General features: G+C 34.2%; 1 pseudogene; it reads left to right on the top strand.

The window, feature by feature from the left end:
* The first annotated feature begins 38,947 nt into the window (after positions 1 to 38,947).
* Positions 38,948 to 63,364, top strand: LOC149533188 (receptor-like protein 4; annotated as a pseudogene).
* Positions 63,365 to 72,089: the final 8,725 nt, after the last annotated feature.

The following is a 72,089-nucleotide window of genomic DNA, read 5'->3' as shown; positions in this document are numbered from 1 at the left end:
TAGTTCCATTTACTTTGTTTATGCATATTATCATTTTAATTATATTTCAAGGTCAATTCCAAACTAGGGTTTGATTAAGGCAAAACCCTCATCCAACAAACAAACCATTTTTCTTATAGATATAGGTGTGGAAGATTGAATTGGAGAGCAGATTTAGATACCCTTTTCGTCAAACTTGTGATATCCACAAATAGAAATTTTATCAAAGCAATTAAGGTAAAGGTCAAATTTTCAAGGTACAATTGTGCCTTGGGGTAAGATTGTTCCCCACCAATAGGGTTAAGGTTGACCTCCCTTAAAAAAGACAAAATATTTCTGGGTTTTCTATGTCTCGACATTTGTAGTCTGAAACAAGTTGTAGATTTTTCCTAAAACTACATATAGACATTAGAAAAAAACATTTTCCAGATCCAAGGTTAGTATTTGTCTTTTATCTATTTCAGGATTTAAGCACATACTCCCCCAAAATAGGAAGATCATATAACCTCCTTTCTCCCTAATTTCCATATCTTGATCCATTTTTATGTTGAACACTCTCTTATGTTTAATTAATTTGGATCATTCCTTTTGGAAATTAGGATTGAGAAGAGGTTTCCATTTTCTTTCTATTCATTTTGGTGAACTTGACATGCTTACCTTCTTTTCTTGTGTGGAATTAGATGCACTATTATTATTTTTAGATTTTCCTTTATATTATCTTCTTGTGGTATATTTCCTTTCATTTTATTAGGTCTTTTCTTGAAGATTAGATTTAGTTTATGCTCTTGCATTTTAAATTCAAAAATCCAAACAAATTACAAAATCTCTTTCAACATACAAAAATATTGTTGTTTTATAGTTTAGTTTATTTTCCTTGTATTGGATTATGAGCTTTATTACTTCTTGTCCTACCTCTAATCTTAGGGTTAGATGCAGTCATAGACTTATGGGTATCTTTGAGCCTGATTCTTCTTCTCCTTTCCTTAGGATTCTAGATGAAACTTTTATTCTTCCTAATTCTAATCCTCTTATCGAGAAAACTCTTTTCACTCATCTCATGATAAGGATGATTCTTTAAGAGTTCCTCCTGAAAAACTCCAAAAAATCTCAAACATACTTGATAAAATGGGTAATTGGCTTCTTCAAGAAAACCATAATCAAGATTCTATTCAAGCTATATAGGCTCTTAAGAAAGTTCTTCATGATAGTGACCAAGGTGTTAATCTCTTGCATGGTATTACTCACCTTTTGCATTCCAACATTAAACCTTTAGCTCAAGAAGCTCAAGATTTAGGATTGACTCCTCCTATCACTAGTGTAGAACCTTTTTTGGTTCCTTTCCCTAGTGTTCCTACCTATACTCCTTCCTTGGTGACTATGATAGTTCCCTATATTCCTATGAGTGTTCCTCTTGTGTCCCTTCCTACTTCACAACCTTCATATCATAATTTTCCTTTTACTTATTCTACTCCTATGCCAATGATAGTTCCTAGTATTAATCCATTTGTGTCTTCTATTCATGTAGCTTCATACACTTTACCTAGTCTTTCTAGTGTTGTTGGTTCTCCTATTTCTTCTCATGATTCAACAATTATCAGTTTGGCTCAAACTGTTTCATCTTTACAACAAGAACTTGCATCCTTGACTTGAAACAAGTTTAGTGTCCCTACTTGTGACATGGGAAGTCCTTTGTCTTAGTATATTATTCATACTTTGTTCCTTAAAAAGATGATATGCCTCGTCTTGAGAATTATAAGAGTAAGGGAGACCCTCTTCATCATGTTAAAATATTTCAAATCCTTTGTAGTGATTATTCTCACGGTCATAGGATATTAGCGAAGTTGCTCAAACTTTTGCATGACAATGCCTTGCAATGGTTTTGTTCATTGACTCCTTATTCTATTCATTCATTTCCTCAACTTGATAATGCTTTAATTCAACAATTTGAAAACAACATTGGCCTGCAAGTGTCTTTGACTAATTTGATGCACTGTAAACCAAATTCTAAAGAAAAATGTACTGAATTTATTGGTAGATTTAAGCATTTGCATGCTCATATTTCCTATCCCATTCCTGATATTGATATTCAACATATATTTATTTCAAACTTGCAAAAGGATATTAGAGATAAGATTTTGCTTACTGAATTTACTTATTTTCAACAACTTTGTGTAGCGCTTCATCATTATCAATTACAAGTGAGTTAATTTGAGAGCACCACTCCAATGACTCTTGTTTCTGTTGATAAAAGTGATGTTGCTCCTAATCCAAATATAGTTTAAAAATTCAAAAACTATGTCAAGATAAATAAAAAAGTAAATGCAGTTGTTGATCAAATTGTTATTCCATCTCATAATGCCACTTTTGCATCCACTACTTTTTGATTGAATCACACATTTACTCCTCTCTTTAAATCTCTACATTTTATTATGAATAGGTTGTTAACTACTAATATGATTACTTTACCTCCTATTCATCCTATTTTACCTACTATAATGGCAGCTAAATATTTTAATCCAAAATATTTTTGTCAGTATCATTAGCAGAATGGTCATGATACTAAGAAATGTTATTCTTTGAAACATAAGGTTCAAGACTTAATTGATTCTAATGTTATATCTGTTGATAATTTGATGGTAGTGGGAATAAATTTGTTTCTCTTCCTAATCAAAATCTACAAATCTATACGAATCATTTACCTAAGCATAATACTAATACTATTGCTCAACCATCTTCTATGGATATTGTGTATGATTCCAAGATGGATGATCTTAATCATGTGGTTAATCAAGTGGGGCATGTGGTTCAATCTATGGCTGCACTTCAATCTCAACCTATGCTTCAATCTCAATTTTTAGCTCTACCTCAACTGAAAACTAAGCCTAAATTGAAACCTCATCCTAAACCTTGACAACAACCTAAGAAAAAAAAAACCTCAAAAACTTTTGTTTTCCTTTGATTATTCTAAGACTATTAAAGCTCCTGATGGTCCCCTTAATATTTATTCTAAGATTGTTGAGCTACCTAATTGTGGTTATCTTGTTGATCCTACCTCCTTAGTCAATGTTATTGTAGAAGAAAATATTTTTATGAAAAGTTTACAACATGATTTTTATGATAAATTAGATGTATGGATTCAAACTTGTAATGGCTTTCTTTATCCATCATTTGGTTCTATTCATTTACCAATTGAACTTCGTGGAAAGATTGTGAACACCGCCTTTTTTGTTCTTCCTACTTCTGATCAATTTCAAGTTAAGCTTGGTTTACCATGGTTAAATCCCATGCATGCTATTGCTTCACCTATTCATAAATTTCTTAAATTTATCTATGATAATGAACTAAAGATAGTTAATCATAGCTTATACCATACTTCTAGGCCCAAGGATGTTGCTACCATTGACTTCTTTTGGCCTTCATTACCTAATTCATGTCCTACTCAACTTGATCATCTTTTCCATTCATGCCAAGTCTATAAGTAGTGAAAGTTTCTTGAGTGACGCTTCCCTCCTAAGGATCTTAATTGTGGTATTTTTCCTACACTTTCCATACCTCCTTTATCTATGCCTTCTATATCTATTAATCAAGCTCCTCTTATTGCTTGTCATTCTCCTATTAATCTTATCAATCCTCCTATAGAACCTATGAAGGATCCTGTAATTACTCCTCCTAGTTCTCAACAAATTTCAAGTAAAGCAAAATGTAACCAATCTTCTAATGAATGTCATAAGGAGCATCATACTCAAGCTAAAGCTCATAATTCTACTATTAAAAAGTCTTTATCTTCTTTGGATACAACTATGCATGATGTGTTAGAAGAAGTTGTTACTAATAATGATGTTAAGTTACATGATTTTAATGATTCTATTTGTATCTTAGATCCTATTTTGATTAATCTAGATGATGAAGATACTCTTGATGATACTGATGATGTTAATGATGACTATGAAACTATTGTCATTGATGTCGACTTACCTAATATTATTTCCTCACAATTAACACTTATACCTAGTATTGAACATTATGATTCTCAAGAGGATCCTTGTTTGTAATTGGCTATCATTCCTACTATGTTGGATATAGTCCCTCTTGTGTGTTACTAACCTTCCCTAAATGATAAAAAATTGAGATGGGGAGATTAGGTGACATAGTTGACTGGCTAGTCCTTCATGGTGGCTTCTTTTGTGTGTTTGTCTATTGTATTGTGCTTCTCCTATAATATGTTTTCTAAATGTTGTTAGATTTTTTTATACGATCTATGTTTCTTCATTGGTGCAAGGTGATAAAAGAATCAAACTTCTTGTATTTTTCCTTTATATGTATTTTTATTCTTCCATATGTTGTTTCATGTTATGTTGTACCTATGCTATTGTCCATACATGTTTCCTTGTGTAATCTGCTTGGATTCACAACTTGGTAGCACTAATTCTTTTTGGTCTCTAGTTCATGGTCCAAAAAGATTCTTCTTTGTATTTCTTATGTGATCCTTCCTCCATTTTGATTGTACATCTACTTTCTTTGGGGAATGATTTCAATTCATTTTCAATAATATCATATACATATTATCATATGATCATACTGACCCCACAGTAGGTAGATTCCTTTTGTGTTTTCTATATGCTTATGTAATATTTCACTTGATTTGTCTTCATCTAGAGGCATCTCATAGTGGAAACATACTCAGAAGAGTTATTTGTGTTTCTATCAAATCCATTTCTCTTGTTTAAGTGTTAGAATTGACTTTAAAGTGGGGGCATATGTTCTTCTCACTTATTATACACACACACACACACACACACACACTTTTTTCAATACATATATATTATTTTTCAAGATGACTTTTCTCCCTTTTCAAATTAGTGACTAATCCTTAAAGCATGGATTTATATTTTAGGATCTTTTGATCCCTCTAGTTTCAAATATTTTTGACCCCTTAAGGTTGAAGGTGTCCTTAATATTGGATCTCTTTTTCTTTTTGGTTTTACTCTTATAGAATAGAATATTCTTGAGGGTGAATCCTTGACGGGTTGACCAATGGGTAGCCACATTCACTAGGTGGTTCAATTCCATCTTTCTAGTTGTGTAGTTTCCTTGTGTGGTTCACAATGGGACATAAGTTCTCATTGGGTGAGATAATCACACTCTTTTTCTTTTCTCCTTTTTTCTGGAGATGTATCTCTTATTATGATCTTGGATTTTATGAATACTTGAGTCTTAGGGGGCTTGAGGATTTCTTTGTCCCTTTTATTTTAATAAGATTATCTTTTCATTACAATCTACTTTACCAAGAGTTTGTATCGAGTCCATACTCTTGCTAAAGTGGGGGCTTAATGAATCATATTAAAATAGAAGAACCTCCATGTTAAGAGAACTTAACCCTTTGAGTAAGAAATCTATGATTGTGTCAAGCACCTTGAATGGGTCTTTGCATGGACTTGGTTGTTTTCCACCTATTTTTCTTCTCTCTCTCTCTCTCTCTCTCTCTCTCTCTCTCTCTCTCTCTCTCTCTCTAGCCTATTTCAACTGCTCTATGAAACTAGGGACTTTGGCCTCTAGGTCAAAGATGACCTTTTGGGTCAAGGCCAACCTCAACCCTAACCTAGGTCAAGGATGACCTTCACCCTAACCTAGGTAGGGTCAACCTCATTCCTAACCCCAGGTCCCATTTTCAATTTCTAGAAGTTTTGGGATCTTAAGCTTTGAAAATTTTTGTTTCCCACATATGGATTGGGTGTTTTGGGTTTTAGAATGGTAGACTCTTAAATTACATTTAATCTAGGTCTATTCCTAGGGTTTTAGGTTAAATTGGATTTAATGCTCCTTTGTCACCCTTCTCTAGTAGTTAGTACCCTAGATCACTATATAAGGAAGTCTTCTTCCCTCATTTTGGTCCATCTACTTTCTATCCACTATCTATGAGAAAAGTTATTATCTACAATTTATGCATAAGCTATTTAGTTGTCATGAGAAAATTCACCTACATGAAGTGAAGTTCTATCAAGTATTCAAGCATTCAAGTGTTCAAGCATCCAATTCATCAAGGAGATCCATTATTAGCCATTAAAGGGTTCAAACTCTATAGAGTCCTCTTGTTGAAGATTTCTCCATCCACATTCATTCAAGCTTTCTTCTATGTAAAGATACATTCAATATTGGTGTTGAAGATCTAATTATATTAATTTGAGACATACTACATCCATTTCTACATTCATTTGGAGCATTTGTACTTGTGGATTCAAGGATTCGAATCATCCACAAGGATTTCCACATAAGCAAGATGAATAGTTCCATTTACTTTGTTTATGCATATTATAAGTTCAATTATATTTCAAGGTTAATTCCAAATTGGGGCTTGACTAAGGCAAACCCCCCATCGAACAAACAGACCAGTTTTCTTACAAATATAAGTATGGAACTGGGAATTGGAGAGCAGATTTGGATACCCTTTTCGTCAAACTTGTGAGATCCACAAATAGAAATTTTGTAAGAGTAGTGCAGGAAAAGGTTGATTTTTGGGGTACAATTATGCCCTAGGTAAGATTATGCCCCACCAATAAGGTCAAGGTCAACCTCCCTTCAAAAGACAAAAGCTTTTTGGGTTTTTTGTGTCTCGACATTTCAAGTTCAGAATGGGTTGCATATTTTCTAGAAACTACATACAAACATCAAATTTTCATTTTTTTTCCAAATTCAAGGTTAGTATTTTTCTTTTGTCTATTTTAGGATTTAAGAACATACTCCCTCATAATAAGAAGATCATATAACCTCCTTTCTCCTTATTTTCCATCACTTGATCCATTTTTGCATTGAAAACTCTCTTGTGTTTAATCAATTTGGATCATTCCTTTTGGAAATTGGGGTTGAGAAGAGGTTTCCATTTTCTTTCTATTCAATTTATATACAAGTCTTTATATGACTTGACCTATATGTAGTAGCTTGGTCATAGTGATGACCTTTTAACTCTACCTAGTATATGAATAAGCATTTGACACTAATAGACAACAATAGTTAGAGATACCAACAATGTCCTCCTTTTACATTAGTGGAAAATAAAAAATTCATGATTACATTGTTACAATGATAATAGGAGTAATCCCCCTAAGCTTATGATTTAGTTCTAATTGTTAGGAATAAGGTGTCTCAACCTTGTATAATTCCCATTCTTATTATTTGTTTTGTAAAATGTATTTCTTGCAAATAATGTTGATGTGTCGACATCTTGAATTGTGTGTAAGGAGATCATGACTAAAACTGTTATGACGGATTCCTATGACACGTAAGAGCTATGTTAGGAAGATTCAATGATAGGTGAAGACATGTGGCAACTAAAATATTTGAGTACTATACACTCTACCCCAATAGCCCCGAAATTTTTTTTTGGGGTTCCTATTTTCTCAAAGAATGGCAAAAACCCTAATATGGTTTACCTTTTGGGAGTAGCCCTAAAGTGAAGCGCATGTTATAAGCATTTTTAGGGTTGTAAAGAGATGCGATGCGAAAAAGGTGTTGTTGGTACTGCGAGTAGCTACTAGATTCTTCTATTGTTGATGTTGAACTTGCATTGCAAGTGTATTGTAACCTCGTGTTGAAGATAATACATTGTGCAGGTTCTGAAGGGGTGGGGTTGTTTTACTGAAAGGTTTTTCCCCACTGGCAATTCCTTGTGTTATGTGTTCCTTTCTCTGTTTATTTTTTGTATGCATGGTTGGATGCAATATTGTTGTTTAGATGATATTGAATCTGTAAGTGTAGAAGATTTTAATAGGATTTGCATCATACTTTCCTTATGAGATTAGTGTAGGAAGCTATTTCCGCACTTGAGTTTCCTTACAAGTGGTATCAGAGCTTGATCAACTTTTGATCCTAGTTGTTGGGTAGGATTTTTTTGAGCTAATCTCAAGTTGAGTGGGAGTCTTGTGCAGAGCATCCTGAATCTTATTTGCAGATTGAGATGGCGAGTTCATCATATGAAAGAATGGAGGTGAAGAAATTTAATGGCACTAATTTCGAGTTGTGGAAACTCAAGATGGAAGACATGTTGGAAGATCGTGACGTATCGGAGGCGAATACAAGTGCTACAAGACCAGCAACTATAGCTCAAATAGATTGGGATATCAAAGACCATAAAGCTAAGGGTCTCATAAGACTCTGTTTAACCGATGCAATCCTTCTGAATGTTCTAGATGAGAAAACCGCATATAGTTTGTGGGAGAGACTTGGGGCTGTGTATCAGGCCAAATCTTTGGTGAACAAGTTGTTCCTAAGGAAGAAGTTATATTCTTTGTGAATGGAGGAAGGTGGATCCTTAACGGATCATTTAAATGCATTTAATCTACTAGCTGCATAGTTGACATCAGCTAGTGTCAAGTTAGAGGAGGAGGATTGATACTGAACACTTTTGTGTTCTTTACCAGATTCATGGGACCATCTTGTGATGGCTCTTGGAAGCACATTAGTCACCTTCAAAATGGATGATGTGGTTTCTTCACTGCTATCAAAGGAGATGCAAAGAAAGGCTTCTATTTTAGAAAAAGAAGCCCTTGCTATTCGTGGGAGATCCACAAAAAGAGTGAAGAAAAATGACAATAAGTCTAACAATAAGGGTAGATCCAAATCCCGTGGGAAGTCAAAGACTTCCAATAAGTCCAAGGAAAATTGTTGGAACTATGATAAGACTGGGCACTTCCATAAAGACTGTAAAGAGACTAAGAAGAAGAAGAATGCCTCAGATTCTGGTTTTGAAAAATCTCAAGAAGATGGCAATGCATTCATCGTAGCTTTGGCAGCCCATGCATCTAATGATGTGTGGTTGGTTGACTCGGATGCATCTTTTCACATGACCTCTCATCGAAACTAGTTCTCAAGATATGAAGAGTTTGATGGTGGAAAGGTGTACTTGGGCGATGATTCTCACCTAAAGATAGTTGGATGCGGAAGGGTCACTATCAAATTTCTTGATGGATGAGTAAAGGGAATCAATGGAGTTATGCACATTCCAGGTTTGGCCCAATACCTATTATCTGTAAGTATGCTGAATGATGTAGGTGTGCAAGTTGTTTTTTCTAAAGATGGATGTAAGATGATGAGAGGAGCTATGGTGCTTACTAAGGGTACTAGGAGAGGTACTTTGTTTTAGCTTGATGCACACGTTTCTCAATGTAATAGTTCTTTTGTTTCAAAGAAGAGAGTAGCTATCACTTCATCCCCACCATCTGAACGAGCAGTAAAGAAGACTATGGTTAGTGGTTCTGATGGTAGTGCAACAAGTGTACCTAAGGGTGGGTAAAAGCATAGATCTGTGTCACCGTTTGTGATACAAAAACCTATTTTGGTCAAATCTCATTTCTCTATCAAAACTCAATTTAAGAAAAAAAATAAAAATACCCTTTTATAGATTTCAGATTCAATATCATCATTATATAAATTTTTGAGTGTTTTGATTAGTTATAATATGTTATAATCTCAAAATATTATAAGTCGATATTTCAACATTTCAGAAGATGCTCTCTCAAAAAATGATAAAAAATAGTAAATCATATCAAAAAAATAAAAAATATATATTTATCACTAGAGGAGAGAATCCTCTTCATGAATATGTAATTTATTTTCAAGAAGGTATAGATTTGATAGGGAAGTTTTGACAGGAGGAAAAAACTGTTGGATTTTGACAAGGTCGAACTTGAGTACTTATAACAAAGAAAATATACATCAAAAATAATTATTTCTTTTTTTGTGCACTAGCTATACATGTCATCTATAAAATATTTTCAAATTAGAACAAAAAAAGGTGATTTGCACATACTTGTTTGACGGGAACTACATCCTATATTTTTTATAGTTAAAAAAGGGACTTCAAAATAAAACAAAATGAATAAATTCTTAGTCAAAAAAATTAGAAAAATTATAGGCATAAAACTCATACAATTCTACACATTTCATTAGTTTACATCATCTTCATATTTTAAACACAAATACCATTTTTTTTGTCATTAATTTTGAACTATCACATTTTGATATCACATTTCTTTATAAAAGGTGACACATGTTTGTGCTTTTACCCGGGTGCAAACACTTTGGAAGGAAAGCTTCCTATAGAAAAGACAATGTTGTGGCATTTGAGATTTGGTCACATTGGTGAGAAGGGTCTCAGAACCTTGAAAAATAAAAATCTCGTTGAGGGGTTAAATGATTGCAATCTCGAGTTCAACTTCTATGAACACTGTGTATATGGTAAACAAAATCATGTTCAGTTTTACTCTAGTTCTCACAAATCTTCTGATGTTTTGGATCTTATTCATTCTGATGTATTTGGTCCTGTAAAAGTTCCTTCAATCTCCAAGTCTATATTTTTTGTATCTTTCATAGATGATTACAATAGAAGGACATGGATTTATTTCCTTAAAAGTAAGACACAAGTCTTTAGTCAATTCAAGGAATTTAAAGCCCTTGTAGAGAATCAGACTAGTAAGAAGATTAAGCGTGTGAGAACTGACAATGGTGGTGAGTTTTGCTCAGCAGAGTTTGAATAGTTCTGTAAAGAACAAGGTATCAAGAGGCGTAAGACAACTCCGTATACCCCACAGTAAAATGGAGTTGTAGAGAGAATGAATAGGACACTGATGGAGAAGGCTAGGAGTATGCTTAGTGGAGCTGGTTTAGAACAAAGGTTTTGGGCCGAAGCTGTGGCCACTGCTTGCTATCTGGTTAACAGATCTCCTACATCAGCTCTTGTTGGTAAGACACCCATGGAGGTGTGGTCTGGTAAGAATCCTTCAATTAGACATCTTCGTGTTTTTGGTTGTGAAGCTTATGCACATGTTCCAATGGAGAAAAGATCTAAGTTGGAAAATAAAGCTGTTAAATGTATTTTCATCGGGTACAGTGCTGGTGTGAAAGTATACAAGCTTTGGGATCCTGTGACTAGTAAGGTGTTGTATAGTAGAAATGGTATTTTTAGAGAGCTAACATCTTCTCCTTTTGTGCTACAACTAGATGAAAAAGAAAAGGAAAAATATGTTGTTCAGTTGCCTCCTACCCCTGAGAAGACTGAACAGAGAGACCATGTTGGGTCTAATGATGAGGAGAGCTCTTGCAGCTCTGATAGTTTAGAAGAAGAGGAAGAACAACCTCAACCTTAGCCCTTGAGGAGATCCACGAGAGAAAGAAAGCAACCAGAAAGGTTTGGTTATTCTATGTTAGATTCCAATTGTGCTTTTGCTTTGATTACTAACACTAATGAGCCTAGATCTATGAAAGAGGCTTTGGGCATGGAAGATGCAAGTTCCTAGATTGAGGCTATGGATGATGAGATGGCTTCATTAGAGAAAAACAAAAAATGGGACCTTGTACCTTTTCCTAAAGGGAGAAAATCTGTTGACTGTAAATGGGTGTTCAAGAAGAAATTTTGTGCAGATGGCAGTGTTGAAAGGTACAAAGCTAGATTGGTTGCAAAGGGGTATTCGCAGGTAGAGGGAATAGATTATGGTGAAATATTCTCTCCTGTTGCAAAGTTGACATCCATTAGATTTCTGTTATCTCTTGCTACATCATATGATTTAGAGATAGAATAGATGGATGTGAAGACAACTTTCCTTCATGGTGATTTGGAGGAAGAGATTTATATGTCACAGCTTGAGCACTACATTGTTAAAGGTAAAGAATCCTTAGTTTGCAGATTAAAGAAATATCTATATGGTTTGAAGCAATCTCCTAGGATGTGGTACCTTAAGTTTGATTCCTTTGTTTTGTCAATTGGATTTGTAAGATCAAAATCAGATCATTGTGTTTATTTTAGAATTGAAAATGATCACCTTCTTATTGTTGCATTATATGTTGATGATATGTTTCTGTTTGGGAAGGGTAAGGGTATGATTTCTAGTTTTAAATCTCAGTTGTCAGCACAGTTTGAGATGAAAGATCTTGGGGCAGCTAGGTACATCTTGGGTATGGAAATTAGTAGAGATGGGTCTAACAGAAAACTTTGGTTGAGTCAAAGTAAGTATGTGAAGTCTATGTTGGATAGGTTCAACATGGTAGATTGTAGACCACTATGTGTTCCTATTCCTGTGAGAACAAAGTTATCTATAGATGATTATCCAAAATCTCCTAGTGAGGTGGAGGACATGAGTAGAGTACCTTATGCTAGTCCAGTTGGCAGTCTTATGTATGCTATGGTCTGTACTAGACCAGACATTGCCCAATTAGCGGGAGTCCTGAGTCAATTTATGGCTAATCCTGGACGGATACATTAGGATGTAGTTAAGCGAGTATTCAGATATTTGAGGGGTACATCAAATTACTCCATATGTTATCATGGTAACTCTTTTGGATCTCAGCATTTAGTTTGTATTCATGGTTTTGTGGATTCAGATTGGGTAGGTGATATTGACCACAGGAGATCCACTAGTGCTTATGTGTTCACTATGTTTGGTGGTGCCATCAGTTGGATGAGCAAGTGACAACCTGTGGTTGCTTTGTCCACTATAGAAGTTGAGTACATGGCTGCTACTCATGGTTGTAAGGAAGCCATTTGGCTTAAGAGATTGTTATCTGATGTTGGTGTTGATGCAGAATAGATTACTATTTGGTGTGACAGTCAGAGTGCTGTTTGCCTTGCGAAGAATCCAAATTTCCATGCTAGAATGAAGCACATTGATGTGCAGTATCACTTTGTGAGAGATATGGTGGAAGATAGAAAGGTAAATTTGGAAAAGGTAGATACTGTGAAGAATGTTGCAGATGCATTAACGAAACTAGTGGGCACTAAGAAGTTCATATGGTGTTTAGAATCTATGGGCCTTTTGGCCTATAGCGGTTAGTTCCTGTTATGTTCCTGTTGCTCTTACAAGGTGTTTGACAAGTGGGAGAATGTTAGGAATAAGGTGTCTCAACCTTGTATAATTCCTATTCTTATTATATGTTTTGTAAAATATATTTCTTGCAAATAATGTTGATGTGTCGACATCTTGAATTGTTTGTAAGGAGATCATGACTAAAACGGTTATGACGGATTCCTATGACATGTAAGAGCTATGTTAGGAAGATTCAATGATAGGTGAAGACATGTGGCAACTAAGATATTTGAGTATTGTACACTCTACCCCTTCAAAAAAAAATTTGGGGTTCCTATTTTCTCAGAGAATGGTAAAACCCTAATACGGTTTACCTTTTGGGAGTAGCCCTAAAGTGAAGCGCATGTTATAAGCATTTTTAGGGTTGCGAAGAGATGCGATGTGAAAAAGGTGTATTTTTGGTACTGCGAGTAGCTACTGGAGTCTTCTATTGTTGATGTTGAACGTGTATTGCAAGTGTATTGTAACCTCATGTTGAAGTTAATACATTGTGCAGGTTCTGAAGGGGTGGGGTTGTTTTACCGAAATTTTTTTCCCCATCGGCAAATCCTTGTGTTATGTGTTCCTTTCTCTGTCTATTTTCTGTATGCATGGTTGGCTGCAATATTGTTGTTTACATGATATTGAATCTATAAGCATAGAATATTTTAATAGGATTTGCATCATACTTTCCTTATGAGATTAGTGTAGGAAGTTGTTTCTGCACTTGAGTTTCCTTACACTAATATAACTACAAAATGTTTTTCGAATATACAATAAACAATAAACAATATATACACATGACTGTAAGTAGTTTGATTATTTTAGTGTCATATCATGTTAGTCTTCTAAACTCTGATCTCTGACTGTTTTGATCTGACCTTACCCTTGTGATCATTATTCCATTCAAAATATGTAATCATCATTACATTCCCACTTGTTTTTGTCACTTATGGATTTTGTTGGGGTTGAATGGGTGGAATCAAAATGTATTTCTCAATAAATGATTTGTGAACTTGGTTAATCATGGAAAGTGCATGATCCCAAGTGGTTCTTTGTTATTCCAAAATGTGAAACTATGACTCCAATCTAGTTGCCAAATCATTTAAACTATCAGCAACCAAAATATTTTGATCTTCTTGAATAAGATCTTGTGTTGACTTCAATTCTCATTACATAACCTCCAAATGAGGTATCAACATGGATTGGATGGAGATTAAATTTGAGCGCATGTTGTTATGAGCTATTTAAATCTTGGCCAATTTTCCTCGAGCATATAATAACTTATAATGACTTAAGCTGGATTTTGCGGACTGTAAAATGATGATACTAGTTTTCTGCATATCAGCCTGAATTTGTTGGATGTTTGCCTAAAGATCACTAGTGCATATTGGCACATCACACAAAATATTTTATAAATGTAATACTTTTTGTATAAGTTCTATAGTATTTTGTACATGTCCCTATAATTCAACCTTTTTCTCGGCAATGGTTGCTAAAACTTTCTCCACAACCTTATTCTCAAATTTCTCAGCTTACCAAGCCATAAATTTCTCATTTTCTTCTATATCTCTAGCATTTATTTATTCAACAATATGTACAAGTTGGGAAATGATTGGGGCTTTCCCATAAATTTTTTTTCTATCAAATGCTTCTACAAAAAATTCCATTACATAATGCAATACTTGCCTCTATTGATGTTCTCTTCTCAACTCTTCTTGTTTCTTCGTTTTCACCAAAATATATTGCAACATGACAGTTTTCACAAGAGTAAGATTTGTCAAATCCCATTTTGGCATCTCAATAAATTTCTCTAGACTAACTTGAATATCTAGAGAGTTATCCTTTATTTCTTTCCCTATATTTAGTGAAGAAGTTTTGTTGCTCGACATTGCTTTAGGAGATGGTGAGAGGGCATCACCACTCATTCTTGCTTGTATATTAGTGTTAGAGACAAAAATGGTTGCACTCAATATAGCTTTAGGAGATGGTGAAGGGGTATTGTCACTTGGTCTTGCTTGTATATGAGTGCTAGAGACAACAATGGTTGCACTTGGTACAACTTTATTTTCCTTCTTATTTTCCTCAATGTGAAGTCCTAATACATTTGGTCCTTCTTAACCTTTGTTAAAAATTTCCACACATGTATCTTTATTTGTTTCATCTGCCTCTTGCTCCTCTTTTTCTACATATGAGGGCTTCTCCTGCTAGGCAACTAAAGTGTCATGGGTGTCAGCATGAATAGATGAATTTCCACCTTGTAGACTCAACACACCTGAACTTATTTCATTACTTTGATCATCATGGATGGTTACTGTCTCAATGTCTTTCTCTTGTGTCACTTCTTTGGTGACAAGACCAAAAATGGTTTTCCAAAGTAACTTATTTTTCTGAACTATAGATTCAATTTTATTCTGTAAAATCATAAAAATTCTAAACTTAGGAACAAATGTGTTCTTGTATTTCTCCAAAAAAATTTCCTTTTTCTCATTTGATAAATCAGGCATAACTTTAGCTAATGTGCCTTCTCCAATATCTTTTTCTACTAATGATGTTTGTTCCCATCTTTTATTTAACCTATTGAACAAATCAATAGGAATCTTCTTCTCTACCTCATTAGGAGCCAATTTATTACTTTTCATCATATCTTTCACAGCCTTCTCAACTTTTGTTCTATCAACATTATCCAATGTGTCATATTTTACAAATCTAAAACTAGATAAGCTTGTAGATCTTCTTATGTTGACACATAACTTATCAATATTATTTTCTCATTTATGTATGTTAGCCTATTCATCTAATTTTTCATCATCTTCTTCAACTTCTTTTACCTTTACTAATATTCTCCTCTTTGGTTGGTTGATAGGTGCCCTTAATTTCTTCTTCTCTACACTAGAACTGCTTGATTTAGTAATTTTGACTATTCCTTTCTTTATAGATGACTCAACTTGTGCTACTATTTTCTTGGTCCTTGGTTTAGTTGGCAATGGAGGAGAGAGGGATTCCACTGCTATTTTCTTTTCAACTTCCTTTTCTCTAGGCCTGATAGATTTAAACTTCTTGGTGGGTGTTGTAGAAGCAACTACGTCTTTACCCTAATTTTCTTCTTCTTCTTCCTCTTCCTCATCACCATTATTTTCTTCATCTTCTCTTAGACCTTCTATGAGCTGTAAAGGTTTGTTGCATTTTCCTTCGGTGCCTAGTTTTACCTCTAGGTCTTCAATCATTTTCTTTCTTTTCTTCTCTTTAGAAGCTATTTTGATGTCAACAATAATTCTTGCCTTAGCTTCTTCATACTTTCCCAAAAGGTTCAGCTTTAGTATCGATCTCTTCCTTTAATAATGCAATAATATTTGCACTCATTGTATCACTATCAATTTTATAGTCAATTTCTTGTAGCCATGTCTTTCTCTTCTTTACTATGTACACAAATGTGTTATCAATGTCCATTAAAAAATATGCATCATTGTAATGGTTCATTACCAACTCTTCTAGTATTCTCATCATCATCTTCATTCTTTGTTTGAATTCCTCAAAATATGTATCCATGACAATGCCAAAATTCTCTCCTAATTTGGTCATGTATTCACTAATTTGTCTTGTCACTAGTTTTCCTTGTTCCCAAACAACATTGTCAATACCAGGAGAATACTTCTGAATATAAAAGAAAATACAAATGATAAGTAATCGAAACTAACATGGAAAATTCTTCACCTTCCTGATGGATATTAGATTTTATTCCAATTGAAGTTTTTGTAGCTTGGTAATATCATATTCATGATCTTTCATGACAATCTTCCATGCCTAGTTAGCTACCATACATGATAAACTATTCAATCTGCTCGATTGATAGAATTTGTGAGAAAATACTCTTACTGCAAATTCAATCAATGGATTAGAGATGTTTGAAATGGACAACCCTCATCCATTCCACTTGGCTCCTGTATTTGCCTCAATTTCCTCTTGACTTAGACATTGCATAGTCTTTTTCTTGTCTAGAGTGGGATAAGTTGTAACCTTGTGAATCATTTTCTTGGTTATCTCAACTAGTCCATTATGTGGCCATAAATTCATATCATGGATCCTTCTTGGTACAAACTTGATCCATTCAATCTTAAAATTCCTTGGAAACTCTAGGGAATCAGTTAATCCTTTCCTTTCAACAATTTTGAATTCATCTTTCAAAACTCCTTCATCACACAATTTTTCATAAGCCTCTCAAATCTCGCAACCACCAACTTATCCAGTCTTATACATGTAGAAAATTTGCACATATTGAATCATGATTACCTTAGGTGGTATCGAGGATAACACACCCATTGAGTTTCCTTTCATCGTGATCTTAGGAATAACACAAAATTTTGGTGGAGGAAAAACATCACTCCTCACCAATTGAATGTTTCTAACCTCTACTCCTTAGCTCTTTCCTACAGATGATAAAGCTACCATATTTCTCTATTAGGGTTTGAAAATTCTTCTCTCTAGATAACTTGGCACCACTCAAATATTTACTCAATCAAGCTTTTGATTCAAATTTTCTCTTAATCAACTTAAGATCTTTTTTGCAAAATGCTCAAATTGCTTTGTGCTCTCAAATCATGTATGTAAGGTATGATACAATATCTTCAAATTTTGACATATACTTCCTTTATCTCAAATCAGGGTCTCTGTTAACGTTGTATACTCTAGTAGGTGGAAGCCAGCTATCTCGGTCGATATTAATCCTTTTCAAGTAGGTCTTGACTATACAGCTTGGTCCCTTCCATCTAACTCGACCTAGACACCAGTTTAGAATTTGAAGTACTCAGTCCATATTGTAATGCTTGGTCAATATAGACTATTGTATTGATGTTCAACACCAGCCATGTAAATGATTCTTTTGCACTAGTCTTTTCATAAATCTTTTCTTATGCATCATTACTTATGCAAATATGATCATTGGATCTTTTATATTTGGGACTGATGTAAGATATATCATTTCAATATGAAATTCCTTACATACATTTCTTAATTAGTTTGTGATGATATGATCACCTCCTACATTGAATTGGTTGATCTCATCTCCATTTGCTCCATTATTTCCATCTTCTACCTTTTTCTTCCATGTTTGTTCCATCTCCTTTCTCGTTTGATAATTGTCCACTTTTCCTTTACCCTTGATGTGATTATGATTTCCTAGTGCTTGGGTCCTGTAACTTTGTTTGAATGTCCAAACTTGTGACATTTGGAACATAAATTGATAGGTGCATGGCTCTGCCTTTGTTTGTCTAGTAGGGCCTTGTCTTTGATCTGCATTTGTCTGCTTTATGTCCATACTTTTGACAATTGTAACAATAGCCTTCAAATATAGTCATAGTAAATGCATTTTTCAGTTTTGATCTACACTTGTGTATTTGATGTCCTTGCTTCTTGTAGTAAAAATAATAACCAATAAACTTAGGTTTCGGGTTTTGCATATTATTTTTTCTTTTGTAGATATTTTCAATATGACGAAGTTTTTCATAGTGGTAACATGTTAGATTGCCTTTGGGTTTTGCATTTCTCAGTTCTCCACTCTTGGATGATTCTTCTTGCTTGGTAGATGAATGACTTGATCCAAAAGTGATGCCAGATGATCTTATTATTTCCTCAAAGTATTTCATTGCTTCATTGGGCTTTTTGAATCTTGCCACAAGTTATTTCTCAATTTTTAGCTCATTCTTCAGTAAGTCCTTCCGTGATATGAAATCTACTATTTCCACATCCTTTCTATTCAACTCCTTATTTGCAAGCATCACTTGATTCATAATTTCTAGTTGAGTGCTTGTAAGATTGTGTACAGCAAATGTCCTTTCTTAAATTTTGATTACCATTTTCCTCTTGTCTTCCTCAGCAACAACATTGTCTTCCTCAACTTTCTTCTTTTTCTCAGTTACTTCATATAGCCTAGTTACTGACTGAATCCTATGTTCCCTTTTTAGTCCTCTGACTTCTTCATTGAGGATTTTGATCTTTCCTAGTAGATCTGCAATAGTTGCATCACTGTTACTTGAATTTCTAGTGTCAAATAGTCCTTGAGTGCCAACTTCTTCATAATTCAACTCTTTTATCTAAATGGCCAACTCCTTTCTCCCTTTTATGGATTTCCTCAGTTCCTATCTTGCTACCTCAAGTTCTTACAATAAGAGCTAGATGTCAATCACCTGATTGTCAATAACCTTTCCTAATTTATAAGCCTCTAGTTTCATGATCTGATCTCCCAAGCTTTTAGAATTTCTTAATTGGGGAACTAAGATATAGAGAGAGGGGGGGTGGGGGTGTGGGGGGTGCATGGTGAATTAGGATCTATAACACTTAAACATTTTCAACAATTCTTTAGTGCATTTACCATCTCATGTCTTGTGCATGCATAACATTAATTATAAAATCAAACTATAGTAACATGTAGATCTAATCTATCAATCACACACAAGAAATGTAAACACATAAGAAAAAGATTTGGTTACCTAGAAACCCTCCAAGGTGAAGGTGAAACTAGGGTGGGGATGATGCCCACAAATCTTTACTATTGTAGTAATAAATTTAACATGTTAGGGTTACAATATTTGATCATAATATATGATCTACCCTATGAGGGGTCTACCTTGGTAAAATATTTAAGGCTATTAGGTCTTACCCTATTAAAAGATTTTATACTTATAATCAAGTAAGGACTATGTTAAGAGATTTACAAAGATATGTTAAGATCACTCTATTAAAAGATCATCCCTTAATCTATTAAAACTAATTCAGTACCTAATCCTTAGTTTTCTCTAATAAGTTGGTTTTGGATCTTCTCTCTTCAATCTGATTTGATATAGCTTTATTTTCCTTCACTGCATAGACAAGGTCACTTCCTCTGCATTAACAAAACTCTTTTGCCTCTTCTGCAATATTCACACTATCACACTTTATCTTCTCTATGATTGCATAAATAGCTTGTTCACTCCTAATCACATCGCCATACCTCAAACTAGTTTTAGATCTACTCTATTTAAATATTTCATAAAGATTTTTCTAGACACTTCCTTATTTTGCCTCTTCATCTAATTGGTTGATCACAACACATAGAGATTTGTGATCGACATCATAAAATGTGTAATAACCTTTGTAACAACCTCTACAAGTATTAAATATCTTTTCAATGTCATCCTAAAATGGTTTACCTCAAATTTGCTATCATTCTTGACTTGAATGTCAATTCTACGTTGCTTAGCACTTCTTGTCTTTTTTACTTGACATTCACTGTATACACTGTTGATGCTCAGTCTTTTCTATGCTCGACATCTTTTGTGTAACTCAATATGATATCAATATACTTAAACTACTTGGAAATCATTAAGCTTGTCTTATACTAAAAATGGTCGGTGACCAAAGACTTACTTGACTCCTAGAGAGCCTAACATATACATGTTTATATACAAGTATTTATATGATTGAACCTATATAACAATAGTTAGAGATACCAATATTTATACTCTACTTCTAAGACATGCTTAGAAGAAGGACAAACATAACTCATCAAATCCTAATCTATATAAGAAATACCAATGAAATGCATGAGAAGTGGCTTACCATTAGGAAAAATAGTTATACTATCATGTACTTGTATAAAGGTGGCTTCATAAGAAAGGGATTCATTTTTGTCCTTATCCAAGGGCTTGTCGCAATTAGGTGAATATTCAAGGGAAGGAACATTGTGTTGAACAAATAACCCTTTATCAAAGGAATAATCATGAATTGCTAAATCTTGACCCCTAAAGGTATGTGGATAAGTAAAAAAAATGGGAGAATGTGTTTGTCTCTTGTACTAGAATGTCTTTATGAGAAAGATACATTTTAGTAGAAGGATCAACATCATCTTTGAAGATCTCGCTCATTGAAAGGATATTCTTTGAATAAATGAACTCTTCATATGCTATAATGTTTTGATGGGTGGGATTGATTTTGGGAGGGTAAACACTATGGAAATCAATGAAAGAAAGAATTAAATCATCACCATATGCATGAAATGGTACATCTTGAAGATCTTGGAGAAAAATTTAAATTGAACAATAAAATGAAGATAAAATCTCCATGAAAAGAAATGATTATGGATGAAATATTTTTGTATTCTTTGCAATGCAACTAGATCTATGAAACAAGATACAAAAATTTGTGTCTTTTTCAAATTCCAAGATGAATAAAATAATTCAATTTATGTAAAGGAAATCTAAACACTAAATGGAAGGTAGAACCTATAGAATTAAATGCATGCAATATACAAAGTAGTGGTAAATGCAATGCATACAAAGTAGATCTAAATGTGAAGAGGGATCTAACACAAAAATGAAAATTTGAAATTTTATAAGTTGGGTATAATGGTGAGCCTAGAAATAAAATGGAAAGATGCAAAGGAGATGACGCAAAGAAGATCTAACAACCCAATAAAAAGGTATAAAGCATTAAAGTGATAGTTTCACCGAAATATAGTATATAAAATGGTGAGTAGCACTAGGATGGATCCCTCATGAAACCATACATTACTAAATGAATATCCAAAACCTTTTAACAAAGGAAGTTTGATTAACATAAGATAGGGTGTCAATTCGTGATCTCCATAATATAGAGTTTTGGATTGGTCTTTATTTTCCTAAGAGAAGGAATCATAAATGAGATGAAAAAGGGAATACTATATATGAAAGTGAGTGCTAGAATGGAATGAATATAATATTCTCACCTTGAGGGTTAGAAGAGGAAAAAAATTATGATCTACAATAACCCTATCAAACTATACTAAAATTTGGAACAAAATAGGATCTAGAACCCTCAAGGTTGAAGCTTTTTGGTGTGAAAATATGAGTGTTGGAGGAATAGGTCAAACTTAGGCTGATCTATACCAATATAGGTCAAATTTGAGGCAACCTATATTGGGGAGGGTTGAATCTAGAGGTTTTGGGACTATGGTTGAAACTATACTTCGAGGTCTATACCAATGAATATAATACTCTATGAATCTACACATATACACAAGAGAAGGGGAAATTATTGGGGATGGGGGGGATTTCCTTATTTTAGACCACATTTAGGAATTAACCTTAAATTATTATTTTTAAAATTATCATTTAATAGAGATTAAACATCAATGAAGTATATGATACCATGTAAATGCAACTATTCTTAGTATGTGATTATGTATGTTGATGCAAAAGCTTTGACTTAACAAAAAAATGAAAAGGAAATTGTTTAAGAAAAAACTTCATATAGTAGATGATTGAAATTCACTTGAGTGTTGAATGGAAGAGGAAATATTGAATGGATGAATATCGATCTACTCCCTTGATGGCCAACTCTATATCTCTAATGAAGAAAGAAGGTAGATCTATAGAAGGAAATGTGTGTTTGATGGATGATTTATGAATGTCTCCAATGAATGCTTGTTGGCTTGTTTCAAGTTCTTGAATGCACAATAGATTTCTTGATTTATTGTATGTCTCTCAATTGATAGATATATATGTGATGTAAGAATGAAGGGAGGAAACCTTCTTTTAATGTGATTTTAGGGTAAAATTTTGTGAGGGTTGACTCTACTGGGTAGAAAAAAGAAAATACTTTACATTGGGCCTCAAATTCACCAGAAATAAAATCTCAAGTTATATGCCTCCTCAAGTGTGACCTATACTAAAATAGGTCACCCCAGATGTGACCTATACTTGGAAGGTTTAATTTTGAGGTAAATTGTGTGGGATCCAAGAAGCATTTAAAGTTTCAAGGAAAAATTAAAAAGATGAGTGTGAAAATTAAGTGTAAAGTTTAAAATGGGGCCAACAGGAAAATTGAATTAGGTAAATTGATGGATAAATGATAAAATATGCATAGAAATTAGAGCCAATCAAGAGTTTTGAGCAAAATTGGAGGAAGAAAGATGACCTTGATTTAAATTAATTATGCAATTAAGTGAAACATGAGGTCCTAATATAAGAAACACATGTAGGAAGGCTAGAAATGTTTGCAAAAAGAACATAAAATAAGTGCATGCTTCTTTAGACTATACATTCAGTATTGCCTTGTCATCATGCCTATACGTGTTGCATTTTGTGATGCATTATGATTTATTTTAAACCATAACCAAGAAATTGGTTCTCTTGCTTCTCTCTTGTTGAAGGTCATGTTTAGTCTTACAATTGATCCTAGGTGCTTGAGTGTGACTCTTACTATTTCAATTATTTTTCTTGGGTTTGTGCAATGAGGTTCTTTGAATAGGGGATAAAGAGTCTTCCAAAACATGTTTTTCAAAGTGATCTACAATTTATTAACCTAGCATGAAGCCTAAGTTTCACTTATCAATCAAGATTATAAAACTTTTGAAGGGATTATTGATTCTACACTTCTAAAGGATATTCATGAAAATGAAGTTCAATCTTTTAAACTATGGTGCAAAGATTGGAATTAGTATCTAGATTTACTATCTCACAATTATAAGCCTTACAAAGGCTATTTTTGGCTTTTAACTCATTTTCCTATGTTATATATTTTTAATTAAAGATGACTTTTTCAATTTTGTATTTTTAGTCAAATACAAAGATTGCACCTTTTGCTTGGTATTTTCTTTTTCAAGGCCCTGAATTTGTTATAGATTAACTTATATTAGGATATAAGATCCAAATTGTCTATTTTTTTGTCATTAGCAATCTATATCACCTTTTTTGGTTTTATCATAGGCCTCCAATTGTTTGCAAATGGATTCATAATTTCTTCAAGACTTTTCATCTTGTGTCATTTCACTAGAACATAGATTATTTAAATGTTAATATAAAACCCCTTCTATATTTACTCATATTTGGCATGCATGTAGCATAGAAAATATTTTGAGCATTTAGGAGGACAAAAATGCTACTCAATTCTCTATGTGCTCTATCCATCCTAGTTTCTCACTTTACAGTACATAAATGAATCGTTATAATGTGCTTATTCAAATTTAGGTATTGTTAGATAATTGTGCAATGCCCAATGTATTATTATTTATTTTTATAGTCCATTTAACTTTTACATATAATATATCATGTCAATTTTGATATTCATTCTCACATTTGTCCACATCCTATAAGAAGAAATTGTGCTTAATGAAGAAGGTTGCAACACATTAGCCATTGTTGTACTTCTCCCCTAGGTTTTGACTACAAGACTAGGAATTTGTTGATTTCTAGTGACTTCCCTCAATTAACTCTTGTTATATCCCTTATTCATAATGTAACCAAAGATATAAAAAATATGATTTTATAAATGTTGGTTATTATCCTTTAATGAGTACTTCCGATTCTATTGACATATGAAATGAAACCAAATGATCAAAATTCTCCTCCTCCTCTAAGTACTCTTCCCCTCATAACCTAATAGTAAATTTTGCTTCTATCTTGTTCTAAATTAATATCCCATTTAGAATTTTAAAATGTAACTATTTTCACTCATTTTTTAATATATAAATATATATTTTCAAAACAATCATATGAACACTATATATATACATGTATATATAGATGTATATATATATACATATATCTCTATATCTATATATAGATGTATATATACATGTGTGTGTATATATATATATACTCCACCAACCACTTAGAACAACATCAACCAAGTCAAAGTTCCGAGTATAATGGAGAGTTGGTAGCTTTCTCCCACTACCTACACATTTACAAACGACAAAATGGTAGCTTTCTCCCCACTACCTACACATTTACAAACGACAAAATGCTTGTTGTCCCATTTGCAGAGCGATGCAAAACCTAAAACATTACTGTTTTCCATGGGCAATGCATTTTATACTATATTTTCCGCACGCTTTCTTCCCAAATTCACACAATCCCTCATTTGCGTTTCCGCGTTGCCTTTCTCTGTTTGGCCAATAAACTCTACACCAAACTCTATTTATTTATTTTTATAGAAAGTGCTACAATGTGTTATGTGATTCACTCACGAGTCACGCCTATTGCTGGTTATCCTCCCTTTTCTATTTTCCATAATTGACTCTCTTTACACGAACTAAAATGTATCAAGTGTCTTGTATGATTTATTTTATATTCAAAACATCGAAGTTTGACTCTATTGTCAATTTGACATCATTCTTAGGTCTTTGATAAAATAATATCTCAACCATAATTTCCATATTTATATAATATAATACCGTGACACCATTCTTATGCATAGGACACAATAATATTTCAATCATAATTTTCCTTGAAATCAATGTATTCAACAAAACTTATATTTCAATCATAATGTTGTTGAAATTAATGTATTTAATATCACAAACAAAACACAGTGATATTTCGATCATAATTTTGTTGAAATTAATGTATTCAATGTTACAAATAGAACACTAAAATTAATAAGTATAGTAAATGTCTCATTTTTTAGTATTTTGTTTGAGGTGGTATACTTATAATTTAAGCTTAGATTATGGGCGATTCATCATTTTCATAAATCAATTTATTTTTATTTTTATATATTTTATATGTTTTACTTTTTTCATCAAAATTTACAACTCAAAACTGAATGGTGTTTGCCCCTTCTACTAATCATAATGAATTAACATGTGTTTGTGTGAGACATTAGTAGTATTAATCATATCTAATGTATATTTGACATATCTAATGTTGATGATTACAAGGACAATAATTAGAGTACATTTCATTTTTTAAAGAATAAAAAATATAATATGCAGTCATTATCGCATAGGCTATCTGCATTACAAATTTTCTTTTTGATAATTTATCATCATAATTGATTCAACTTGCCAACAAGGTTTAACATAGGAGAACCCATTCACTAATTAAATTAAGAAAACTTGTAAGTGATGTATGTACATCACTTTGACAAATGTGGATATCATGAAAATGAAATGTGGTCCTTCTACTAATCTAAATTCTAATATATGATTCTTTGATGGTGCAAATCAAATCCACATAACACATTAGATTTGAACAATCAAGCTCATTATTCTCATATTTGAGTTTCTAATAATCAATTTTAAAATAACGATAGAAATCAAATCAAAGATATTAATTTTTGAGTAATGGTGGGCTAACTCTTCATAGCCTCAACATCATCCTCCTGTTATAGGCTCTAGAGTTAAGTGCCCCTAACACTCACATTTAATTTTATTACTTTATTCCAACTACCTACCTTAACTTTTTAAAAGTAGATTAAATGCATGCATATTTTTTACATTTACTCCAATTATGTAACCCAACTCCTTTAAAAAGATTGAATGAATGCATATTCTTTACATTTATATAGAAAATCCATGTAATGTAATTATGTAAATTATAATTATTAATAAATTAAATTTCTTTATAAGACCCACAATTTTCCATTGAATTTATCATACATTTTAGGTGTACGTGATCTAATTATTTATGTCTAATTATGTGTCTAACATATAAGAATTTCTTTGGATTTTGTTGTGCTCATTTGTATTCATTCATTGTTATGTTAATTTATAATGTGTTTATGAATTTGTCTTATATTTTTTCCATCCTATTATTTGACCTCTGGAACATCTTGTTAGAATATATAGTCCACCAATATAACCAAGGTGGGCAGGGGGGGGGGGGGGGGGGGGGGTGGTGGGGGTGTGAGTTAGTTATATAATAATTATCACAATTTTAAACCTTATTAAATCTTAACCATATGAGCAATATAATCAAAAACCACAACAAGATACTCATGCACAATAACATTGGATATGTTAACTACGAAAATCATTGATCAAAGGGAAAACTCCAGTAGGGATGGTACCCACAAGATGATGTACTAATATATATATATATTCCTTGTTAGAGAATGGACCCTATTAGGAGTCTATTAAAACATTTACTATATATCAGTCTCTATTAGGAGACTTTGAACCCCTATTAGGAGTTGTGGAAGGCATATGAACCCACTGTCCAAACAACTTCAAGGGAAAGACCAATGAACCCATTGTGCAAATGATCTTTGTACTTGCAAAATAATAGAATTGAACTGTACTTCTTCTTTCTCTTCCTTTTCCCTATCAACCGAACTTCTACTTCTTCTAAACTCAATACTAGATCACAAACCTTGCATCCAATAATCCCTAGGATCTCTTACTCGCATTTTCCAAACACTCTACTCTTGTTTGCACTTCCTCAATTACTTTGCATCTCACATGCATCAACTACTACCTTTACAATCAAGGAAAATACATTCCTTTATACCAAGTTCTCAAAACAATTCCTTGAGTCAACTTGTATGCTTTTCCAATTAATTATAATAGAACCACAATAAGATAATTAATTATTTCACAATCACATAGCACTGTCAGCTCATAATCTATACTACTTCTCACATGTGCAACTTTAGGACTTGTGCACTTGTTGACATCATCATCAAACTATCCTCTACCACTTTAATAACTTTGCATATAATCCAATCATTAGAAACTACTTATTAGGTACTCTATCCCTATACTGCTCTTTGTAAATTGTGTATATCTTTCATATTTCTTTGACTTATTTTATGCACACTTAAACTCATCATTAGGACACAGTGTGGAATATTTCCTTAGTTGTGCATCACCATAACATCAAAGCTTTGTCTATACAACCATGATCTTTGTCTGTTACTTAGCTAGTCTTCACAGAAACCATACTATGTTGTCATCAAAGACAAATATAGTCATGAATACAACATGTCAATCATGCTACATGTTTTCCAATGCTTAGGATACTCCCAATGGAATACAATCAGAATTCATGCTAACAATCTCCCCCTTTGTCATATGACAACATAAATGAAGAAACATCTAGGTTCCAAAAATACCAAACAATACTCTATTGTTGCTACTGTTGCTCTCATCTTTTCAAATCCTCTTCAACAATCAAATATGAAATACTCTGGAACACTTCCCTATTCTACATCTCTTAGGATTTGCATTAGTTTTTCACACACTAAACAACTCTTAGCTTCTCCGCCATACATCATAACCCTTCATGTTGTATATCTACTTCATAGAGATATTCCTTCTCCTTAATTACGTGAATATTTCTAAATCTCCCTAATAAAGTAGAGATGTTTCTCCTTGCACACTTCTATTCTCCCCCATTCATACTTAGGAGATATTTTCATGCATTCTCTCTTTTATTGACATTAATGACAAATACCTTATTATGTCAATCATTTGATCCAAGTCTCCAACCAGCTCAAGTGCCCAAAGACATTGTTCAAGACTAATTACCAAGAGTCCTTAGCGACTCTACTCATCACAAATACTCCCCCATATAGGAAGCATCAACATTAGGTCTAGTCAAACAATAGTGCCATGTGCCATTGGACAGATGCAATCTTTGCTTTATCTACTCTAGAGTAGGCAAGGGCATAACCCCAAGAATACCTCTTAAGTACTCAAATGTATCTTTAGGCAAAGGCTTTGTAAAGATATATGTAATCTGATCTTTAGTACTCACATACTCCAATTTTATCTATTTCTCTACTACCTTTTCTCTCAAAACATGATACTTAATATATATTCTTAGTCTTAGAATGCAATACATGATTCTTAGACATACTTACTATACTTGTGTTATAACAATATATGATAATAGGTTCTGAAAATTCTATCCCAATATCTTTCAACATATGCTTCATCCACATGACCTGATTACAATTATTTGTTGCTGCTACATACTCTACCTCCATTGTACTTTGTGAAATACAATATTATTTCTTGCCTGGCCAAGAAACCAATCTTCCTCCAAGAAAAAATGTTTCACCACTGGTACTTTTTTGTCATCCATATTACCTACCCAATCCACATTAGTATAGGCACATAAAGTGAAATCATTTTATCTACCATACCATATCCCATTATCTAATATTCCCTTCAAATATATGAACATCCTCTTTACTATTGCAAAATCTAACAACATTCTCATTGCTTCCATTCTGACTATAGGGGCATATGTCCCCTCATAATCTATTCCATCTTGTTGTGAATATCCTTTGCATATCAGTCTAGCTTTGTTTCTTACAAATTCACCTTGTTCATTCATTTACTTTCTAAATACCCATTTGGTTCCTATAATATTCTTCTCTTTAGGCCTAGGAATGAATTCCCATGTGTCATTCTTCATAATCTGATCTAATTCTTCCCTCATTGCTTGAATCCAATGGTCATCTTTCCATGCCTTGTCTGTCCTCTTAGGTTTAACTTGAGAATCAAACATAATTCCTCATTTACTTAGTTTCTTTTCATCACTCCTTTTTCTTTGCTTCCAATTATCTTCTCTAGAGGGTGATTCTTTGTCAAGTTTCTATTAGAGGTAGATTTTTTTTTATCTCAAATCTTATCTATTCACTTAGTTTTGATCTTTGTTCTCCTTTTTACTCAACAATTTGCACATCGTTCTGCAAGTCATTGTTAGTCTCAAAAAAATTTCCACATTTTGTCTAACAACTCCAGTATCTTCTTCTTCTTCATCAGAATTGTAATCCATCATCTCTTCCTTGATTCCAAAATTTTCATCAACTTTTACATTTTCACATTCAACTATTATTTTGGTTTTATGGTTAAAACATCTATAATATTTTCTTTTCAATGAATAACCAAGAAATACTCCTTCATCACTTCTTAGATCAAGCTGTTGACATTAAGGTCAATTATTCTATTAGTGACTTAACACTTGGTCAACTGGTTACATTGCTATCGAGCTCTATAGTTGTTACCAAGGTTCTCATTCATCTAGTAGTGTTGACCAAGTGTTTCAATTACAACCAAGCTAAGTAGTCATAATGTAGTTCATGTCAAGCTTCATAGTGTCTACAATGAATCTGAGATAGATTACAATATAGCCTGAGTGTAGCAGAGTCTACCGAGATATCCAACAAATGTTGTTGGTATTTTAAAACCAGCAGGCTACAAAATACCTAATACCAAGATGCAGTAGACAAGACATAGTATAAATATTAGCTAAATCTCATAATCAACTAAATTCATCTCAAATCTAGACCAACATTAATAGAATACAAAAATTCTCTACACTTTGACTCTGTGAGACCAAGGCGGGTGCACCTTCGGGATGGAAATGATTGGTTATTTGATACTTACTTTTTGGATCTCACTCACTTGCACTCTTTTCTTCAAATCTATCCTCTATAGTAGTTAATTGGTCACTATTCTTCTTATATTTGTAACAAACTTCATGGTTACAATAGCTAGCTATTATTCAAAGGAAAACTACTACAAATAAGTGATGACCAATAGTTTGATTCTTCATTATAGAAAGGAAAATTTTATTTTATTTATGTGTGCTTTGTGTAACCAAACAATTGCATCAATTTGCATCACAACTTATGATAAGTGCCTTATCCATTTTTTATACAGAGTCACACCAAAATAATTGACCTATTTAATTGCCTTGAAATTAAAATTATTAGTTGTTAACCCTAAACCCCATTCTTATGATATCCCTCTCAAATGCTTAGAAATCCTATCAATTTATGGAAGAAATTACTTAATTCCTTGAATTAAAAGCAATAATAAATTGAAATACAACCTATCCAAGCTGCATTAAGTTGCATGAACTTTTCTCACTCAATCCCAAAGTAGCAAGCATATGAAAATGGAGACATAATTTGGAAACACGGATATTCAGAACTGGAGCTCCTTGTATCAATATTCTTTGAAACTAATACATTGCTGGTATAAACTCAAGAATAACTCAGGATATGATAGACTTTTTAGTCAAGATCCATTTGTATTCTTAGACTTGCGAAATTGAGTACATCATATAATTGACAAAAAGACTCTTTGGACCAACAAAAAAATAACATAACACTAAAAATATACAAACTTCAAACCATCCTCTAGCCTTGGGAACTGACATATATAGTGCAAGATGCAACAAGATACATGCATAGAGGGAAAAGGATAGCTACCCTTAGAGAAAAAGAAAGACAAAAGGACAAAAGTTGTCGCTATCAGAAAAAGACAACATTTGGTGCTTGTTTGTATCTTTGCAATAGAATGTCTTTATCATTAATCTTCTTGTGGTGGGATCAATTTTGTTGTAGCAATTTCTTATTGATCTACTTCATTTGATGATTGGAATAGGTGTATTTTTGCTCTTCCAGTTGTGGAACCACTTGGCTTGGACTTGATGTATACTATTCAACAATCTAGTTATTAATTACAATTAGTTGATCCTCTGCCAAATCATTAGTTTGAATAGTCATGTCCACAGTATAAATTGGTTGCTCTTCTTCTCTCTCATCTATTTCAATTTCTCCCTTAAGAATTCTTCATCATCTATTCAGATAGGGGTTTATGAAGGAGAATACTCTTGGATCTTGGATGTAGAACCCTATTCCAATTTTTGCTTCTTTGCAGTAGGTGCAACAGGTGGCCTTTCTAAAAATTGTCTATTATAAAGAGGCATAGGTTGTACACTCTTTTCTACCACATACCCAACCATTCTTTGTAGTGTATATTAGCATGGGTTTATCATTTCTCTACTAGCTTTTGTCTATTTTAACCTCCATCTCTTGCAATTAATATTAATTTCTAATTATATCTTCAGGTAAATAAACAATTTATTTTGATGATGTTTAGCTTTTTTTCTCTCCCTAAATAAATCATACAAACCTTCAGGATCACTAAAATGAGAATGAGATTGGGCCATCTAGTATTTGTCTTAAAACAATTCTAATTTCCTCCAATCCTTCTTAACAAAAACAAATTTATGGATGAGAATAAATTTAGGGAAGAAAGTACCTTTAGGTCTCCCCATATTTTTCTTCTAACCCTCCTACTTGCCACAAAAATTTTGCAATCCCCACTTTTAGAGGTACTTGATATGGCAACACATGTGGTTTTCATAGGAAACTATATAATCTGAGCATAGTAGAAACCGAATATGGGATGATGTCTCCCCAATTGTGACTCACCTTCAGTCCTTTGGCATGATTCTTAGGTCTAATAAATTCCAACAAGGACTGAGATATTATAGGGTTATCTCTGTTAGGATAAACCACGGATAGAAATAAAAAACTACATGCAAATATAACCAATAACAGAAAAAATAATAGATCACACAGAAATGAACACAAGGCACCAAGATTTAACGTGGTTCACCCAATCCCTGGGCTATGTCCACCAAACTGCAAGTCCGATCTTATTACAATCCAGTGATTACAACCTGATTACAATCCGTAATCCCTTACAACTCAATATCGCTGCAAGAACCAATTTCGTATCACAACATTATAAAAAATACCCAACCCTAAGCCCTTTTATATAAGTATTAAATTGCTTTAGGGTTATAACATGTTGGCCATATGTCGGCCATAATATGTCGACTACCATGTCGGCCACGGCCCAAAACTTTTTTTTGGGGCGATGCCTTGAACCCCACTATTTATGAAGTATGTACAGTACTTTCCTGATCAGTCACCACAATCTAACAATCTCCCACTTGGGGACTGATCAGGCTCCACACTAAACAACAATCTCCCACTTGGAGACTGATCCTGTAGCAATACAACTACCACATGGGGCTCCCACTGGATCAAACCACCCTAGACTCTGCTATTCTTTTATTCACTTTTAGTCTAAAAGGCCAACTGAAGCTGAAGAGGAGTTCAGCTTCTCCCTTGTTACAATCTTTGTCAACATATCTGTTGGATTGTCATTAGTATGTATCTTCTCCAGCTTTAACTATCCTTCCTCCAAAACTGACCGAATGAAATGGTACTACAACTATATGTGTTTGGTCTTAGAATGCAGAGCTGAATTCTTAGCAAAATGAATGGCACTTTGACTATCTGTAAACAAATAATTATCTTTCTGAGGATGTCCCAATTCTTCCAAGAAGAACTGAAGCCATATCATCTCCTTGGCTGCCTCTGTAGCAGCAACATACTCTGCCTCTGTAGTGGATAAAGCATTAATATTCTGTAACCTAGAAACCCAGCTCACAGCTGCCCCACCAACAGTAAAGACATAACCTGTAGTACTCTGCCTGGTATCAATATCCCCAGCCAAATCTAAGTCAACATAGCCCTATAAATTAGTAGTAGAGCCCCCAAAGTGTAAACTCTTATTGGATGTTCCTCTCAAATATCTGAGAATCCACTTGACAGCATTCCAATGCTCAAATCCTGGATGACTCATATACCTGCTAACGACTCCCACTGCATGTGCAATATTTGGCCTAGTGCATACCATAGCATACATCAAACTTCCTATAGCTAAAGCATAGGGTACCTTGGACATCTTATCCTCCTCTTCTTGTGTCTTGGGACACATCTCCTTAGTCAATTTCAAATGACCAGGTAAAGGTGTGCTGACAGATTTAGCATTCTCCAGACAGAAACGTTGCAACACCCTCTCAACATAATCAGCCTGAGATAGCGTCAAGGTTCTGTTCTTCCTATCTCTACAAATCTTCATACCAAGGATTTTTTTTGCTACCCCCAAATCCTTCATAGAAAATGCATGTGCTAACTGGCATTTTAGCCCCTTAATATGATGCATGTTAGACCCAGCTATAAGCATAACATCAACATATAGACATAAAATACTGTAGCTATCATCATCCAACCTCTTAAAATAAACACAATAATCTGAATGACACCTGTTATATCCATGCTCATGCATAAAACTGTCAAATTTTAGATACCATTGCCGAGGTGCTTGCTTCAAGCCATATAAACTTTTCTTCAATTTGCACACTAAGTTCTCCTTACCTTTGACCTCAAAAACCTATGGCTGAGCCATATATATTTTTTCATCCAAATCACCATGAAGAAAGGCTATTTTAACATCCATCTGCTCTAAATGCAAATCTTCAGTAGCCACAAGAATTAAAATAGTATGAATAGAAGTCATTTTAACAACAGGAGAAAATATCTCATCAAAATCAATTCCCTTTTTCTGTGCAAATCCTTTTACAACTAACCTGGCCTTAAATCTTTTCTTACCTCCTTCCTCTTCTTTCAACCTGTAAACCCATTTATTCTGTAAAGCCTTTTTACCTGCAGGCAACTTGCACAAATCCCATGTCTTATTTTTCAGCAAAGAGTCCATTTCATCTTTCATTGCTGACTCCCACTGAATCTTAGTATCCACCTGCACAGCTTCATCATAACTTTCAGGTTCACCAGCATCAGTAAGTAAAATAGAATACAAAGAGGGAGAAAACCTTTGTGGAGGTCTAATTTTCCTTGTTGACCGTCTAACATTCACTGGTGTGTGTGGTATTTGTTGTTGCGGTTGTTGCACATCATGAGGAATGGCTGGAACATCAACTTTTGGAGTATCATCCAGCACTACATAATCATCTTCTTTCTTCTCATGTTGCTGCAACAAATCTTTGTACAACACTTTTTCATTGAATATGATATCTCAGCTTCTTATAATTTTAAGATTTTCAAAATCCCAAAGCCTATAACCAAATTCATTAATTCCATATCCAACAAAGACACATTTCTTTGATTTAGCTTCTAGCTTGGTTCTATTTTCAGAGTCTATATGAGCAAAAGCTTCACAACCGAAGGTCTTGAGAAAAGAATAACTCACCTTCTTACCAGTCCATGCTTCCTCTGGAATACCACAGCCCAAAGGAGTAGAGGGACCTCTATTAATCAAATATACTGCAATATTGATAGCCTTCACCCACACGTGTAAGGGCAACCCAGCATGCAACCTCATGCTCCTTGCGCGCTCCATTATAGTCCTGTTCATGCGTTCAGCCACTCCATTGTCCTGTGGAGTCCTTGGAATAGTTTTTTGTCTACAAATACCATTAGTGGAGCAATAATCTTCAAATTCATTACTACAATACTCACCACCATTATCAAATCCGAGACATTTTAATTTCTTACCAGTCTCATTTTCAACCAAGCATTTCCATTTCTTAAAAGTTTGAAATACATCAGATTTCTGTCTAAGGAAATAAACCCATACTTTTCTAGTTTCATCATCAATAAATGTAACATAATAATGAGAGCCACCAAGGGAAGATACCTGAGCCGGTCCCCATACATCTGTATGCACAAGCTCTAATTTCTCCTTTTTGTTTTCCTTCCCTGTCTTTACAAAACTCACTCTCTTTTGTTTTCCATACACACAACTTTCACAGAAATCCATATTCACACATTTCAGACTTGGTAAAACTTTCCTTGAATGAAGTACTTTCATACCTTTCTCACTCATGTGCCCAAGTCTATTGTGCCACAACGTTGTATCAGAATCTACAACATCTATTTGTTCTCCCTGCTCAACTGCAGTAATTGTTCTTGAATATTCATTTTTCTCTGAAACAATCAAAGTAGAAGGAACAATATGACCTCTACAAAGATATAAGGTGCCTACTTTCACACCTTTTGCTACTACAAGGGAACCTTTTGAAACCTTCCAATTTTTATCATTAAAAGTAACTTCACAACCCTCATCATCGAGTTGCCCTGCTGAAATTAAATTTCTACTTAGTTTTGGAACATGTCTTACCTCATGTAGTAGCCAATGATTTCCATCCTGCAACTTAATCTTAATTTTTCCCTTTCCAACAATCTGACAGGGTTCATTATCCCCCAAATAAACAAGCCCAAAATCCCCTTGGACATAATCAATGAAATAACCTCTATGAGGTGTAGCATGAAATGAAGCACCAGAATCTAAAACCCATGAATCATCAACACTCTCTAAAGACAGAAGCAAAGCATCCTCTTCAGATTTGTTACTTACCACATTTGCCTCCTTGTCTCCATCTGATTTATCTCCTTCATTTTTCTTTCGATTCCAACAATCTTTCTTTTTATGCCCTATTTTCCCATAGTACTAGCAATCATTTGGCCCTCTCGATTGAGACCTCCTCCCCTTTGACTTTCCTCTTGATTTCCCACGATTTCCAGAGTTACTTCCTCTTTCAGTCATTCTGCCCTTGCTTTGTGCATTTATAGCATTTCCTGATGTAGATCCACCTGAGGATTTTCTACAAGTTTCCTCACTTAAAATAACACCGATCACATCATCATATTTTAGGGTACTAGATCTAGGAACAGAATTACTCACCCCCATTACCAAGCCATTCTAGCTTTTAGGCAAAGAACACAAAATCAAGAGAGCCCTAATTTCTTCATCACAATTGATACCCATAGAAGATAATTGACTAGTAATAGTATTAAACTCATTTAAATGATCTACAATAGATCCACCTTCTGCCATTTTCATATTAAATAAACACTTCATGAGAAATACCTTATTTGAAGCAGAGGGCTTTTCATATAGTGTCGCTACGGTTTTCATCAAATCTTCTGTCGTCTTTTCTTTTGTAATATTAAATGCCACTGATGGTGCCAAGCATAACCAAATGCTTCCGAGTGCCTTTCTGTCCAAGAGATCCCATTTAGCCTCTGACATAGTTCCTTGATTTTTGGCTTTTCCTTCCAATGGCTTCCATAAATCCTTCTGATATAAATAGTCTTCCATTTTCATCTTCCATAACTGGAAGTTCTGCCCATTAAACCTATCAACCCTTAGCTTACCCTCATCTACCATTTCTCCCACTCAAATGTGAGACTCCCACTTAACCGTGAGACTTTCCTGCAGAGGATAACTGAAAGACAACCTTGCTCTGATACCACTTGTTAGGATAAACCACAAACAAAAATAAAAAACTACATGTAGATCACATAGAAATGAACACAAGGCACCAAGATTTAACATGGTTCACCCAATCCCTGGGCTACGTCCACCAAACAGCAAGTCCGATCTTATTACAATCCAGTGATTACAACCTGATTACAATCCGTAATCCCTTACAGCTCAATACCGCCGCAAGAACCAATTTCGTATCACAACATTATAAAAAATACCCAACCCTAAGCCCTTTTATACAAGTATTAAACCACTTTAGGGTTATAACATGTCGGCCATATGTCAGCTACCATGTCGGCCACGGCCCAAAATTTTTTTTTGGGGCGATGCCCTGAACCCCACTATTTATGAAGTATGTACAATACTTTCCTGATCAATCACCACAATCTAACAATATCTAGTTAGTAGAAGCCTTAGTTTAGAGGAAAAAAATGTATCAAATTTGACGAAACTAGCATTAGTGACTTCCCAAGTCATGTCTACACTCCATAACTAAATAAGTAACTTTTCTCCATCCTTTTCTAATTCCAATTTCATCTCTTTGGAGAAGAAGGAAATACCCTTGTACAAACATATGTACATCAACATTAAGTACCAATAGAATGGTTTTACAACTTTAGCCTTGTTTCTATGTATTAATCCATCATAGATTTCTTCTGCTAAATATGTGGCAAAAACAAAAACTTGAACTCATACCATATTGTAGTGTCTGGGCAATGATAAAAAATGATAGACCTTGGACGTGATCCTGCTCATCCATCCCAAAAAGTCTGTAGAGGGAAAAGTCTATTGCTTGAGCCCTAGGATTGAAATATTTCCTTAATAGTGGCTCTAAGGTATTTGTAGTCAGTAATGACAATTGACCTATTTTAAGAAAGTGTTATTGCAATGACCCTTTCCTCAGGTACACTCATTGAGCATCATACCTAGTCTACAAATTTTCCAAATCAATTTTCTCATGCACTGTGTGATTAGGGTTCAATCTAAAAACTTCCCTAATTACATGTGGTGACATTCTAAAAAGGTTATCTCCAGAATGATTTTTGACCATCCTTGATACTGGGTCATATCACTTCACTATCATTGCTAGTAAGTCATCATCAAAGAAAACACCTAGGACAACTAGATTACCAATGTCGAACTCTCGTACATTGTTTAGAGGAGTATTATGGTTTCTCTCTGAAAACTATTTTTAGAATAGCTCTAAATCTCTAGTGGTTATTTCAGCATCTCTTAACCAATGTCCCTTATCACAAAAATCCTCACTAACCAATAACCTAGGGTTTTTCAGAACTAACTCTTTTCCTTTAGTAGCCTCATTAGTACATTATGATAACTATTGTAGAAAATCATAATGCACAACTCTCAATTGATAATCTACCTTTCCTAAGAAATCCCTTTGTGGAGGCATTTTTTGTATATTATCACAATTACAACTACAATTTCTCTATTAACTAGAGGTTTTTAGTACTTACCCAGAAAAACTATTTGCTTTACTGAAACCTCTGTTAGCAATAATTTGTGGCTTTGAGAAAATATAATTTGCACTCTAAAATTTTTTGCACTTTGAAATCTCTATTTCATGGTACTCAATAATGAGAGGAACCACAAATTTTATGGAAATTGTCTTTACAAAAACTTGCATTGATCATAATTAAGGTTTTAACAATCATATTTCAAGCTACACTACAAAATTTGAAACCTATCCATCGATTTATGCCAAATCAGAAGATTCCTTTTAAAACTATAAAAAGTTGTGTTACCTTTTTAGAAGCCAAACACGTGTTAGAATCTCTCTTCTCCACTTTGGCTAGAGTTTAATCATCTTCATAGTCCAAGGAAGCGATGATTGTCAATCTTCACTTGATCAACGATCCTGAATGATCCTACTATTATTGTGTTCACTAAAAAATATTGTGCCCACTAATCCAACTCAACATCCACCTTTTTAGGGGCCCATGAAGAATCTGTTTAGGGGCCCATGATAATATAGGCTAGGGGCCTGATATAGCCCTAGTTGCTAACCCAACCAGCCCTACCATTCTATAGGCAATTCATTGATTCTATTGCTTGCTACTATCATCCATGAATCAAATTGAGATCAAATCCACCCAGCCCTCATGCATGCATGCACACCCTGCAGGTTCATGCACTGTCAAATAGTAGGGCATCAGGGTAGCTGGCTTTTTTTTGGTATCTAACCAGCCAGCCAATAAACTCCATTTCCATCTCATAGATATCCATTTCCTCTTTAGACATGGCTATTCAGGAATGGGCCAAGTTTTGGGGACTAAGCCATTTCGGGATATGGAACCAAGTGTTATGGTGGGGGTATGGACTAGAAGAGCATGATGTATGGCTAGCTCCACTACCCTTACACGAATTCTAGTTGGGAGAGGTAAAGAAGGTCGAGTAGATGGATTCAATATGGGCATTCTATAGTACAACTCATGAGTGAATGGCGAGCGAAGCAAAGAAAAGTCTGAAGCCCAGCACTGCTTATTGGGCCCTACTATCGACCTGGTTTTCTACTATCAGGATCGAGTAGTACTAAGAGCCAAACCATTCATTTGATGCCCTATCTATAGCTATTAATGCTACTACCCTATCCCAGCTATAGCCCTATTGAACCCCGCCCCCTCCCCCTAATATAGTGTCAGCCCCTTCTTTCTTTATCTAGTTGGGGCAGCAGGGTGGGAAACTATAGTTCCAAACTATAATCATATCTCGGGGGGCAGGGGGGTGGGAATCAACTATAGCTTCCCACCCTATGCACAAGTAGGCAGGGAACCCTATGATTCCCACCCACCCAATATGGCAGGATTCAGAACAACTATAGATAGTTTACTGGCTCGAGCCCAACTAGAATTCCCTATGCATGCCCCTGCACCCTCTCCTACTATTCATTGGCGATTATTGTAGGGGTAGGGGGTACTCTATACATAACATGCCTACCCCTACCAATAGAATAGAAAGCTCCTGCTAATGAACCATCCCCTGCCAATAACCCATTCATTATTAGGCAGATCAAGCAATAGGCAGATATGGTATGTTGGTTAGGAACTACAGAAATGGGAATGAATGGCACAATCTAGCGAAGCTTTCACAGGATCTCAAGCCTCTGATGGCCTCTTTGAACGCTATCAACATCAACCAGATAGGCGATGCCTTAGTCTGGGGAGACTCTTCTAGAGGCCATTATATTGTAACCTCAGGCTATCTTTCCCTTGTGGGCACAGGGGAGAAACCTATTTGGGCCAAGGCCTGGACCCCTGGATTAACGCCCAAAATCAACATTTTCTTTTGGCTCCTCTCGCAAGAAAAAATCCTTACCCTAGATAATTTAACCAAGAGAGGCCAAATTATACCCAGCAGATGTTGCCTCTGTAAGCATGACCTGGAAACGGTTAATCACATTTTCATTCACTGCCCCTTTTCCTCTAGAGTGTGGAGTCTTCTGACTTCCAATATGAACTTCTACTAGTGCCCACCAGCCAGTATCCAGGAATTCTTCATAGAGTGGAGTAGCAACCACAAAGGCCTGAACTCCCAAATTTTGAGTTCCTAGATTATCCCACACTTTTGCTGGGGAATATGGAAGGAGCGCAAAAATAGGATATTCAGAGACAGAGAAGCGCCTGAGGGTATTATAGTAAAATTGATGGCCTCATGAAAGAGAACTATTCCACAACTAGAGATGGAAACATAAAGGACGAAGGGAAAGTTAAGGCTAGGAAAGAAGACAGGATCAAAAGAAGATAGTAGGCTACTTGGTCCTTCCCCCCCAAAAACTGGCATAAAGCCAATTTCAATGGGGTGGCTAAGGGGAACCCTAGTCCCGTCGGATGTGGTGGAATCATAAGAAACAGCTTGGGAGGGGGCATTGCTGCTATCTCCTTCCCTATTGGTCACCAAACCAACCATTTGGTTGAAGCCAGTGCAACCAGATTCACTATTAAGCTAGCCCTAGACTTAGGGATCGAACATCTATGGCTTGAAGGAGACTCCCTAAATATAATAAATTGTATTTTAGGAGTAACCAAACCCTCATGGACCATTGAAAGCATAATTGAGCACCTAAAAATGGACTTGAGAAAATTTAAAAATTACCACGTCAGCCATGTTTATCGTGAAGCTAACATGGTTGCTGATTGGTTCGCAAATGCAGTGGTCACATTCAATTCGGTGATGATGTAGGGAAACAATAATCATTTTCCAGTGGCGACTATGGAGCTCATTCGAAAGGAGCAAATTCAAGGTACCAACTCAAAATATTTTTTGTGATGATGAGACATGCTAAATCATGTTTTAAAAAGGGAATCATTAGGAGTTATGCGGAACCCCCATCGTTTCATAATAACATGTACGAAATACATGAGCAGAAGAAAGCCAGAGTTAAACCCAATAACACATGCATTAAAGCTCTTGTCCTTAGCGATTTCTTCATCTTTGATCTCTACAATTTTTTTAAGGGTTTAGGGTTAGAGAGGCATAATATTGCAATGGTGGGAGAAAGGATTAGAAGAGAGCCATGGGGAGAAACAGAGAGCTAGAAAGAAAAAGGGAAGGTTTGGAAAAAACTCCAGAAGGGTAGCATAACCAGCTTCATGGAGAGGCTCCATGGTTTTGACACAGGGGTTACCAAGATTATGGTTGAAACCTGGCACAATGGAAAGGTCAAAATTCATGGTGTTTCCCACCAAATCATAGAGGGTCTCATTGCAGAGGTGATTGGCTTCTCCCAGGAAGGCATTAGCTTCTTCAGGGATAAGAAGATGTTCGCCAATGCTATCAACGATTTCGTCAAGAACGACAAGGAGAAAAGAAAACTGGTAAAGATTGACACCTACTATGACATTGAGTCCATCAAGAAGATCTAGGGGCATGTTATGAGGATCATCATTGAGTATGTCACTTTGGAGCCCAAGTTTGATAGAGTCAGGACCCATCATTTTGTTCTGCTTAATCATTTTAGACATAAAGTGAAAATCTCCTTTCCTTTCTATATTAATACTTCTATGACTAAGAATATAGAGAGTTACAAGAAATGTCCTGTCAAGAACCCCTCCCTTCACGAAGGCCTTCTGCTCCTCATTTTTGAGTTTTTGAAAAACCAGACAAGAGGCAAGTCCATTGGGGTTTCGGGTGGCTCCTCGGAGGACACCGCCAGCTCAGACTCAGGGGAAGTGCACGTTGTGAAATCTGTCAAGTCTGAAACCCCAAAAGCCAATCCCTCTCCTTGCTTCCCTAGCAGGAAGAGCCCCAGGTGCCCTCCCCCTAACCCCTCTTCCCCTCATCCTAAGGAGTCTAGTGATGAGTCAGATACGAAGTCGAAGGAGGCAGATTCAGTGGTAGAGAAGGAAAGTGAGTTGGAAGATGACAAGGAGAAAGATAATGACAAGAAGGAGGTGACCCCCTTGGTAACCTAGGATAACCCCAAGAAAAGAAAATTGGACCAGACCCCAACCCATGATCATCTTAGTGACCTCATCGATTTTCCCCCCAGCCCTACTGTGCCCACGTCCCCCCTAGAGGTCCCTATTCCGCACCCAGAAGAGATGATAGAAATCATGGTTGAAAAGGGGGGGGAGGCCATCAGGGAAAATAAGAGAAGAGCTTGGAGCAATCTCAATGTGGATAGGGCCAGTATGGGCATTGTCAGAGAACCTGCTAAAATCTAGGTGTTGGGGGATCTCGATAGTAGCACCCACTATGACGAGCTCCTTGACCTGACTCTTCTGGTTCTCTCTGACAATGTTCATGAAATGGGTTTCAACTTTCTCAACAATGCAAAGAATAGCCTGATTGACAATTTTCGCTCCATTAAGTGACTTTTTCAAGAAATTGAGACTCTGAAGGATAGGTCCAACTAGACCAACAATAGGGGGGATGTCAAGGATCATGAGGCTAGAGGTAGTAAAGACCACGAGGGCAGCTAGGAAAAAGACAGAGGCCAGGACCCCAGAGACAATCAGGAGGATAGAATCACCCGACTCGAGCAGAAGGTCCAAAGGCTGGATTTCGTCCACTAGATTGTGACTAAACAGATTGTGGATACCCTCCATACCTTGAATGAAAAAATTGTAAATCTGGGGGACTATCTGACCAATGCTAGTCTTGTGTGGAACGTGGAGCAGAGCACAGAGTATGGAACCAGCCGGGAATATCCTTAGAAAGAGACTGGAAACTAGGAAAGTCAGGGGGACCAAAAGCATTTCCCCCCCAGGATCCAGGAGGAAGAGGCCAACCAGAAGGAAAGCGATGCTACAAAAACCCTATAGGAAATGGAAAAGAAGGGACACTGGTCTTCCCACCAGGCTCTGTTCTTGGCCTTTATTTCTCAAGCTTTGAGCCTTTTTGTTTCTGGCCTTTTGAGGCAGCTTTTTTTTTGTCTTTTCAGTTTTAAGTTGTTTTCTGCTGTAAAACTTTGGGTTTTAGGATCCCTGTAAAACTTGTTTTCCTAATAATAAACATCCACCTTTTTTTACATATTGTACCTCTAGAAAATTAGGACAAAACATTTGGCACATTATCCAACTCAGCATTATCTATCAATTGATGACACAACTAACCACATGAAGTCCATGTGTCATCACCTTGCTTTCCCACTTTGGTTAAACTTTGAGCATTTTAAAAATGTGGGGAAGTGATAATGGTCGATCATCATTTAATCGATGGTTCTACAAAACTAACCTTTCCCTATCCTAGTCAGCAACTTTAACCAACCAAAATATGCCAATCTAGCATTTACTCTTACAATTCCTATTTTTGTGGCCCACAAATTGAATCTGGTCCCAATTCTCCATGTGGCATCTTGTCACTTCCATGATTTAGTTAAACTTCAGACACTTCCAAAATGAGGAAATGCAACAAGCATAGATTGTTATTTGATCGATGGCTAGGAACTTACATGATCTATGCTAATTTAAAAGATGAGGAAAGGGGGCCCACCGAGACATGTGTCACAAGGTTGCATCGTCACTTTTTTAAAACTTCATGCAAATTCAAAATGTTGGGATACACCCATCATCATTCTTCACATGATCGATAGTCGATACAATAAACTCTCCAAGGATTAACAACTTCAAAAGAACACTACAAAAACTTAACTAAGGAAAACCTAGGGTTAAGAAGCAATATGTGCTAGGTTAATATGTTTTTATGAAAATAATAAAATAATGTACAAGACACACACAAACAAATAAAATAACAAATATATATAGAGAGCCACACACATATGCAAAAAAAATTTCAAAGGCTTTAAAAAATTTACACAATGTACAAAAAACCCTAGGCTACTGTTCATGGAAAATTTAAGTATTTTAACAAAAATACTTCTTAAAGAACTGTCCATAAACTGACAGCTCAAGAATATCACCTGGAAGCTCCTTTGGAATATAAGAGTCTCCACCCCATGTAGAATCCACCACATAAGGACCCAACCAAACAGGATCAAATTTACCATGCTTGTCATTGTCCTCAATTCTAGCATTCCACATTAAAATGAGATCTTCAGGTTCAAACTTCCTAGCCACTACTTTCCTATCATAGAAAAGTTTGGCTTGCAATTATAATTTTACATTTTCTATTAGTCCTACCAACTAATCCATTCTCTCTTGCATGTCATCAATAGCATCATCATCACATATCTGGATGTAGCTATAAAGGCCTATCAAATTATTTTGAGGCATCCTTGCTTGGATTCCATACACTAGGTCAAAAGGTGAAACACCTATTGCTTTCTTCACTATCGCTCTATTAGTCCAAATTGCCTTATGTAACTTAGAATCCCATGCCTTCTTATTATCATACAAAATCCTCTTAATGACTTTCAATAGGTTCTTATTTGTAGACTCATGATGATGTTGATCTAGTAATGCCATGTTTGCCATAAAACTTGATAATCTCTTCTGATTTAAAATACATAGAATTATCAGTTAAAATTTGTTGAGGGCACCCAAACCTTGTTATGATGTTTTTTAGTAGAAAATTATTAACCACCTTACTAGTAGAATTTCTAGTTTGAATGGCCTCCACCCATTTTGTGAAGTAATCTATTGCCACCAATATCCATGAATAACTAGTTCTAGATTTGGTAGATATTTCAACTATGAAATCCATTCCCCATTGTTGAAAAGCTTCCTATACTTCCACTAACTTCAATGGAGTGTTCCTAGAGAATTTCAACTTTCTTGCAAATCTTTGGCATGAATCACACTTTCTGACCAAAATTTGTGCATCTTTGAATAGGCTAGGCCACCAGTAACTAGCTCTCATTATCTTGTGAGCAGTAGTATTTTCCATATAATGACCCCCACATACTCCTGAATGCATGTCATTTAATATCTTTTCAGATTCTTCATGATCAATGCATTTCAAGAGTATCCCTTCAAAATTTCTCCACCATAGACTTCTGTTAACAATAATATACCTAATGGCATATAATTTTTTATAGTTCTCCTTTCATTATCTATTAGGTGGGATGGGACTTCCATGTGCTACAATTAACATATCACATTTACATACCAATCACAATGGTCCATATCAGAAGTCTTTGACTTTAGGTGTTCACTTACTAGGTTTATTTTACTAGCATCCAAATTTGACCATGCCATTAGTTTTTCCAATCCCCAACCTCTCACTAACTTAGTGATTTGGATGTCAATATTGAATTCCAATATTCTATTTATCCATATGCATCTCCTACCAGACACGTCCTATTAAGAGAAAATATCTCTGACTACTACACTTGGCACAAATGAAATAACAATAGCACCTACTAAGTAACATCTAAAAGCTTTCACAATTTTGACTAAAGCATAAGCATGCTTTTCATTGATTTCAAACTTTAGCTCTGTAAGTTGGAGGGATTTACTAAAAAATGCAATTGGTTTTTCATATCCCTCTTCATTCTTCTACACCAAAACTGCTACAACAGTGTGGAAAGATGCAAAAGAAAAAATATGCATCAGATTTGCATAATCTAGTGTCCTAAGAATTGGTGCATTTTTAATAGCAGTCTTGATTTCTTGAAAATCTATTGTAGGATCACCTTCCCAATTGATTATTGCTCCTTTCTTGAACATCTTGGAGATTGGTTTGCCGATCTTAGCAAAATTGGTGACAAATATTCTCAATAAATTTAATTTTCCAAAGAATGACTATATTCCTTTGACATTTTTAGGCTTAGGGACTTTATCAATTATTTCCTCTCTCAGGGTCAATTTTCTCTCCATCCTTAGATACTATGTGACAAATAAATTTCCCCTCTGCCACTCCAAAAGTGCACTTCTTTGGGTTTAAAGAGACACCATACTTAGAATCTCTGATGAAAATCTTTTCCAAATGCCTATAGTGGCCTTCAACCTTTTTTGAGTATGTTGTGAGATCATCTTGATATACAACAATAAATTTATCAATATACTCCTTCAATGCAATGCCCATATCTCTTTGGAGTGTTTCTCCTACATTTATCAGGCTAAAAGGCATCCTTACATAAGCATATGTCCCCCAAGGAGTAGTGAAGGTTGTTTTAAATTGTTCTTTTTCATCAATAAGAACCTAGTTATATCCTAAAAAACTATCTATCATGGAAATTAGTTCTGAACCAGTAAGTTGCTACAACATGGCCTCCATATTAGGCAACCCATAGTTATCCTTTAAGGATGCAATATTGAGGTTTCTTTAAAATTAGCACATAGCCTAATATCCTCATTCTTTTTCCTGGTTGATAATAGGTTTGACACCCATGAAGAATGTCTAATTGGCTTGATGATCTCCCCCATCCCTAAGTTTCATAAGTTCTTCTTGCATTTTGGGGGTTAAAGTAGGATTTACTAGTCTTTGCTTTTGTCCAAATGGCTTAACATTTTCTTTGAGGGGTATTATATGTTGAAAAAAATCCTCCATAAAAGCCTTAAGGTCATCATGTGACCATGCGAAAACATGCTTGAATTTTCTCAGAAGATTAATCAAAGACTTCCTAATTTTATGAGATAAAGTCTTACCCATATATACCTTTTTAGGAGCTTTAGAAGTACTAAGATTGATCTCTTCAAGTTCTTGTGGCTTTTGATTTCTAACTTCTAGATGCACTCTATCTTGGTTATCAAAAATACTTTCTAAGACCACCAATCCTTTTGGTACCTTGTTCATCTTCAATTGCAAAATTTCCTAGCTAAAAATGGTTTCCTTCCATCTATTGTTTCAATCAAAGCACTAAAATCCAACTCTTGGCAATAATACTTATCTTCATTTAGCAAGAAATTCAAAATGTCTTTGTCATCTTCAAATACATGCTAACTTTATACATTGTTAGGAATTGATGGCCTATTCTACATTTCAATCTTTGACACACCAAACAATGATATGTCATCTAGCTTAGTAGCTACTTTAGCTAATAAGTCATCCATCTTGTTATTAGTTATGTCCATCCAAGAAATGCCAAAGGCATCAAATGCTTCTATTTGGTTCCAAACAAAATTTCCGTACTATTTCAGCCTTTTGTTCTTAGAGGCATATGTCTCCTTAACTTGAGACACAATTAATTATGAGTCACCAATAACATGCAATTCCTTAATTCCATGACTTTCTGCAGCTTTTAATCCTAGTAAAAGTGCCTTGTATTCTACAATGTTATTGGTACATGTAAAATTTAAGGTAAATGAATATCTAAAAGTGTTTTTCTTTGGAGATATAAATACTACCCTAGATCTTCATCCTTCCTTAGAAATTACTCCATCAAAATACATACTCCACAAGTTTTGAGAATCCATGCAACTTGTTAGCTCTTGTGAAATTAGTGGGGGAGGTTTCTCAATTTCTTGAATGACAAGTTCTACTCTAAATGCATTGACCTCAGTATCCAAAAAACATGATGCATCTTTATCAACATTATCTTCAAACATGTGGTTGACCCTTGGTTCTCTATCAATATTAGTAGCTTTTTCTCATATATGAAAAGTAGCATATGAAAAGTTACACTATAGGTTACCTCCCATTGTAGCACTCCATTTTCTAGAGAATAACATTCTATAATGGAGAGGAATATCAACTACAAGGACACTCATAGTCAATTCAACCTCAGGATAGGCAACTAGTTTAAAAGGTAACACATTTATTGTACCTATGATAGGCACTTCCCTTGTAGCCATTGCTCTACACCTACCCTATTTGGGATCTACTTCTAAACCAAGGGCTCACATAAATTTGAAAGGCATAATAGTGTTTGATGCTCCTTAGTCAATCATGCAATTTTAAAAAATTCTGTCATTTATGACCAAACTAAGAAAGAAAGGATTAATGTCTTGTAGGCAAGCTATAGATGAATTGTCCAAATATGTCTGGGGTATTTGGGTATGATTCCCTTGTCTTCTATTATGAGTGGCACCTATTGCATAACCATGGGTTTTTGTTCAATAGCATTACTAGTTCCAATCTCACCCAACCAAGAGATAGCCTTATTCTTGTATTCCTCTATTCTAAACATTTTAGACAAGGGAACTTTGATAGTAATTTGAGATAACATGGATATCACGTCAAAGAGATCATAAATAGTAGATTTGATAAAATTACCTATAGCTACTAGTGTTTGGATAGCAAGTGCCTCTTTTTGCTTGGTAACATTAGGATTTATTTTCTTCTCAAGCATATTTACCTTGATAGTTTTAATTCCTTGAAACTGTACCTTCATTTTGGGCTCCCACATTTTTACCTTACTATCCTTCACCTTAGTTGTCATTGAATTGTCCTTTTATTTTCATTATTCATTTTATTAGTAATGTCTTTAATGAAAATACCAGATGACTTACCCACAACATTGTCAATATTTGTGTTTCTTGGGTTGTAAGTACTATGTACTTGGGCTATCATCTCTACAATGATCCTATCAATCTCTCGTCTAGATGGTTTTCTCAAGTTTATATGTTCTATACCTAAAATTGTATTACACACCCTACCTTCATCTTGATCTTCATCATCTCATAACACTTTCTAATGGTATAATTGATATAAATTTCTCTGATTCATAACATCATTTTTAGAATATTTTAAATTAGATTCTTCACCATTGTCACACAAGTTTATTGTATTGAATCCTACATCCTCATGACCCTTTTATTCCTCCCCTTATTCACTTTGTGCCCACTAATTTCCAGAAAAGGACTAAGCAATTGCACAATAGTCAGGGGAATGAGGGGACTCGCATACAATACACCAAGGCATATCATCTGTCATGTTTATAGAATTTCTTTGTAATGGATCTAGTGTACCCTTCTCTTTATCATTCTTAGTAGGAGGGTTAATAGGCTTACCATCTTTCCATTGGGTTGTATATGGGAAATTTTGCATTCTATTCTCCCTATTATAACTATTGTTGAACTAAGGCTTCTAACCAACATTTTTCTTATTATCATGATTTACTAATGGATTCATATTCTTAAGCAAATTTAGATCTTGACCCATTGTATCCTCTTTAGGTTTCTTACCTGTAGCAAACTTCTCACCTCCCTTATTATTATTCCTTGGAATAATTTTTTTTGGGTCATCTCTTCTACATAATTTATTGGAAGCTTTTCTACTATTCTCAATATTCACTACCATTTTGTAAGCATCTCTTAATATACTAGGACCTTTGTCTCTAAAGGTATAAGCCATCTTACTATCAAATGCATTAAAGTAAGTAGTAAGACAAACAACCTCCCCTAGCTTCATTACTTGGAATAACTTGTACATCCCTTTCTGAAATCTCACATTAAAATCAAATGTGGAATCATTCAGACTCTTTTTTATATTGTTGAAATTATTCAACATAAAATTAATGTTGGTGTTGTCTCCATATTTCTCCTTAAAGCATTTCTCCAAATCATTCCATGAACTCACATTGTCATCATGAAACCTCCTAAACCACTCCCTAACATCTTGAATCAATGAATGTACAAACAACTTCATCACTACATCCTCATGCTCTACTTCATAGTCATTTAGCATATATCTATAGGTTTTTCTAGGTGCTCTTCATCAATTATGGCATTATTACCTAGAAATTTTATGAGCTTGTCCCTTAGATCATTTGAAATAGGATGTGAAAACCAAGGAATTCCTAGAAAGGACATTTTTTAATACTTTTTCATGTATATGGGTCTTTTTTGAAAATCAACAGTATTTAACATACTCCAGTAGCTTGGGTTTGAATAAGGATTTTGGGCTCCTAAACTTGTTGATTGACATGTATCTAACTATTTGTAGTAGAAGATATGGGAGGGACTGACTAAGAGATATATTGGCTAGTCATTGTTGGTACACAAGTAGGGACAAAAGGTGCAGCTTGTGAGGGTAGATTTTCCCAAGAAGCTAAAGTAGAATCAGATTAATAAATTGGATTTTCCTTCTTGTTTCAAATACTTATGTTTCATTCTCAACCTTCTCAAGTTATTTAGCTAATTCCTCACTTTCCTTCTTATCCTTTTCAAAGTCTAAATCCAATTTAGTGATGGTAGGATTTGCATATTTTCTAGAAATAGCTTGAGGCTCATTTATTTGTATCCTTACAACTTTTTATTTTCCTTTATCAAGATTTCTGACAGTTAAGTCTATGATTTTTGGTTCAATAGAATTACAGGGTTGGACTTGGAATATGATAGGTCCTTTTTCATTTAAGAGTTTTTCTTATTCTTGGACCTTTGATCTCAAGGTGTCAACATCTCCAAACACATCTGAATACACTTTGGAGGACCTTTCTTCCAACTTATTTTTTTCTCCTTTAGAGTGGCCATTCTCCTAAGAAAATTATCTCTTTCAATGAGAGTATTCATGGTAATTTTCTCTCTCCTTTTCCAAATAGATGCATTTGGCTTCTTCTTCAACAAACCTTCTTTTGAGGACTTCTACTTTAGATAACAAGTCATCATGATCTATTGTTGTAGCTTCAAATTCTATAGGGTCATCCAAATCTATTAAATTTCTCTCAATATATGGGGCTTGGCCAAGATTTGGCCTATTAGATTGAGCATTTCTAGGTCTAAAAGCACTTTATCTAAAAATAGTATCTCCCATGGATGATAATATTTTGTCTTGATAAATCCTATCTTCATGGTATGGTGTTGTGAAGATATTACCCAAAAGACTAGTAGTTTTAGATTCAAAATTATGGGATGAAACCTCCTTCTTAGCTGGGGGTTGGTATCATGGGCTATCTCTGGGCTTCCATATATGATTGGACTGCCCTTTCTTTTTAGACCAATTCTTTTTACCACCCTTAGGTAATTTTGTATGCAACGAGATATATGGGTTTTCTTCTACATATCTATCATATTTTTCCTTTTATCAACCATCTTTTACTTTAATACAAGCACTAGTAAAAAACCTAAGACTAAGTCACCACCCACTAGGGGAAAATATCTTTATATTGGCTAAAAGACAAGAAGATCTATGAGAAAGCTCTTGTAAAAATATATATGATAAAGGGACCCAACCTAGCTGAATTTAATATTGTATACTTTGGGACTATAACTCGATATGGCCAATAAGGCACTTTGCAAGCTAGCCCTACATCACACAGCTTCTGTGGTATTAGAAAATTTATAGATTCTCAAGCTTTGTCACTCAACATCAACTAATACCAAAGTATAGGTACAAAGAATAGAAAATGTATGATTGTAGGTGCATAGCTTACATCAAAAATTATAGCACTTCAAAGTTACTTCTTTCATTGGCTCCCTAGTAGAGTCACCTTTTTTTTATGTTTTAAAACTACTAGGCTACAAAATACCCAATACTAGGATGCAAAAGGCAAGACACAATCTAAAGATTATCTAAATCTTGTATTTAACTAAATTCATCTCAGATTTGGACCAACATTAACAAAATACAATAATTCTCTACACTTTTGACTCTACAAGACCAAGGCAAGTGCACCTTAGGGATGGAAATGATTGGTTATTTGATACTTACTTATCAGATCTCACTCACTTGCACCCTTTCTTCAAATCTATCCCCATAGTAGTTAATTGGTCACTATTCTTCTTATATTTGTAATAAACTTCATGATTACAATAGCTAGCTATTATTCAAAGGAAAACTAGTACAAATAAGTAATGATCAATAGTTTGATTCTTCATTGTAGAAAAGTAAATTTAATTTTATTTATGTGTGCTTTGTGTAACCATACAATTGCATCAATTTGCATCACAACTTCTTAAATTATCAGTTGTTAACCCCAAACCCCATTCTTATGACATCCCTCTCAAATGCTTAGAAACCCTATCAATTTATGGAAGCATTTACTTAATTCCTTGAATTGAAAGAAACATTAAATTGACATAAAACCTATCCAAGTTGCATTAAATTGCATGAAATTTGCTTACTCAATCCCAAAATAACAAGCATATGAAAATGGAGACCTAATTTAGAGACATGGATATTCAAAATTTTGTCCTTGTATAAATATTGTTTGAAACTAATACATTACTAGTACACACTTAAGAATAACTCAAAATATGATTGACTTGATATTCAAGATCCATTTGTATTCTTAGACTTGAAAAATTGAATACATATATAATTGACACAAAGACTCTCTGGACCAACTACAAAATAGCATAACACTAAAAATATACAGTCTTCAAACCATGCTCTAGCCTTGGGAACTCACTTATATAGTGTGAGATGCAACAAACTATGGGCATAGAGGGAAAATGAAAATTGTCCTTAGAAAAAAAGAAAGACAAAAGGAGAAAAGTTGTCACTATCACAAAAAGACAAAATTTGGTGCTTGCTTGTATCTTTGCAACATAATCTCTTTATCACTATTCTTCTTGTGGTAGGACCAATTTTGTTGCCTATTTCAGTGAAAAATTAAATGATGCAAAAACAAAGAAGAAGTATTTTGTTTATGATTAGGAGTTTTATGCAATAGTTCAGGCCTTAAAGAAATGGAGGTATTATTTGTTGCCAAAAGAATTTGTTTTGTATACTAATCACCAAGCATTGTACTATGTAAATAGCCAAGGTAAATTGAAATAGAGACATTTGAAATGGGTAGATTCCATGCAAAGCTATACATTTGTATTGAAACATAGAAGCATAAGGTCTAATAGGGTTGCAGATGCATTAAGTAGGAGACAGTTGATGTTGATAGTAATGCAGGTTGAAGTGGTTGGGTTTGATGAACTCAAGAATCTTTACCCTAAGGATCCTGACTTTATAGATGCTTGGAAGGCTTGTAAAGAACCTATTACTCTAGATAGGACTAGGTGGCTAGACTACATGATTTAGTATGGTATGTTGTTCAAGGGAAGTCAATTGTGTATTCAAAAGAGTTCCAGGAGGGAGAACTTAATCAAGGAGAAGCACATTGTAGGGATCGCAGGACATAAGACCATTGCCAGTATTAGAGAGCATTATTTTTGGCCTCAATTATCATAGAATGTGAAGAATTTTGTGTAGAGTTGTGAAGTATGTCAAACAGCCAAAGGATTTAGTCAAAATATTGGACTCTATTAGCCATTGCATGTTCCATCGAAGCCTTAGGAGGACATAACTATGGACTTTGTTCTTATATTGCCAAGGACAAAAAGGGGTAATGAATCAATATTTTTGGTGGTTGATAGGTTCTCCAAGATGGCACATTTCATTCCATGCCACAAGACTCATGATGTAGTGCATATTGCAGATTTGTTTTTTAGAGAGGTAGTGAGGCTACATGGTCTCCCAAAAAGTATTGTTTTTGATAGGGATACTAAATTTGTGGGGTATTTCTGGAGGACTTTGTAGAAGAAGTTGAAGATAGAATTGAAGTTTAGTTCTGAATATATCTGTAGACTACTAGACAAATAGAAGTAGTGAATAGAAGTCTAGGAAATTTGCTAAGCTGTTTAGTAGGAGATAGACCCAAGGGATGTGATTTGATTCTACCACAAGAAGAATTTGCTTACAATAATTTTATAAATAGGAGTACTAGTAGATCACCATTCCAAATTTTGTATGGGAGCAGTCCAAGGATTGCACCAGAGCTGAGTAAGATGAAGCAAGGGAGAGGAGAAGTTCTGAGGTAGAAGACTTTGCTAAACATGTCAAGAACCTACATGAGGATGTGTGAGGACATATTAAGAAGATGAACCTATAGTATAAGGCTAGGGAAGATCAAAAGAGGAGACATAAGGAGTTCCAAGTTGGAGATCAAGTTATGGTATATTTGAGAAAGGAATGATTTCCAGTGGGTACCTACAACAAGTTGAAGATGAAGAAATTTGGCCCTTGCAAAATTTTGAACAAACATGACTCAAGAAATGCATATGAGGTGGAGTTACCAGATGGGATTCACATTTCTCCTATTTTTAATATTGCAAACTTAATAGAATATCATGATGATGGTGTAGATGAGGAGTTGATGCTGGAGCCATGTCCAATTCCTACTTCTATGAAGGAAGAGATTGAAGAAATTCTAGATAGTCATGTGGGTCAGAGTACCAGATATAGGTAGTATGAAGAATACTTGGTGAAGTGGAAAGGACAACCAATAGAAGACTCAACTTGGATATCTGCAATGAAGACTACCCATTTGGATTTTCCTCTACTAGCTATAAAGTGACAGGGTCACTTTTCAATCTACCCTAGGTGTCTGATGCAAGAGCATCCAGTGGTGTAAGGGCAATCCTATATCACCAAAAAATATGCTTAATGTTAGTTTTTATTTAATGTGTTTTCATTTCTGGATACCCATTTGGGCCAATTAAATATTTCAACTCTCATAATTCCACTATTGGTTTTTTGGGTTAGAGTTTTTGAGCACCTTGGGATATGTGCCAATGTAAAAAATAAGTTATTTTTTAATTAATCCATAAGTATAATTAGTTAGATTGTGTAAGTTGGAGAGATGATTATAGATGTAATTTAAAGCACTTTAGAAAAAGAATCAGGTCAAAAGGCTTTACGGTTTGAAAGTTATTACATTTCTAAGTTGCTTGGAGACCTCCTAAGAGCACTTCAAAGTCAGATTTGAGGCACTAAATGGCCTTGTACAGGCCCAAAAATTGTGTAAAAAGCAAAGCTGGTCCATAGGCCTATAGAGAACTTGGAGAGCTTTCTAGAAATATAAATAGTTTGTCAATTGGAGTCCTAGATCAAAAGTTATGCCTCCCGAAAGTTGGACTACCATTTCTAGATTCTTCTTATTCCACACCAACTTCTGACATGTTTTCTAGAACCTTTTTTTTTGGTGGTGGATTCCAAATAGCATATTCTAAAATTTATTCCTAACCCTAAACCTAATTTGGGTTACTTAAGGACATTTCTAGCATTGTAAAGGTAGATTTTTTTTGGTGGAGTTTTGGGAGAAGGTACTGTGAGAAGGTTTTTCTCCAGAATTTGATAACATTGTAAGCCCATAGGGCATGTCATGGAGTCCATTTTTTTTTTATTGAATGTACTAGCATATCATTTCTAATAATAATATTCCCCCTTCCCGTTGTGTTCATTTTTTTCTTAGATTGTGCCTTCATCAGTATCCAAACATACAACTACACACTCCATTACTATCTTGTTCATGCATTCAACCACCCCATTTTTTTGTAGAGTCCTTGGAATTATTTTCTACATATGAATACTATTAGTGAAATAACAATCTTCAAAATCTTTGCTACAATCCTCACCACCATCATTAGATATAAGATATTTTACTCTTTTACCACTCTCATTCTCAACCAAACTTTTCCATTTTTTTAAACTTTCAAATACATCAATTTTCTATTTAAGTAAACATATCCATACTTTTCTAGTTGCATTATCAATCAATTTAACATAATGCAAAGAGATTCTAATAGAATATATCTAAGCTAGACCCCATACATCTGTATGCACAAGCTCTAATTTCCTATTTTTCTTTTCCTTCCCACTCTTTAGAAAACTATCTCTCATTTTCCTTATATACCTTCAACTTTCACATGATTCCATATTAACACATTTTAGATTAGGTAAACCTTTCTTCGAATGAAGTAGTTGCATACATGTTTCATTCATGTGTCCAAGTCTATTGTGTCATAGTGTTAATTCAGAATCTACAACAATTGTTTGATGTTCTTCATGCTCAACTATAGCAACTATTCATAATTAAAATTTATTTTTTCTCTAAAAAAAGTAAAGTATAAGGAACAGTATGACTTGTACAAAAATATAAATGTTGGGAACTATAATTGGAATAATTTCTATGTTTTCATTGATGTCAAACCTTATCGGTGAGATAGTTACTACCTGAGTAAAGTGTCATATCAATATTATTAATGAAATGGATTTGAGAAGAAGAGATAACAAGAGGACCTAGTGAAAGTTTGAGTTATGTGGAACTACAATGGGCACTTGACAAGATAATGTGTTGTTTAGTCATAACACTAAGTGGAAAATATAGTTGTGATAAAGCCTAGAAGAGATGATCACTGAATGATCTAATGTGTACACTTAACCAAGCTTCAAAGTAGAAGATTAAGGAACTCATAGTGGAAGTTGAGCAAATATAGTGTAGACCAAGAACTAGTAAAGAAATAGAGACAGAAAAGTTTGATTGAGTGCTAGTAAAAAAGGAACCAAGTGAAGATATTATTGTTAGAAGTGTATGTGGGCCCAGGTGACTAAGATAGGGGGTGAATTGGGAACTAATAAAACTTTAACTTCTATTCACCAGTTAATCCTTCATAATATATTATGATGTAACTACATGCATGCAAGACTAAAAGCAATAAAAAATTCATAACACTTGACATAATATTTGGTAATCCAAAAACCTTCCAAATAAAAACTAAAAATGGGGTGGGGCTGATACTCACAAGCTTTATGACGACAGTATAAAGTTGGCCTATTAAAGCTTACAATTGATCACTTCCAATGACCTACCCTATTATGAGAAATTAGGACTATTAGGTCCACCTTATGAAAGGATTTATTCAATACAATGAAGTATGAACTTAGTTAGGAGATTCAACATAAGGCTGTTAAGTCCACCTTGTTAGATGATTTGACTGATGCACTTGTTAGGATGAAATAGTGGTTGATCTCTATTATAGAATTTGGTTTGTTGTATGAGATTCCTTTGATGTAAACTAATCACCTTTATGTAAAGGATGAGACTCTGCTCTTCCTTATACTGCATGTAGCCTTTGTCTGCTAATTCACATTCATTTTGCTTCTTACTTATTATTCATTCACTCTTGGATATGATAAGATATACTACATATATATCAATCCAAATAATTACCTTCTGGATTTGACTACAACACCAAATACAATAATCTTCACCAAGTCAACTTACAGTTGATACTCAGGTTCTAAAGACCACTTGGGTGATATTTTGCTAGTTAGCAATACTATCAACTTGGCAAGCTCTGGCACTTGGTTGACACTGGTACATGGTCTACATTGATGACTTGGGAGTAGGCATGAACTCGGTTAGCATTTGATGATTCTATGAACACTAGAGAACTTAGTAGACACTAAAGGGCTCAGTTGACACTATAGTTCAATCAACACTACCTGCCTTCTTCTTGGATAACATGACTATCTTGGTAGAAAATGATAAGCTCAATTAATACTATAAATCTTAGTTTCCACTAATGAGCTCGGTAGAATCTGCAAAGCTCAGTAGCAATGTAACCAATCAAATTAATTAAGTGTTTAGTAACTAACTAACAAATGATTTGACTACGAAGTCAATAACTATAAGTTGAGAAAGAGAGCTTAGTTATGATTGAGTTATCTAGTGATGTCTGAGGATGAGGAACACAATGTTGGTTGAGTGATATAATTTATTATTTTGTGAAGGAATCTCAATTCCTTGCTGACATAGATTGAATTCTTGGAATATGTAAAGTGTGTTGAAGATAAAGATTGATGATCTAGATCATTTAATAAAAGGAAACTATGTTTGATCATTCTATGCAAGGATTCAAGGAGATGTTTTGAGAAGTATCTATAAGGTGAAAGAGTAAAAAAAAATTTTTGGAAGGATTCAATGAATCTTACCTAACCTAAGGTCAATCAGGATGTTTAAGATGCAAAAGATTAAAACTATCTATTTAAGGAGGCATCAAAGCTAACTAAATAAGGTTGGAGCAATTGTTGATGCTTTTGATTTAAAAAATTGTATAGAAAGATAAATAGCGAAGAGTTGAGGTGACGACTAATTGCCAAGAAAATTAGTTATGGAGATGATGATGGAGGCCAGTCATTGAATCAACTATACTGTAATATGTATTTGCAAAGTGAGTTGTGTTTATCAAATGAACCTAACCTAGTAGTCATTTATAAATCATTTAATTAAGGTGGAATTCTAATGGGATGTTCTAAAGTCCTCTAACAAGGCTACTCCTAATAGTGTTCTTAAATCCTTTAATAGGGCCACACCTAACAGTGTGTATTATAACCTTTAATAGGGTTGTCTCCTCACAAAGCTCACTTTAGTAGAGTGAAATATTGGTAGCATGTTACTATTGGTTTTTCCCAAATTGAATTTCCACTTTAAACTTTGGTGTCTTAATTGTGTGGATTTTATTTGAGATGTTTATTGTTTAAAGTTTTACATTCTACAAGTTAGTTTCTTTTTAAATAGTATACTGCAAGTTTGTGTTACTAATAAGTTACTATAGGGACTAAGCTATTAGATGATAATATCTAAATTATACGAAGTGTTAAAGATTTTAAATGGTGCATCTACCTAAGGATAGTTGATTCAATCCCTTCTTAGTTACTCTAAATCATTATAACAATTGGTATCAAAGCATGTGGTTCTTGTAAGAAGAAGTTTGAAAGGACTTAAATCTAAATATCAAGATGTACATGAAGATGATACCCAAGTTGAACAAGGAGAGCTTTCCCATATGGAAAAGTTTGATGAAGTTGCACAATGCTAGAATTGGAGATTCAATAGAATTCTACTTGGAGAATAATATGTGTTAGTGCCCTCACCCATGACATCTTAGAAAATAAAGAAGAAACAAGAGAATAATCACTCAATGTTGGATATTTCATCTACCCTATGCTATGCAAAATTTTATGACACAAAGTACTAAAACACTACAAAGAAGATGTGGAAAAAGCTAGAAACAATCCATGGAGGATATAAAAATGTATTGAGAGCCAAATTAGAAAGCTTAAGAGTAATGTTTGATGATATGAAGATGGTAGAAGGTGAAAATATTGCTTAATATGTTGGAAGAATCAAAGAAGTTGTAAATACAATAAGAGGATCTACTGGAAACATTAGTGATGAGACTGTGATTAGTAAGGTATTGAGGACCTTACTTCCTATTTATGTTATTAGAGCTTCCATAATACAAGGACTGAGATGTACTCCTGGTAATGATCTAACCTTGGATAGTCTATTTGGTAGACTTAATACTTTTGAATTGTCAAATTTTGATAATTTTACTACCCCTACTATTGAATCTTCTTTCAAGTCACAATTGGTTTTGTACAAGTCTAAGAAGAAGAAAGGAAAGTATGAGGAAAGTGAGAGTGAATATTTTGATGATGATCTTGAGGATCTTGAAGCATTAATGGCTAGAAGACTATCAAGAGGAAAAGGAAAATTCAAAGGTAAACTTCCTATAATCTATTTCTCATGCAATAAAGTTGGTCATATTGTTGCAAGATGTATTGGCAAAAATGAGAGGAAAGACAAAAAGTTCAAAGGAAGGATTATTAGAAAAGACAAAAAATGATACAAAGACTAAAAAGGCAAAGGTAAGAAGTCTATTTATATTGTTGAAGAAAAGAATGATGATGATTCTGATAGTAATGATGAAGAAGTTGTTTATGTTGCTATGAAAGATAAATTTCATGAAGATGAGAAAATTTCACTCATTTCATATGTGAGTAAAGGTGATAGATGGATAATAGATAGTGGTTTCTCACATCATTGACTAGTGATAAAGGTAAGTTTGAAATCTTAGGACATTATAAAGGAGGTAGTGTTAAGTTTTGCAATGATGCACCATGTCTTGCGAAAGGTAAAGGATCAATAATTTTTACTGAAAAGATCAGATGTGACAATTCTTATTGGGTTGCTGGACTTCACTACAATTTGTTGAGTGTGGTACAATTGAGTAGTTTAGGCTACAAAGTTGAATTTCAACACAAGAAGGCCAAGATCTACAATGGTTATGGAGAACTGATTAGAAGTGGTGATTAGACTAGACGTAACTTGTTCTACCTAGAGCTATCTGATGATACATGCATGTTTTCACAATGTGATGATATATGGTTATGGCATAAGAGGCTATGTCATGTCAATTTTTATAATTTGGTAAGAATTAGTAAGATGAAGAGAGTGAGAGGTTTACAAAGATTGAAGAAACCTAGTAATGTGATGTGTAAATAATGTTGATTGGGAAACATGACAAAATCTAGTTTAAAGATAAAGAGCTATACTTCTAATGTTATCTTAGAATTGGTTCATACTAAACTTTGTGGAGCTATTAGTGTACAAAGCTATTGTGGTGACAAATATTTTATTTTATTTGTTCATAATAAGTCCATGATGATGACTATGATGTTTCTTAAATAAAATTTTGATGCATTTCAAGTGTTTAAGTGGTATCTGGAAATAGTTGAAAAATGAAATAGGTAAAATCTTGAAGTGTATGAGATCTAATAGAGGAGGTGAATTTGTATATAGAAAATTTAACACATTTTTCAATGATAGAGGAATAAAGAGATACACGTCTGCACCTAGGACCCCTCCATAGAATGTTATAGCTAAAAGGAGGATTAGATCAATCATGGACTATGCTAGGACATTGCTGATGGAGAAGAATCTTGTACCAAAGTACTGGAGAGAAGTTAGAAATATTGCAATTTACACCTTGAATAGAGTACAAGTCAAGAAAGGTACAAATATTATACCCTTTGAGTTATGGTATGGTTATGCACCTAATGTAGATATTTCAAGATCTTTATAAACAAATTGAATGAGAAATGAGAAGTCACAATAAACAAGGAAAGACTATTTTGTAAGGGATATACACAAGAAGAAGGAATTGACGATGGGGAGACATTTTCCCTTGTTGCAACATTTGAAGGAGTAAGCACTCTACTTGCATATGTTGCTTACAAAGGATTCAAAGTATATTAGATGGATGCCAAGTTTGCATTTTTGAATAGAATACTAGAAGAAGAATTATATATTGATCAACCTAAAGGATTTTTTGACCCAAGCTAGAGGAATATGGTATGTAAGTTGTGCAAAGCATTGTATGGATTCAAACAATCCCCTAAAGCATGGTATGATAGGTTTCATACATACTAGGTAGAGATTGGTTTTGAAATGACAAATGATAATGGTAATCTTTATGTTAAGACTAAATTTGGAAAACATATAATATTGTTAGTAAACAATTTTTCCCTCACCTTGAACTGGCTTTACCTTGAGTCTTTATGCCCGAGGTGATGAGAAAAAAGTTATCTTTAATAGACTGGATTAGTGCACTCCTATGTTAGTAATCCCTAAATTGAAGGGTACATCTTCCTTGTGTCTAAGATATACTTGGAATTTTGTATTTATGTTATCAAAAGGGTAACTAGGGGTATGCTCTTAACTTGAGAGAAAAAGAAACTAGGCAGGATGCTTATAGACATAAGAAACCTAGGTGAGGTTTTAGGTCAAACATGAACTCTATTTCTATTTCTATGTGCATCTAAGGCTATGGGATGCAAGAGGATATAATGATGGCATCTTCTAAGAATGTTTTGAAAAGCATCTAAATTATCACTGGGAATAGCCTCTGTGAATTCTGGATCTTTTTGCAAGATTTTAAAGTTAAAATGAGAATTGAAAAGATAAAATTTCTTTCGAAATGCAATGCAAGGAAGGCTTTGGGACATAACTTCAAACTTCATAGCTGCTTCCCACTATAAATTAGAGATCAATAACATTTTCCTTAACAAAATACCATACACAAACCAAAGAATACAAAATCTCTATTTAGCTCATGCAATATGTGCATAGCCTCTTGGGATTTAACTTTCAAGTGGTAAGATTTTAGAAATGGCATTATAGGATGAATGAAAATGCCTCCAAACTGACCCAGACAAGAACACTTATCTTAGTTGTCTATGATAAGTCCAACACTGGAAACAACATTTAAAAAGTGTTGAATTCAACAAGAAGAAGAAACCAAGTGTAGCTTTACATTATTCAAAGACTTTACAAAAATTGATTTGCAATAATTTTAAGCCTCTCAATCAAATAAAAATATAGTAATTTATTTATAGAAGGAAATTATATCTTGAAATAAATGTTAATTAGGCAAATCCATGAAAGGAAAAAAATGATTACCAAATGTGGGGCAATAAATTAGCCTAGAAAACTACTAAGTTCAACACTGCATGGGAAAATTGTGAAAATAATAATTAATATTGATTTATATCTACAATCATGAAATTATATTCAAAATCAATATAGTCTAAGCATAATAGCTGCCAGCTGTAATAGAGAAAAATTGTAAGGCATCAATTATAGATAGGATAGACTACAACATACACAATCTATTTAGAAGACCTCAAACCACAAAAAGAATCCAATGCCAACCTAGCTTCAACTACCTTCATCCTCCATATTAATTGAGAAGAAAAATTGCCCAACTTTTCTCAAAATTTTAATATATCCCTAGCTTCTTCTTGTGAACAATCATCCACTATGGAAAGGATGGAGGACTGCAATTGCTAGTTTAAAGTACAAATTTTTACATTCATGAGGAAGGGATAAATCACACTTAAATTCATCAAAGATTGTTAAGTCATGGGCATGGACTACTAATTGCCACATTATCTATTGATCCAATCTGATATAAGCCATGTGCACTCTATACGAGAAGTCTTCTTCAATCAGAGATCACCCTAGTTAGATGAAACTGACAAGTTTGCTACTTATTTAGATTCTTTTACTTTTGCAAAAGATGGTGAAGTTACAGTATGCCTATATAGCATTGCTACATATGCCCCTATTGTTGGGTCATTTAAAATCATTAGGTAACTTCATTATCTTATGCTTCACCCTCAATTGGTAAGCATGTAATCTTGATGAATTGTTGCCACCTGACATGTAGCTCTTAGTCCTGGCTTTAAGAATGATAGAGATAATTCTGGGTGTGCCTGGAAATCAAACATCAATGGTGTTAATAGCCTCAATGGAAGCAAGGCATTGTTGATCCAGAATCTAATAAAGAGTACAAATCAAGCTTGTGATTATTTCTTAGCTCATTTGTATCAAACTCCTCTTACATTGACTTCTAATGTAAACTATGAGTATGTTGATACAAGGTTGCACTACAAGCTTTGGTTTCTCACCTTGCAAAAATTGATTTAGGTATTAGTGCTATTGGGAAGCAAGTGTTTGACATTATTTTTAATGGCATCAATTTACACCAAATAGATATCTTCAAGGGAGTAGGAAGCTTCACTGCATTTCATTGGTAGCAGACTGCTCACAACTTTACCAAACCAACAATGAGCATAATGTTAGCACCTTTTACTGGAACTCCAATAATCAGTGGTCTTGAGAACTACGTAGTGATTCCAATGGATTTCACAACTGAAACATCAAAAGTTTTAACTATGAAAGTATTGAAAGAATCTTTTCAAAATCCTGATTGAATGCGATTTAATGGAGATCCATGTGCTCCTTCTACATGGAATGCATGGCACTAATAAAGATAGCTCTGCTCTTTTTATAACATGCTTTGATCTTGGGTGTCAAGGTTTAAAGATTTAGATTTTCATTAGTGAGAAAATCACCACTTTCTTGACCTTGATAAGTATAAACTTGAGCTCTTACAGTTTGAGAGGTAGTATTTTTTGGAGCTTGGATAGGTATCTCTTAGAAAAGGGGATTTGATGAATAAACACAAGCATGATTTTGAACATTCTATTCTTTTGACAACTTCAGTTGGTATTACTTAATGGAAATGAGATGGAAGGATGAGTCCCTAAGGCTTTGTAGGTTATTTAATGATGGATCCATCATCTTACAACACACTAGACCAATCAATCTTAAAACATTGCATGATTTGTGTTTTAGTAGTTCTAGGCATATCAATGCATGAATCAATGGAATTGGCTATATAAAAGGCATTTCAAATAGCTAGTTATTCCCTATGTGTAATTGGTTGTGAAAAGCAAGAAATGATGATTATAGAGGTGTACTCCATAATGAGTAGGGTTTGTGTCATGGTAAGTGGTTAGTCATTGCAGTCAAATTTATTGCAATACACCTTAGGAATGTCCCCCTTGGTCAACCAGTGCCAAAAAAGGAGGTCCTACCCTCCTCAATAATTGGTCCTAAAGGGCACTACTTGGTCACATTGTGGCAAGTTTTGGCCCTAAGTTTGACATCCCCAGTACTCAAGGAGAGACCCACCTTAAGAGATTTGGTACAAATACCCTCAACCCTCCTTGGGTTACTACCAAAATAAACCCACTCTAGTTCTAGAAAACAAAAAATAAAATCACTTTTGGGCCATCCTATATTTTAAAAGTAACCACTTTTTATTTCCTAAATTTTTTGTAGTAATATTTAATATTTGAGAATGTTTAATAGTAATATTTTATAGAACAACTTTCCATCAGTTCAAATCTTCTTTTGTACACAATTGTCTCATATATGCTTGTGTATATGATCAAGGTAGCATGTAATTCTCCACTTTTTTCTCTCTTAAAGCTGATTAAGAGAAGTGTGCACAGAAAAAACATTTAGTTCACAAAAAATATCCTATATTTCATGATTTCTTCAATCTTCCAAGTGTTTGCCAAATCAAGGTGCTGACTCCAAGTCTGGGTTCAAACTCGGCATGCCACATCTATTCTACAATCAAATCCAACAAGTATGATCATGACTAATTTTTTGTAGGGATTACACATGTTTCAAACTCGTATCTAAACTTTAATCTTATTGTACCAATTATTTATTTCCTTTTTTCATTTATTTTAGGATAGGAGAATAAAGTGTTGGTTGTTGGAGGGGGATAATGCTTGGTCACATAATTTATTTCTTATTCTCTTGTATAGACCATTCTTGTTCATAGAAAGTGAATTCTACCATTTTCACTTTAAAAGAACCATAAAGAAGCTACAGATACAATCATCAGTCGACCTAGCTAAATGAAAATCAAAGCTAAATAGTGAAATGATAGTTAATATATTTAACGTAAAGCATCCAAGTTGAAATCACCATATCCAATTTGTATAAAAGTTATTACTACTCTCTGATAATTATATATCTAGTTCAATAAGCTTCTTTATGATCGACATTATACGATTCTTATGTTTAAAAATAGTTGTAGGCTAGTGCTTATAGTCAAAATGATGAAGATAGATTTCAATGTGTCTCTGTCAAATTACTCTAATAGAATAAATTAATCTATGTAATAAAGTTAACAAGATAGAATGCAAAACAAGTATTATTTAGATAGCAACACACAAGAAGGTAGGTATGAGTTCTTCTTTTAGAAGTCTACTAATGAATCAGAAAATCAAGGAAAATATTACAAAAATCTAGTCCACGAAGCTAGCTTGAGAATCTCTTGTAGGTACAATCTTGAATTTATAAAGAAAATTGATGCAGGCAAGGGGAGGAAATGACTAGGGCCCAAGGCTCACCCATCTATCCAAACCAACCTGCAAGAGTTAACACAATGGAAATGAATACAAATAACATCAACCAAAGGAGAGAGAAGAGCAAATACTTCTATTGATTCATCAAAATATCTTCATACATGCCTAGCTATAAGGCCTTTCAGGTTACGGCCAATTACAAATACATTGACATTCAAAGATCCAACTGCAAATTCACACTTTTAGTTCTACTCTCTAATCTTCTTCCCTAAAAAAATTTCTTAATTCTAAGCCTAAACACTCTATTTATACTTGCCAAAATGGCTTACAGAACATTCTAGAACATAGAGAAGCCACAAGTTGGCTCTCAGCAAATATAATGACCTATACCAAAATTAAATGCAAGCAAAGTCGGCCCAAATAGGAACCAGACATAGATAACTCATCACCCACTAGGAAATTGGCACTCAGCATCCATTGGAAACTAGTACTCGGCATCAATAGAAAACTAGCACTTGACATCACTCAGCATCCATTGGGTAACTCAGCACATGAAGAAACACTCAGCATACATTGAGTAACTCGACAGATGAAGAATCACTCGGCATACATTGGGTAACTCAACACATGAAGAAACACTTGGCATACACTGGGTAACTTGACACATGAAGAGTGTTATGAGAACTCAGCACCAACTAAGTAACTTGACACCAACTATAGAATAAACAAGGAATGCGTAGGATAACAAGGCAACCCAGGATGCTCCTACATCATAAATGTAAGCAAAGAAATAGTGTCAGTTAAAGCCTCAATCACATATATATACAACAAATAATTTTTATAATATGGTAATATAATTTTTGGCACATAGAAGTATATACCTATATGTAAAAGTAGACATTGGATAAGAATAACCACAAAAATAAAATGCATAACAAAAAAAAGTTATTTTGCAAACGGTGATAAATTCCAAGATTATTTTAAAAGACATAAAGTACACATATGCATAGCTTCAATACCTCTGGTATTAGCTCTACTTTCTTTCTAGCTTCCATTTCAAAGGCCCAAACCTTCATGATAGTAGTGACATCATAACCCTATGATAAATTGACGATGAAAAATCAAAATGCATTAAATATTACTGTCAAAATTTGAAAACATGAGAACATGTGTATGGTTCTCTACTAGAGATATTCTTTTATTAATCTCAGAGCTAACACACATAAATCTTATTGGAGAATAACATCAATGATCAAATAAATTGCAAATAACCAATATAATCCTATCAAAAGTTCCAAACCCAAATATCCACAATTTTCGCTTCAAATTCTGTGTCATCTCCAAATCTTAGAAATCAGATGGCCCCAATTGCACAAATGTGTACCAAAATCAATAAAAACATGTATGTGAAAGAGCTAGAATCATTTTTCTTTACCTCTTTTGCAAAGTTTATTACAAAAAGATAACCAATGACAAATTTGAAATTTTATTGCTTAAACAACTAGTAACATCTAAAGTGGAGAGAAGAAATTTAGAAAAAATAAATATTCTAAAGGGTTGTAGTTTTTTGGGGTTTTGGCTCTGGCCAAGTGGCCACCTAGCCTAGCTAAATCTCTTCACATCCCTCAAATTTTCCCTCTACTTACTAATAGCAACTATATCACTTTGCTAGTCTTGTGATGAGATTGCAAAACCAAGTGAATGTTTGATCAGAACAGAGTCAGTAAACCTTCTTTTTTGTTACAGTGGAATTTTAGGGTTGAAGATCATTTTTTCATCCACTTTAGCTCAAACTAAAATAGCATTAATTTCATACCTCATGGATATTCCAGAGAGCACCATGCCAGGATTTTTAGTGAACCCAATGAGCCCAATGCTCCATTTGAAACTGTATACACAAAAATGAACTTAGCAAAAATCATGTCAAAGCCAACCAGTATCATGGGAAGAGATTTCAGGATTCATATTAGATAATCTTGTTGGAAAATGGGGTCAGTTAAGTGGTGGAGTTCTTGTATTTGTATTCAATAAAAACTAAGGTATGTAGGATTAGGAATGACAAAACTAGTCTTTGTTTGAACCCTTGCAAGCATTTTGCCTAATTTTCCATATTTGGCCTAGTTGAGGGCTAGTGTCCCTAAAGCCTTAATTTGACCCAAGTTTGCTAAGAGCCCTAGAGAAGGGATAAAACCTTAGAGAAGTGGAGTCCACTTGGAGAGATAGAGGTCAGCATTGGGTAAAGGTTGGTAACTTTTCTTGGCATCTTGCAATGGGTTGGGTGCTACTAGGCACTTAAGAAGATTTTGGTGGATTAAGGCTATAAAGACTCTACATCAGTTGAGGCGAGATATGAGCACATATTTTGGGCACCTTATAAGTTAAACTACCTTAACTTGGTGATGCAAACAATTGGCATCCAAATAAAGTGGGTAAAAGAAATAGTGTACTTTATTCAAGTACATCATTCTTTTCTTTAGAGTGTTGTGATTTCAGGATATGCAGATGATGAATTGATCAAGCTTTAGACCCTTCCAAATAAAAGTGGAAGAAAAGATGACTTATTGGGATGAGAAGATGAGAGGTAGATAGATTTGGTTTTTGTGATTCCTTGGTATGTTAGTTTGAGCTTCACTTGGTTTCAAGAATACTATAATATTCTCTACTTAACAAGGCCAACCACGTGAAGGTGGAAGCTCATCTATCCTTGCCCCCTCCCCCTAAAATCAATCTAAATTACCCATTATCATCTAATTACATACTTCATTCATTCATTCATTCATCCATTTATGAACTATAATAACATTCAATCAATACAATCACATAACATTCATTAATAGGATATAAAATTCATTAATACACAATACTAATCAAGACTTCATTGGCACATAACAATATTCATTAACATAAAATAAAAATCAATATTAATACGCATCATTCATAGATAATTACTTAAAACAAAGTTCATTCATTGTCCAACAAGGTTTATCAAAGAGCATTTTTAAAACATCATTTCTTTTTCTTTTTTTTCTTAGCTCTCTTAAGAAAAATGCTCATAAGTGCATCTAGATCTTCCTTATTCTCCTCCTCTTCTAGCACATGTAATGTCAAATTATGATGGCTCCTTCTCTTTGGAGGAGCAGGAGGCTATTGCACTAAAGGGAGCTCTGTTGCAAGAAGAAGTAAATGGGATAAATTGGCATACTATTTTTCTTTTTTTAACTGTTACAAGTCTATAATTAAGTACTAGTACAACATAACATGCATTTTTATTACCTGAAATTGCCACATCATGTACATTAACATTTTGATCCACTGCCATGTCAACATGTTGAACACTTGGAACATGCTCCACTCCTTCACCATGATGTTCAACATGCTCTAAAATATTCAAAAAAAGGATACACGTAAAATTGCAATTGAAGATGTTAAATTGTATTCATAATTGCATAATTAATTTCCAATAGAAAATTAATACCTCCACCACTATAATGCACATCACGACCTTCGTCATGAACAAGTTTTGTGATAGGATATGAAGGTTGCAATAAAATGTTATGCACATTGTTATGCAGTCAATTTATATTCAAAACTAACACCAAAAAAGAATCTTCTCAACTATTCAATTTCATTTACTTTTCATCTGACCAATTTACCTGTGAGATATCATTTGGTGCACTAGATTCTTGGGCAAGGATTTCAAATTCTTCGCGTAGGCAATTTGTAGCCTTCCTTCAAGGAAATTTTTCTATCTTCATCTATGAGCTCCATATTGAATTCGGTGCCCTGTATTTTTTGCTTAGTATCGTTAGTTTTCTATGTATGGTTTCATTTAAAAAAAAGGTTTGCAACATTATATAAAAAAATAAAGATGAAATTTCATTGCTCCTACTTACAAGTCGAGACGAGAGATTCATAGAGCCACTAGAGAATAGTTTGTGTTGGCCAACCTTTTGTAGTCTTGCTTTTGTAGCCAGAGATGTGTGCTGCAATCTATGGATAATTCCAAACATCTTAGATTATATATTTACAAATATCACTAATTAGTGCATGATTACAATGTACTTAATACTATCATGACATACCTTTTTTTTCCCTGTGCTGCTTCATTTACTCTATTCTCACATAGCCTTTTCTCCTTTGCATCTTCTATTATTTCATTCCACTCCATCAGTGGAATCATAGGAGGATAGTCATACTTTGGGTTCTCCTTAAGACCCCTTCTATATTGATCCCTCATAGTCTTTATATGATTTGATGCTCTTTTCAGAAGTAGACAAATGCCAAAAATGTTTTTTTCTAAATTTCTCCTCAAAAGATGTAATCAGCTGATTTTTTAATTCCACAGCTTGTAAATTCCACCTTTTAAAAATAAATTAGATTTTTAGATCAATAACTTTAATATAGTACAATAAATAGAAGAAAAGAAAAATTATGTAGCAATGATATGAAACTACGTACCTTTTACTTATGGTGGGTCCAAATAGTCTCAATATCATATCAAAAAGATGATCAAAGAAAACATTATTACCTACAAAAAGATAAAGGGATTATCAGTCCAAAATGAGTAATGTAAAAGTAAACTAAATTTACACTTTAAATAATAAAAATTTTAAAGCACCTAGAAGCTTTTGTAATTTTAACAGAAACATAGTTTTCTTGTTCAACAACAATGTCCCTGCATATGAACTAGTACTAATCACATAGACTGCTTTAGGAAATTTATTAGCTTCAATATTATTCCTCTTTGTTGCTCTATCAACTGAAGGTCTATCTATTAGTGCAAAAGATAAGATTGTAGTAAGATCTATCTGGCATAACTTTTATCACTAGTTACATCCTTTGATGAATTAGGGAAAACATTTACAGACCATACTATTCTTTTACTACCATTCCTCATGATGAGTTTGAAGATTTAAAATATTTTACTTCATTGACATCCAATGACCCTTAAAGTAGAATTGAATGACATGGTTTTCTAGCTCAAATGACATCTTAAAAGATAAAATGCATAGTTTTGTAGCTAAAACAACATGTGAAAAACACATTCTAACTGAAAAACATATTCTAACCAATATTTCACCTGCATTGCCATTTTTTCCCCTAGCTTTTAATTTGTTTATAGTAATTTAATAGTTTCTCCTGCCAGTTAGCTCATCAAAATTTTGGGAAGCCTTTTGCAAGTTGTATCACTACATCCCCCCATCCTGAAATTTAGATAAACATTGGTGAACTTATTTAGTACTAGTGGTGAATAAGTGCTAATATTGATTAAATACCCCTTTTGGTCCACTCAAACCAAACAAAGAAAGACATTTAATTTTTCCAATTACTTAAGTAAAATTTGTAGGGTGATTAATATTTCCTATCACTACTCATTCTCCTTGTGTTGACACACAATAATGCTATTACTTCTCATAACATATATTATGGAAAAGAAAATTTGCTTGATTAGAAGTGGAGCAAACCTCATTATGTTGAAAATATGTTTCGTTGAGTGGAAAGCTGCCTCACATTGTTGTTCTACAAGGAATCTAACATGTGAACAAAAAATGTAAGTTTCAAATGCCAAGTAACCTTTGAGGCAAACAAATTAGTGACCAACTTGTGAATCAATTTTGAAATCAAAAAGTTATCCAAGTCTCAAGTTATCTATTCATTACTAGTATTTCAAATTAAAGAAAGTTGTCATTACTAGTATTGTGAATTAAAAAAAGTTGACAATAGTGGAATAATTTAATCTACAAGGAGATCAGAACAACTTGATGAATTAACTTAAGTCTATGTTTGATTAGCAGTCTAGGTGAGTGGTGTTAGTTTGTGCTGACTAATCAGGAAAGTACTATAGAGATTTAATAATTGTATAAAAAAGGACTTAGGGTTAGGGATTATTTTATAAGGTGATGCAAAAATTGGTTCTTGCAGCGGTATTGAGCTGTAAGGGATTATAGATTGTAATTAGGTTATAATCACTAGATCGTAATAATATCAGACTTGTTGTTTGGTAGACATAGCCCAGGGACTGGGTGAACAACATTAAATCTTGGTGTGTTGTGTTCTTTTCTATTATTTTTTGATATTTTTTATATTTGTATGTAATTGTTATTTTTGTCTGTGGCTTAATCCTAATAAGTGGTATCAGAGCAAGGTTGTTTTTCAATTATCCTCTACATGAAATTTTCATGGTTGAGTGGAAGCAATGGCAAATGAGGGTAAGTTGAGGGTTGATAGGTTTAATGGGTAGAACTTTCAGTTATGGAAGATGCAAACGGAAGACTATCTGTATCAGAAGGATTTATGGAAGCTATTGGAAAGCAAAACCAAGAATTAGAGATCTATGTCAAATAAAAAATGGGATCCTTTGGACATAAAGGCACTTGGAAGCATTCAATTATTCCTAGTACAGTTGGTGGAATTTAATATTACAAAAGAAAAGACAACAAAAGAGTTGAAAAAAACCCTAGGGACACTATATGAAAAGCCCTCTGCTTCAAACAAGGTATTTCTCATGAAGCATTTATTTAATATGAAAATGGTAGAAGATGGATTTGTCACAGATCATTTAAATGAGTTTAATACTATTACTAGTCAGTTATCTTATGTTAATATCAATTTTGATGAAGATATTAGGGCACTCTTGATTTTGTGTTCTTTGCCTGAAAGATGGAATGGCTTGGTAATGGCTGTCTGTAATTCTGTTCCTAGATCTAGTACCCTAAAATATGATGATGTGATTGGTTTTATTTTAAGTGAGGAACATTGTAAGAAATCCTCAGGTCAATCTACATCAGGAAGTGCTTTGAACATACAAAGTCGAGGCAAAATGACTGAGAGAGGAAGTAATTATGGAAATCATGAGAAATCAAGAGGAAAGTCAAAGGGGAGGAGGTCTCAATCATGAGGACTGAATGACTGCTGGTACTATGGGAAACCAGGGCATAAAAAGAATTTTTTTTGGAATTGAAAGAAAAATGAAGGAGATAAACTAGATGGAGACAAGGAGGCAAATGTAG

This window comes from Cupressus sempervirens, chromosome 10 (genome assembly GCF_028749045.1).
Source record: "Cupressus sempervirens isolate cs-2001-9-10 chromosome 10, ASM2874904v1, whole genome shotgun sequence".
Lineage (NCBI taxonomy): Eukaryota > Viridiplantae > Streptophyta > Pinopsida > Cupressales > Cupressaceae > Cupressus > Cupressus sempervirens.
The sequence above is the reverse complement of the archived record's forward strand: the minus strand, read 5'-3'. Positions and strand labels throughout refer to the sequence as shown.